The following is a 72,089-nucleotide window of genomic DNA, read 5'->3' on the forward strand; positions in this document are numbered from 1 at the left end:
CTCCTGTCCTGACTGAGCAATTGATTTCTCCACTCTCTGGGAACTGCATTAGACAGAACACATTGGTGGAGAGAAGGTCAGTGTCATCATGATGACGGAACGTCAAGTTCACTAAACCCAGCAGTCAATCACACAGGCGTACGCATGCACGTACACACAAGCACAAACCCAGGCTAATTGGCAGAAATGACTGCATGCACATACACATATATTTGTGCATTGATTCTGTTATTTCTGCTAAATGACTTAAATGTAAATGTAATTACAACACCTTGAAACATTCACTGAGATAACACTTCTAGACCAAAGTCCCAATGTACAGTATAAGATTCCCCACCCTAACTAGGTCTGCTTGGTTTCATGTTTGAAGTTAAAATGTTGATCCTGTGACCACAGTGGTGGAGGTCGTAACACAGAGACATGCCTTTATTTGTTTAGCTAATGGCCATCACTAAAAGGAATCCAATAAGCCATCAGGATACACCCTGTGGTCATACAAGTGTCTAGGGGTCTGAAAGGAAGACTGGGTAGAGTGCATGAACACACTGACAGACACACATAGAAGAAAACACACATCGTCCCTCTACAAAACACTTCCTACCAACACACCCACATGTACATAAACCCTATGAAACACACACACACACACACACCCTGCATTTATGTGGCCGCTAATGGTCTTAGCTGGAGGGTGAAGGCATATGTTATGGTATTCAGGAGAGGCCAAGGTTTGTACATCATCACTACCCAGGAGGCACCACTCTGATCTCTCAGCGCCAGTCTTTGTGTGCAGCTCTCTGAGGATTCACCCAGGCTCACTGCCCTGAGAAGCAATCTAATCTTCACTGGACTGTATGAGCCTTTCTGCCTTTACAGAGAGCTGCATGGCCAAACTGCAACCAAACACTGAACTGGCAGTTTTGATCATTTTCAAATCAATGGCAACATTAACTGTCATTGGATATAAAACATATTACACGTGTAACAGTCTTGGGAAGATAAAAGACCGTGCAACCATTTAAAAGAGAGTGAGAGTGAGAGAGAGTGAGAGAGAGAGAGAGAGAGAGAGAGAGAGAGAGAGAGAGAGAGAGAGAGAGAGAGAGAGAGAGAGAGAGAGAGAGGGGGGGAACACAAGGAATCAATGAATAAATGGCATTTTTAAGCGAATCAATTCAGTTACCCCACTCCATCTTGCACTTGTGTGTAGTCTATGTTATGATGTGTAGACTATGTGTGTAGACTATGTTATTATGTGTAGATTATGTTATGATATGTAGACTATGTTATGATGTGTAGCCTGTTATGATGTGCAGTCTATGTTATGCTGTGCAGTCTATGTTATGACGCGTAGACTATGTTATGATGTGTAGCCTATGTTTTGATGTGTAGACTATTTTATGATGTGTCTTTTGCTAAACAGTATATTAGACAGAACACCATTCATGATTGCCATGCGTACAACATTTGGTCATTGACATAGTGTATCTAGTCATTTGATGCTCTCTGGTGGCCTTGTAAGGCATGGCAGCACATCACTGCCTCCCCATGCTCTCCTATACAGATAGCAAAGATGGTGGATAATGAAGATGCTACATAAAGACTGTTTACCATAAAAACAAAAAGGTCAAGGTTCCTGTCTGTGTAAGTGGGCGTTCCCTTTCTTACGTGAGAATGCTTTCCGGCATTCATTCTCAAAGATGGTCACAAACGAGAGGCACAGCCCACTTACACAGACAGGAACCTTCACAATTGTTTTCAACAGGAATCTGCCCGATAACAGCTGGCTCTGGTCTACCTATTCCCCCTTCACCCCCGCTCACCCCACCCTGCCCAATCAGGAAAAAAAATAGCCTGTGAGATGTTTCGCTTTCTCTACCGTCTCTGCTGATAGGACACGTACACTATCAAAAGAATACACAGGTGAATGCAAATGGAACAGAGGGGCAACAGAGTAACATAAACACTCTATTACAATGAATCTGCAACACAATACCATTTCAAGTGGGTTATGTGAACACATTACACTACAGAAGAGAAACAGATCCACATACGGTATGTTGCGATAGTGTGTAATGTACCATTCATTGTAGCAGCCCGCTGGCTAAATGTACATTATAACACTGTTAATGAGCCATCCTGCCCCCAACAGATGCTACCCATGGGGCAATATCACGGCGAGTGAACATTCTCCCAACGGCATATGTCAATGTAGGTCAAATCAAATAGAAATGATGCATTTCAGTCAATACCGAAGACAGATTCATGGTTACAGTGTATGGAACGGGATTCAATTTAAAACCTGTACTTACTTGAAAGGAAGGAAAGTCAACTGGAGATGTAACAGCAGAAGGTATGTTTTGTCGAGCCTGCGGGGCCGGAGAGGGGAGAGGACGTTGAAGGGATAGAGCAGGTGGTAGGGGAGGGTGCGTCGATAACATCTCAAATTCTCCAACTGTAGAACAATGTTATGATGCAGTCTTCCCCACTTTAACAGCTATCGGAGCTGTGTTTTTCACAGGACACACAGAAGGTTGTTTCTTTCCTCTTGGATTGTGTTGATATGTACCATATAATTAAAGTGCTTTTGTAATTCCCTGGACAGAAATCAAAGCATTTATTTAGCCAACAACCGAATGGCTGTGACTAAAATAGGCCTATAAGTCAAAAAGGTTCAGAGTGGATGTCATTATAGACTCTTAGAAAAAAAAGTTTAAAAAAGTGTTCTTCGGCTGTCCCCAGAGGAGAACCTTTTTTTTGGTTCCGAGTAGAACCCTTTTGGATTATATGTAGAACCCTCTGTGGAATGGGTTCTAATTGGAACATAAAGGGTTCTTCGAAGGGTTCTCCTATGGGGACAGCATTCCACGGTAAGGTCTAAACCTGTTGTATTCGGAGCATGTGACACATACAATTTGATTTGATTTGTAAATTACACGATTACATCTGTGAACAGAGGATGGAATACAATGTGGCAATGTGCATTAGGTTTAAAGATGTATATACATTTTCCTGTGAGTAGGTTTGTGTGTGTGCGCGTGTGCGTGTAATTATACAGCAAATCGACCAAAACAGGTTGTAGTGACAGAGATGATGGCTCTCCATTCTGTCTACAGCATCCATATGGTTTTCACTTGGACTTTGTTATGACAGCCATTGGTCCATGTTTGCATTGGTTATCAGTATCCAACTGTCTGTCATCCTGTCCTCCTACAGTATGTCCGTCTGTCAGTACAAGGCTCTTATGTGTCCTCCAAATAATGCCTTGGTTGTGCTACCCTAGTGTAGCTTGACAGCTCTTTAAAATCATGGTATTCTGTGTTGTGTCTAACTGTCTGATTGACAGTGACATAAGGTAAACTGTGGATGCTATACAGAAATGATTATGACTGAGTCCTGCTGGTCAGTACCATCTTTATACTCATTCAACCTTGTTTCCAGTAAGGCAGTATTTTATAACTTCTGTATTCTCAGGCTGAGGGAAACATAAAAGCCATAAAAAATCATACCAGCCATGAAAGAAATAAAGAAACACAAAACAATTAAGAAATATATAAATATTAGAACGAGCAATGTCAGTCCAGAATATAAGTATCTAAGGTGTAGGCAAGAGTACTGGGTGGTAGCCGGCTAGTAACAGTGACTAAGGTTCAGGGCAGGGTACTGGGCAGATGCCGGCTAGTGGTGACGATTCAACAGTCTGATGGCCTGGAAATAGAAGCTGTTTTTCAGTCCGTTGGTTTCAGCTTTGATTTACCTGTCTTCACCTTCTAGATGGTAGCAGGGTGAACAGGCTGTGGCTCGGGTGGCTGAGGTCCTTGATGATCTTCTAGGCCTTTCTGTGACACTGGCTGCTGTAGATGTCCTGAAGGGCAGGCATTGTACCTCCAGGGATGCGTTGGGCTGACCGCACCATCCTCTTGAGAGCCCTGCAGTTGTGGACGGTGCAGTTGCTATACCAGGCAGTGATAGGGCAGAGTGCAGTGTGAATGTGCACCCGGCCCGCCACAGGAGTCGCTAGTGCGCAATGGGACAAGGACATCCCTGCCAGCCAAACCCTCCCCTAGCCTGGACGATGCTGGGCCAATTGTGTGCCGCCCCATGGGTCTCCCGGTCGCGGCCGGCTGCGGCAGAGCCTGGACTCGAACCCAGAATCTCTAGTGGCACAGCTAGCACTGCAATGTAGTTTTTCGGGAGGCCCACAAAAACACAAACAATGCTAAGGTTGGTATTCCATGCCAAGTGGATAGGACTGCTGACAATGGCAAGAACTCCGCCCGCAAAATGAGAGGAACATTTAAAACCAAAAGCCACATCCATGGGAAAAAGGGCTGGGGAAGCTGTTGTTTTGCTCTAATTTTGATCTAAGAGGTAAAGAGTACTCCCTAAAGCTCCAGTCATCAGAGTGCTGATTAGAATCTCTTTGACTGATTTTACATTTTAGTTCATGATTGAAAACTGTCCCATCTCTTACTCGCCTCCATTCGGCTCCTTCTGCCCCTCTCTGTCTCTCTCAAACCCTCCTCTCACCGGCTCTACTCTCACTTGCCGCATCACCCTCCTCTATTTCAATTTCTACTAGTGCAAGGTGATCCAGTGAGTAACAGTGTATGAAGTAGCCCGTTTCCATGCAGTCAGATGCCAGCCACATGCTGGAGGCAGCCTTAGAGCAAATGGATGACATTATCGCTGGTAAGTTTCCATTTTTATTAAGACCTCCTCAAAGACAACCCGGCTTGCAATTACTGCTCACTCTAGACTGGTATTTGACAATGTCTTGAAGGTTTCATTGAGATTTAAATAGATTAACTTAGGAATGTTACATTGTGTTCAGTTCTTTCTAAGCATAATCGAAAAAATGGTTTACTTTAGATTTGACATGAAATGAGGAAAGGAAAGTTCCTCTTGTGATTTTGAAGTTTGAGATCCTGGGATTGAGTTTGTTTCCATCTAGAGCAGATTTTACCGGGGGAAACTCGCAGGTTTTTGATTAGGTGGTCCTTGTCAGTAGGCTACTGTATATCAACCTTTCTGCTAGTTTAAGCTGCCTCTTCTTCCCCCACTTGATCTATTCCATTCACACTCATTTTTATTAGGTTTACATTTTGATCATTTAGCAGACACGCTTATCCAGAGCAACTTACAGTCAGTGCATTCAACTAAGGTCCATAAATCCACATGTCACAGTCATAGAATGTAAAAACTTCCTCAGTAAAGCAGCTGTCAGCCAGATCGGTGCTAGAAAGACAAATACAACAGTAAGGCTTGATTTGTCTCTTCATCCTTGTCTGTAGTTGTCCACCTTGCTCTATAACTAGCTCTCTCCATGTTGTTCAGCTCTCCCTGTGTTCTTACAGGGTTGATACATTTCAATCACCGCTGTTTGTCACAACCACAGCAGTATATTTGATGACTGTTGGGGTTCCTAATAATAGAGATAGCATAGTGGTAATGACCCACAGCACACTGCTCTAAGACTGAGAAGATAATGACCTCACCCATAGAGATAGTCATACAGGCTAACATAATGCTAATAATGAACATTCTAGCAATTCCCATAATAGGCATGCATCTAAGGTGACATGAGATCATGAATATCTATATAAGTGCAGACAAGTGCAATATTTAAAAGACCATCAGAGCACAGCACTTTGACCCACTGCCTTTACTCATAGAGGCGGTGTCACGTAGAGTAGGCCAGAAGGCTAAACTGGATAACCTAACCTCTATCAAAATAAAAAGATGGCAGAGCCGCAAAAGTTCTTCTGTGCAAAGGTGTTTATTTACAAGTGATTCCGGAACAAAAAACAACAGTACTGCCATCAACGTCTACCTTATGGGACAGCTTAAAAACAATGCTGCCCCATCCACAGCTCAATCCAAAAATGCCTTTCCATGACTGAAAGAGGCTCCTTTTGTAGGGCTAGCCCCTCCCCTCAGAACAATTAAACCTAATTAATTAATCAATTAACAATTAACAATACAAACCTACATTTTCCATGAACTAAACATACTAAAGGATATACATTGCAACACGGTTTTAAACAATATCACAACATAACATTTACAACATTACATCACTACTGACAATATCTTTCAATATGCCCATATGCATTAATGAGCCATTTGGGACAGGCACTATAAAGCCAACCCAATTCCCTTAGCTCGGGTCCTTTTCCAGCATACCCGGAAGCTACAGAACAAACAATGCGCTCATCCACAACATTGATAAGTATAAAATGCATGCACCAAGACAGAAGTTAATTTGTGTGTCGACCCACAAATGCTGCCCGCAGCCAGTGACGGACTTCTACGTCACATTACCTCCCTCTCCTGAAGCGACCATGTTCGGGAGCCTTGATAGGTAGTCCGCAGTAACGTTCTCTTTTCCTGCCTTGTGACAGACACAGAACCTGAAGGGCTGGAGCTCCAGATACCACCTGGTCACACGAGAATTCCAGTCCTTCATGGTCTGGATCCAGGTCAGTGCTCTGTGGTCCGTGTGCAGGTCAAATTCCCTCCCAAGAAGGTAGTAACAGAGGCTATCCAGGGCCCACTTTATAGCCAGGCACTCCTTTTCGATTGTAGAATACCTGGTTTCCCTGGGCAACAGCTTCCGACTCAGGTACAGCACAGGAAGCTCTTCTCTTGGCTCCCCTTGGGCCAGTACAGCTCCAATTCCTACAGCCGAAGCGTCCACCTGCACGAGAAATCTCTTCTGAAAATCAGGGGTCTGGAGAACAGGGAATGAGCAGTCGGTTTTTCAGTGTCATGAAGGCTTCCTCACACTCCTCAGTCCACTTCACAGGGTTGCTGGCCCCCTTCGAAGTGAGGTTGGTCAGAGGGACAGCGATGGTCGAAAACTGTGGAATGAATCTCCGGTACCACCCTGCCAGACCTAGGAAGGACTTCACCTGTGTCTTGGTTCTGGGTTGAGGGCTATTCCTGATGGACTCCACTTTCTCCACCTGAGGCCGAACTTCACCCTTACCCAGCTGGTAACCCAGGTACTTTGTCTCCTGTTTCGCCCACTCACACTTCAGGAGGTTAAGCGTGAGGCCTGCATCATGGATCTTCCCCAGGGCTCTGCTAAGATGCTGTATGTGCTCCTCCCAGGAGTGGCTGTAGATAACCACGTCGTCGAAGTAAGCAGCACAGTAATCGTCACAGTCCTGGAGGACCTTGTCCATCAGCCTCTGGAATGTCGCAGGGGCCCCATGAAGGTCAAACGGCATGACCTTGAACTGGAACAGGCCCATTGGCGTCCAGAATGCAGTGTAGACCTTGGATTGTTCATCCAGGGGCACCTGCCAGTACCCTTTGCAGAGATCCAATGTGGTGATGTAATGAGCTCTACCTATTCTCTCCAGTAAGTCGTCAATGCAGGGCATGGGATAGGCATCAAAATGGGAGATGGCATTCAACTTACGGAAGTCCATGCAGACACGCAAAGAGCCATCCTTCTTTGGGACAATGACAATAGGGCTGCTCCATTCAATTGAAGATGGCTCGACAACATCCATCTCTATCATGGTGTGGACCTCTTCCTTGAGGGCTACCACCAGCTTCTCAGGCACACGGTAAGGATGCTGGCAGACAGGGTTCTGGCCAGGTTTCAAACGAATGACGTGTTCTAGGACTTTGGTTCTTCCTGGTCTCTGACTGAAGAGGGCCGGATACTTGCCAAACAGATGCTTCAGCTCATCTTGCTTGTCTTCTTCCAGGTGAGCCAATATGACTTCTGCTCGTTCTTTCCATGCCTCTGTGACCCCATCCGACTCATCCTCTTCTACTCTGTGGACCAGAAAGGACTTTCCTTTGGAGAGTTCCTCTCTCTCCTCCCAGGCCTTGAGAAGGTTCACATGGTAGGTTTGTTTCTTCTTACCCTTGTCCGGGTGCAGCACCTCGTAGGTCACTGGGCCCCATCTTCCTCCCGATTAGGTACGGTCCTTGCCATTGCGCAAGGAGCTTGCTGGTAGACGAGGGAAGGAGGAGCAGGACTTTCTGTCCTGGCTCAAACTCTCTGTGGCGAGCGTGCTGGTCATAGCCTCTCTTCTGGGCCTTCTGGGCTTGCTGAAGGTTTGCTCTAGCTTCCTCTCGGTACCGTTCCAACCTGTCTCGCATCTGGAGGACATACTGGACAATCCCCTGTCCTGAGGTAGCTACTGGGGAACCTTCCCAGCACTTCAGCAGGTCCAGTGGTCCTTGCACTGGCCATCCATAGAGGAGTTCGAATGGCGAGAAACCTGTCGATGCCTGAGGCACCTCCCTGTAAGCAAAAAGCAGAAAGGGTAACCACTTATCCCAGTCTTTACCAGTGTCAGCCACAAACTTCCTCAGCATGTTCTTGAGCGTTTGATTGAATCTCTCTACGAGCCCATCCGTTTGGGGATGGTAGGGAGTAGTCCTCAAGCCTTTAATGCCCAGCTGTCGGTGGAGTTGAACCATCAGTCGCGAGGTGAAGTTTGTCCCTTGGTCCGTCAGGATTTCATCTGGGATTCCTACACGAGAGCTGAACAAGAGCACTGATTATTTTTGGAGTGGTTATGGAACGGAGTGGGAAGGCTTCTGGGAACCGGGTGGCATAGTCACAGATCACCAATATATACTTGTAACCTGCACTACTCTTCTCCAAGGGTCCAACAATGTCCATTGCAATTCTCTTGAATGGGGTAGAGATAACTGGCAGTGAACATAGAGGAGCCCGTTCAGACCTACGGACAGCACTGGTTTTCTGACACGTGGGGCATGATTTGCAGTATTTTTGTACATCAGTATACATGGAGGGCCAAAAGAAACGAGAGTCTAGCCTAAGATAGGTCTTATGTTGCCCTAGATGGCCTGCCCATGGAACTGTATGTGCAAGGTTGAGAACAAGTGGTCTACAGGTAGATGGCACCACCAACTTCCTGCTATCTGCCTCTGACCCAAGGTAGAGTATGTGGTTGTCTACTGTGTAAATCCCCCCACATGAAGATTGACTGTCCCCAGCTAAGGCCTTGTCAAACAAACATTTCAAGGTTGCGTCAGACTTCTGCAGTGTAGCAAAATTTTGTGGAACATCCCATTGCACCTCTAACCCAGACACATCAGCAACAGGTACAGGGGTTCCCACATACTTCTCAAGATGCCGCTGGCGTGACTTTCTGGGCTCTTTGGTTCCCCCCTCGCACAGACTATCACACAAGTCAGGCAGAGGTTGTAAACCAGCTTTGGCCTGAGCACGAGTGACAACTGAACATGCCATCTGAACATCAGACTGGCAAACTGACTGCTCATATAGCTGACCCCCCACACTTCCCAACAGATCAGAGAGTACAGGCACATCCCTCCCCAAAATCATCTCCAAAGGTAGCTTCTCCATTACCCCAACTTTGAGGAGGTATTTCTGACCCTGAATCTCAACTGTGAGCTCAGCTGTGGACTGCTGTGACTGGTCACCATGGACACATTGGATCAGTGTCTGATGACCATAATCAATGTCATTAACAGGTACATTACCTTTTCTGATCAATGACAGGGAACTGCCGGTGTCAATCATTGCAGTAAGACTTTTACCATTCACTTTTACAGGTACCAAGCATGACCCTTCCCGAGTCTGTCTATTCTGAACACCATCCCCCTCTCTGGGTACATAACAGTAACCTGAGAGCTTGGATTTACGTAGCGGACACATTGAACCTTTGTGCCCCTGCTGCTGGCAGTAAAAACAGGTCAGACCCCTCCCATCAGAGCGAACTGCATGATCCCTTACCTCCCTCCCAGACACATAACCCCCAGAGTTACCTCCACCATCTCTGTTGTTTCTGATGTCCCTTGTGTCTCTGAGACTCCTTGGAGCGGGTGCTGCAGGTTGTGGTGGGCCCCCTTTACGTGCATTAAGATACTGCAGTGCAAGCTTGGCCGCCATAAGCCCGTCCTTGGGCTCGTGCTCTCGGACCCAGGTTCGAATGTCGTGTGGTTGCTTGTAGAAGTTGCTCGAGGATGATGACCTCCCCGATTTCGTCCTGTGTATTCTCCCCCGGTCGAACCCATCGTCGGTAGAGACCCTTGAGGCGGTGGTACGTCTCTGTCGGCGACTCACCCGATGGCGTTGATGCAGCTCTGAAGCGTTGACAGTAGGTTTCCGGTGAGATGTCAAACTTCACCAGCAGCGCTTCCTTCAAGCCCTTGTAGACATTGGACAGCCCCTCATCCATTGCTGTGTAAGCCTCTAAGGCCTTGCCCGTGAGCGATGGGACAAGCCTGCAGGCCCACTCTACCTCAGGCCACTGCCACGTCTTAGCCATGCGCTCAAACCTCAGCAGGTAGTTTTCAATGTCCTCCCCCTGCTGGTATGAGGGCATCTTTGGCTCCTTCCTCAGGAATGCTGGAAGATGGACGTTAACACTGCTGGACTGGTCTCCTGGTGCTGGCCTCATTACTGCTTGGGGTGCCTGCTGTGGAGCTGAAGTCCCTGCTGCATCAAGCCTTTGTCGTCCTGGTGTTGGAAGACCCAATCTTGGGCTCTCACTGACGAGTTCCACCTGGTGGGGAGCTGTGAGGATAGATTGGCGTAGGCCACGTAACTCCTGCTTGAGGTCTTCGTCGCTCCTCTCAAGGCAGATGAAAAGTAGCTGAAAAAGGGTTAACATGGTTGGGTGTGGTTCTGGTCCCCCAACTGCTCCTTCAGTCAGCAGCTCACCCAGTTCTGGTTGTCTTTGGCCCCGCGGTCGGGCTCCTAGTTTCTCATACTTGACCTCTTCTTCACCAGACGATTCCATGGTATTCCACCCCGGTTCAACTTCAGGTACCTTTTCTGACAGTTGATGCTGTTGCTGAGAACGCAATCCTGTACGCATTCCTTTACCTCTCTTGTTGGAATTCACTGATTTGCGGTACGCCATCCCACCACTGCCACCATATGTCACGTAGAGTAGGCCAGAAGGCTAAACTGGATAACCTAACCTCTATCAAAATAAAAAGATGGCGGAGCCGCAAAAGTTCTTCTGTGCAAAGGTGTTTATTTACAAGTGATTCCGGAACAAAAAACAACAGTACTGCCATCAACGTCTACCTTATGGGACAGCTTAAAAACAATGCTGCCCCATCCACAGCTCAATCCAAAAATGCCTTTCCATGACTGAAAGAGGCTCCTTTTGTAGGGCTAGCCCCTCCCCTCAGAACAATTAACCCTAATTAATTAATCAATTAACAATTAACAATACAAACCTACATTTTCCATGAACTAAACATACTAAAGGATATACATTGCAACACGGTTTTAAACAATATCACAACATAACATTTACAACATTACATCACTACTGACAATATCTTTCAATATGCCCATATGCATTAATGAGCCATTTGGGACAGGCACTATAAAGCCAACCCAATTCCCTTAGCTCGGGTCCTTTTCCAGCATACCCGGAAGCTACAGAGATGGAGAGAGAGGAACAGAACAAACAAACAATGCGCTCATCCACAACATTGATAAGTATAAAATGCATGCACCAAGACAGAAGTTAATTTGTGTGTCGACCCACATTGTTAACTTAACTTATAATGGCGCAGGGAGGAGTGATGAATATGTGTGTGCGTTAAAGAACCAAATGCTGCCCGCGGCCAGTGACGGACTTCTACGTCACAGGCGATCAATACAACATACAATGTCTTTACAATATCCCTATAGAGAACACTTTCAAAGCTGACAGCATCCAGGCACTGTAGAAGATAGCATTGTAGTGGGAGTGTGCCCTCCAGTGGTCTGGCTAGGTAGCAGTTGGGTGTTTTCAATTATTTCACACAGTATGTTGATGTATTCAGTGACTCGCTTTGGAAATTCAAACTGACATGAGACATTCATCAGCACATAGTACTTTCACTCAGGAATCCTGACAGCCTGTTTGTGGAGTGGTCACATACAATATATTCAACTCCGAACAGTTCATAGTAATCTGATTTCAGAAAATCAAAACAAGTCAAAATGGATTGCTAGACTCTGGGATAGCTAGCGTTAAGGCTCTGATGGCTGTATCTCCACTATGATCTTTGCCCTAACCCTAACCATAACCCTAACCATAGCCCTAACCCTAACCATAACCCTAACCCTAACCCTAACTCTAACTTCAATTATTTCATTTTATTGGCAGGAGGGTTCTGCGAGGCCTTCTTGAAGTTTGGGGCCCAGGGTTACCCCTCCCAGGTTTCGGACTCTGCCCTCATTCCTGCCCTGACCTCAGCCATTACCCCCGACGTCAGGGTGCTACAGCTGGTAGAGGATCTCAGGTTAGCCCTGGAGGGCCAGGTGGACCAGGAGTCCATGAGGAGACAGGTCCCCATAGACACAGCACACACCCTGTTAGAGTGGCTGGAGAAGGGAGGGGTGAGTACCTTCAACACAGCCTAAACTCACTCCGCACACTAAACTGGCTAGTGTGGTGTATGTTTTTCAGGAAACCTTGTTTCTGGGTTCCATTGTACAATAAATGGCTACAATGATCAAATCTGTTCTGCAGTAACAGCAGCTATTGAATCAAGCTCACTTCCAACAGCCAGAAGGACAGCAGGTAGCCTAGCATTTAAGAGCGTTGGGCCAGTAACTGAAAGGAGGCTTGAGTAAGGTATAATACCCCCAGCAACTGTTCCCGGGCGCTGGTGTCATGGATGTCGATTAAGGCAGACCCCCGCACCTCTCTGATTCAGAGGGGTTGGGGTAAATGCGGAAGACACATTTCAGTTAAATGCATTCAGTTGTACAACTGACTAAGTTTGCCACTTTCCCACATGGAGAGCCTATGATTTCTGAGAACTCTACCTGCAAATAATGTAATGCACTGTAGAAGGCCACACATAATTGCTGGGTGAAAAACTATAGGTCATGTACAGTATTTATAGGGTACATGAAGGCACAAGGTCTGTTTTGTGGTGGTCTTTATTCAGGGGTGGTTGCCCCCTCTCATCCCCTCTTCACCCAGGAGTAAGAGCCAGAGCAGGGGTCTCTCATCTGCCACTGGTAATGAGATCCAGAGGTAGCTGCTGCTCAGACTGGGAGCAGTTAGTTCCCCTCCTCCATCCTTTCCTCCTCTTTCTTCTCCTTATCCACTCCTTCCTGCTTGCATTTTGATGTTGGTTTTATTTGCACATAAACTTTATCACATACTATGCACATTCAGGGTAAGGAAAGGAACATCTGATACTCTCCCCACCTAACTCCACTTCAACTACTCTATCCCCCTCCCTCCCCTTCCTATTCTCCCTTTCATCCTCCTCACCTACCCTCCATCCCTTCCCTCCCGTCTATTTAATCTCCTCCTTCCCTTCCTCCTCCCCCTCCTCTGTCTACCTACCTTTCTTGGTTCGTACCACATCTGTGGCAAGCATGTATAGCAGAATGCTCCCTCTCTACGGTGCCCCTTTAGAGAGATCACAAAAGTAGCTACATCGAGGGGTACTTCAGAGAGAGAGAGAGAGAAAGGGGGGATACAGACAAAAAGAACCAAGTGATAATGTTTGTGTATGAGACGGAGAGGGAGAGCGATGAAAAGAGAGAGACGGACAGCAAGAGAGAGAGAGAGAGAGAGAGAGAGAGAGAGGGAGGGTGTGTGTGTGTGTGTGTGTGTGTGTGTGTGTGTGTGTGTGTGTGTGTGTGTGTGTGTGTGTGTGTGTGTGTGTGTGTGTGTGTGTGTGTGTGTGTGTGTGTGTGTGTGTGTGTGTGTGTGTGTGTGTGTGTGTGCGCGTAAGAGAGAGAGAGGAGAGAGAAAGGAGAAGACGGAGAAGACGACTTGTCACTTCTCAGCCTGCCTCTGTCTGGGCTCCAAACCGCACAGTCAGGGTTCGAACCAGACACAGCACACCACAGGGTCCCCACTACAGTCTCTCTGCAGCAAGAGAGAGGGAAGGAGGGGAAGAGGAAGAAGATAGAAGGAATCAGGGAGATCAACAGAGATAAAGTATCTTTCTTTCTGAGCTCTATTCTGTTAATTAATCTCTTGTCTATCGTGCTCTTGCTTCCTTTTCTCTCTCTCTCTCTCTCTCTCTCTCTCTCTCTCTCTCTCTCTCTCTCTCTCTCTCTCTCTCTCTCTCTCTCTGGATAAGTTGCAGTGTAGAGTTTGAGGGTGGATATAGTCAAAGCCACAATGGGCCAACAGAATGGAGTATAACATAGAGTTTTATAAGCATTTTGCCTGGCTGAAAAAGGTAAGAGACTTTGAGGTTTCACTTTCATGCATCTTCCCTGCTAATACATCTGTACTGCATCTGTATAGAGGAATCTGGTTATTGTTATTACAGTGAAATTCCTTGCATACTGGAGATGCACATGGAGAAAGACGTGTATTGTGGAGTTGCTCATTATAACACAGTTAGAAACATTGATAGTATAGACTCACCTGTTTTGACCGTAAGCTGGAAAGTTGTGCGTCGTACTGTCCTTCAAAGCAAAAAGGCAGTAACTGCTCGTAGTGTGGAACTGAGAAAATGGCTTTAATTTACCTTGGTTTCACAGTAACCTTATGCAGTTGCTGCTAGCATGACCCCCATGTTCTCCAAAACACAATACAATATAGGCATGATACTTGTCCACATGATTAAGCATTTATTTAATGTAGCAAAAATACCTTGTTTATTTTCTCTTGTTCGTACTGGTCACCCATGTGAATCAAACCCTGGCATCTACCAATTGAGCCACACGGGACCCAACTCTCCCTGCGATTCTTTACTGTACAGGAATAATATCATATTTTACTTATTTAAGTTTATTTAATTTTTATGTTTACAGTGACATTCAGTAAAAGTGTCGGTTTAAGCCAGCCAACTAATTTTCAACTGCAGTCCCTGGGCAGGTTCTTAAAACAATTACAATACAGACAAACAATGAGCAGTGAGCACATGCAGAGCAAAATAGAACAAGCAACACGTAGCATGCAGAACAATAGCAAAAAAAAGCAACAAAACAAAATACATAAAAGCAACAGTGTTTCCACACCTCACACGCTACAGACAACATGGAAAGTGTTAATAAACAGCTGGGGATTATGTTCACAAGCATGACTGGCCTTTAGCCATGTCTTGGCTTTTTGTGAAGGTGGGATAGGTGGCGCAGTTGTGTGTCTGATGGCAGTGTGTTCCAGACATGGGAAGCTCTCACAGAGAAAGCAGATGAACTGATTGAAATGCTGTTCCAAAACTCTGCAGGTGATTAGGATTGGATGAGCTTCTACATAGCCTTCATACATGGTACGATAACAGGAAAACTTTATTTCAGTATAGTTCAATTAGCTATATGGCTAACCTGTCAATCCATCTGTTGAGGAACTTTTACTGAATTTCAGTGAAGAATGTGTAGGCTAATCTGAGTCTGTGGCTGAATGGATGTTATCTAGGATAGGAGGAAAACATTTAAACGTGTCACTGAATGGGAACCAGATCTGGTATGGTGAGCTTGTGCACCAGGCTTAACCTGTTTCACGGTCCCTGCGGCCAATCAGCAATCAAGGTCCCAGTGACCAATCACTAATTAGGGGCAGGAAACATGTGTCGGGAGATACTGGGATGCGTGAAAGGTAAACACCAGACAGGTCAAGAGGTCATAGTACCTGAGGAGAATAAATAAATGGATGAATGGATGGGCAACATGTGTTTTCACTTCAGACTTTGTCCTTCCTCTGGGGGCACAGTACAGGAAGCACCTGAAATAGACCTGATAGGACTAGACTGGGTGTAGTTATGATCAGTCCATTCCTGAATTCTCCTTCACCATCTTGTTGTCATTAGGGAGACGTTTTTAGCTCTTTCTGGCTGATCCCATCTGGACCTCGTTGTCACGGATTAACTTGGACACAAAATGGCCCGATAGATGATAATAAACAAGGGCTTTTTCTCTCTCTTTTACCAAACTGACTTGCTTATTTGGACTTGTTTACAGGATGTTTATGTTGCGCAAATATTTGTTATTTGCAGCCCTTGAAATAACTGAAGAGAGAATCCATTTGCATATTCTATTGTTCAAAAGATATATGGCTAAATGCATCATTTGTCGTCTTTTTTCTATGACTCTTGAAGGAAGTTAAACTCCGGCCACATGCTGTGGATTCTGAATCTTCAACAGTTCGATCTGCAGAGTGTTCTTACATTGTCTATTAAAGGTTTAATGGTATTTCACAATTACTGTAAACCACTTGAGCTGGTTGGCTCAGCCTCAAAGTTGCTGTGCCACAAACTTTCCATGGTTGTGGTTTAAAAAAGTCTGGATTTCTCAGCAATTTCTTCTAATTTGGTTTCATACATGAACGGCTAAGCCATTATTTAGGAAGGCCTGAGGTCTTGCAACATTGGTTCGAGAAGCAAATATCAAATTCTTAGAATACTAAAATATTCATCATCATTTAATGAAAGCTTAAGAAGCATAAACCTCTTACAGAATTCCACACTCACGACCTTCTCACCCCACAGCCACAATAGGTTATATGAAATGTGATACCAGTGCTGTGTGTGTGTGTGTGTGTTCTTGTTGTTCTCTCTAGAGTCTGAGCTTTCATTTCAGAGAGCCCTGGTTCAAGGTAGAGCTGACACTGTGGGTAACTCCTCTCCCTTCACAGTTGTACTTGTACTGACCACAAATTGACCAGTAACTGACCGCTCCTCTGTAGGTAAACCAGCAGTCCCCTGGGAACGGCGAGACTAACCAAGAACGATTGACACGCTTAGAGGGAGACAAAGAGTCCCTTGTCCTCCAGGTAAGATTACCTTATGTTATAAACAGTGTATGCATGTGTATGTTTTGTATTTGCCATAATGCATTTGTGTATTTTTAGCTATCTGTATCTGTAGGCATGTGTGTTTTGCGGCACATTGGCATATAAAGGAGTTGTTGTAATGTTTATATACCCCTCACCTACAGCAATTATTATTTCAATTCAGCTGAAGTTGAATCGCCCGAGTTGAATATGAGCCTACTGATATACAAGAGGATACATTACACTGCATTGGCCCCCTGGTGCCCTCAATAAAATATAAACAGTAGTAGCTCTATCATGTATCAGTCATGAGAGAGAGAGAGAGAGAGAGAGAGAGAGAGAGAGAGAGAGAGAGAGAGAGAGAGAGAGAGAGAGAGAGAGAGAGAGAGAGAGAGAGAGAGAGAGAGAGAGAGAGAGAGAGAGAGAGAGAGAGAGAGAGAGAGAGAGAGAGAGAGAGAGAGAGAGAGAGAGAGAGAGAGAGAGAGAGAGAGAGAGAGAGAGAGAGAGAGAGAGAGAGAGAGAGAGAGAGAGAGAGAGAGAGAGAGAGAGAGAGAGAGAGAGAGAGAGAGAGAGAGAGAGAGAGGCCTCAGGGCCAGAACATCCAATTATCAGAATAAACCACATTACAACACAGTCAAATCAAAACTACATTGCTTATTGGGAAAACACAAGCCCAACGCAAGATGCAGTGCAATCCGGCCCTAAATCAACAGTACACTGTGGCTAACTATTTGACCATGGTTACTGATCAAAACCTTGACAAAGTACAGGCTCAGTGAGCACAGACCAACCTGCACATGTCCTCTATATTGTTATTGTTCAATGGTTGACAATATTGATTATTATCTTAATATTGTAAATATCCAAAGTAAGCTTTGGCAATATGTACATTGTTACGTCATGCCAATAAAGCAAATTGATTTGAATTGAGAGAGATGTAGAGAGAGACGGAGAGAGAGACGGAGAGAGAGCTGTAGAGAGAGACGGAGAGAGAGCTGTAGAGAGAGCTGTAGAGAGAGACGTAGAGAGAGCTGGAGAGAGAGCTGGAGAGAGAGAGCTGGAGAGAGAGACGTAGAGAGAGAGCTGGAGAGAGAGACGTAGAGAGAGCTGTAGAGAGAGACATGTAGAGAGAGACATGTAGAGAGAGACATGTAGAGAGAGACATGTAGAGAGAGCTGGAGAGAGAGACGTAGAGAGAGCTGTAGAGAGAGACATGTAGAGAGAGACATGTAGAGAGAGACATGTAGAGAGAGACATGTAGAGAGCGACGGAGAGAGCGACGGAGAGAGCGACGGAGAGAGCGACGGAGAGAGCGACGGAGAGAGCGACGGAGAGAGCGACGGAGAGAGAGACGGAGAGAGAGACGGAGAGAGAGACGGAGAGAGAGACGGAGAGAGAGATTTAGAGAGAGACGGAGAGAGAGATTTAGAGAGAGACGGAGAGAGAGATGTAGAGAGAGAGATATACAGTGGAGCAAAAAAGTATTTAGTCAGTACCAATTGTGCAAGTTCTCTCACTTAAAAAGATGAGAGAGGCCTGTAATTTTCATCATAGGTACACTTCAACTATGACAGACAAAATTAGGGAAAAAATCCAGAAAATCACATTGTAGGATTTTTTAATGAATTTATTTGCAAATTATGGTGGAAAATAAGTATTTGGTCACCTACAAACAAGCAAGATTTCTGGAGGGAGAGAGAGATGTAGAGAGAGAGAATGATGTAGAGATGTAGAGAGAGACAGAGATGTAGAGAGAGAGAGATTGAGACAGAGATATGTATATGTATATGTATATATATAGATGTGGAGAGAGAGAGAGTGATGTAGAGAGTGATGTAGAGAGAGACAGAGAGAGACAGAGAGAGACAGAGAGAGACAGAGAGAGACAGAGAGAGACAGAGAGAGACAGAGAGAGAGAGAGAGAGAGAGAGAGAGAGAGAGAGAGAGAGAGAGAGATACTTCACCCGCTTTGACAATGTTAACATATACTTCCCCTGCCAATAAAGCTCCTTGAATTGAATTGAGAGGGGGGGTGATTAATCCAGTGTTGTTTTGTTGAACAGGTGTCAACAAGGGTTAGGAACAGGGCAGTACTTCTTACGTGTGTGTGTGTGTGTGTGTGTGTGTGTGTGTGTGTGTGTGTGTGTGTGTGTGTGTGTGTGTGTGTGTGTGTGTGTGTGTGTGTGTGTGTGTGTGTGTGTGTGTGTGTGTGCGTCCTCGGGGCTGTTGAGTAAGGGTTTTTCTGCAGTCAGGTCCAGATTTGCAGGCTACAACACACCTCTGTTCATTGACAGATGTGATGTCTTGTTGTTGTGTATAGGTCTCTTAAACAAACTAACATGTTCCTCCACTAAACTCCATCTGATTGGCTGGTTGAGCCCCGCCTTTGTAACCGATTGGCTCTTTCCCTAGTTTGTTTTCTCAACAGCTGTATCTATCTCATGAGTAGTGCAGAGCCGGCCTGATGAGTTGAACTGAGAAAACTCATGAAGGACAAAGAGTCCTTCATTCAGCTTTGTAAATATTTGTTATCTGGCAGTGTGAAGGGTATATCAATTAAGGAGCTGATATGTTGTGAAATGGATGGCAGGCAGAGAGAGGTGATTTTAATGACTGAGAAAGTGCATGTGGATGTTGGGGTTAGATAACTTCCCAGGTGGAGGGTGGAGCCAGGAAAGGGGGAAGAAGGGAGGGAGGGAGAAAGAGAGTGTGGGAATGAAGCATGAACAGATGTCAAGGGGGTTGACAACATTGAAAGGAGGGTGTCAGAAATGTTGAAGTATTGCTGCCTGCTAGTGTAACTGAGTTTCTCCTCCATTCCACACACACACACACAGGTGAGCGTTCTGACGGACCAGGTGGAAGCTCAGGGAGTAAAGATCAGTGATCTGGAAAGTTCTCTGGAGGAACATCAACACAAGCTCAACTCTACAGAAGAGATGCTGCAGCAGGTAAGGACCTCACAATCTGCTCCTCTTCCATTCATACAAACCTTTGAACTGCAACCTTGTCTCAGTTTAGACTGGTTTCAGTATGATATCAACTTCCTCGTTTTGTATGGTTATCAGGTTCACTTCCATACAGTTCCTGTTCACTTCCAAACAGTTCCTGTTCACTTCCAAACAGTTCCTGTTTCTATTCAAACAGTTCCTGTTCACTTCCAAACAGTTCCTGTTTCTATTCAAACAGGGTTCTGAAAGTCTGCATCACAGCAGCACAAATATCATGCCTTCTTCCTTAGACTGACATCATGACATTTGCGTTATGTATGACTAGAAAACTTTCAAATAATGCATATGTGAGAAGAGGACATTTAGATTTACACTGTCTCCTAGCAGACTGTCTAGACATGCTGAGTCTCATGGTACACTACCTCCTAGAGAGTCCAGTATCCCAGGAGGAAATTCCTCACCAGGATTCCAGTGAGCCAGGCTCTAGATCTCTGTGACAACCCAAATATTTAGTGTGGTCTGTTCCCATCCAGGACTGATTCTTGCAGTGGAGCATCCGTCTGCTCTGGAAGGTTTGGTCATGGTGCTCTGCTCTAGGGCTGGTCTGTCTGGGTAGGTGTGCACAGGACAGAGAGCATAGTCGGTCACACCCCTAACCACCCAGATGAGGTTGGACACATCGCCTCAGGCTGGGAGGGTTGGAAAGAGGGAGTGAAGGGACAGAGAATGAGAGAGAAATGGAAGAGAAGGTGTAAAGGGACAACGAGAGAGTAAATGGACTGAGAGATTAAGAAGCAGTGAGAGAGAGAGAGCAGGGATGAACAGAGTGCTCTGTCATCAGTAGAGGTAGTGTCCATGTCTTCCACTCCTGTGAGGTGCAGTGGAGTTCAAACTCAGAGCAGACTTGGAAGCTCAGTCAGAATCAAGGATCCTCTTCACAACTGAGCTAAGATAACTTCATGACAGCAACATCTTTAGCCTTCATGCATGAAAAGGACTATTGTCAGTCCATACAAACTGGAAACTGAGGTAGGACAAACTTAGCATACTCGTAATTTTGTTTTGCTACAGTATATCATCCTTCCAAGGAGAGGCTTTCAACTGCTCCAAAGTTCTCCCAAATAAATTCTGTATACTATGCAGACTTTGTTAGACTCCTCAAATGCCTTTAATGCATTTCATTTGGTAGCCATTGCAAACTTAAATTCTGTAGCAAAAAGTGTATTAAACAGAAACAGGAGGGAACTACCTGAATTTGTCCAATTGAAATTTTGTTTTGCTCTGTTTGTTTCCATTTGGTTCTTAAACTGTAAACAGTTTTCATATTGAATACACCCCTGGTTAACTCTGTACAGCAGGGTTGTTTTGAAGGGCCGGGTTTGTTTCCATGAGATTTGGTCATTATGAGGCTTTGGACCTGAGCCGCAAATCTCTTACTAGTGACACAGCTCTAATATTTTCCATGTGCACTCTCCCAGAAACCTCTCAGAAACCCAACCCTTTTTGCTTCAAAATAGCTAGATTTTTAAATGCCCATGGTCGGCCTGCCTCAGTGCTTCGGATATTTTCTTTGGACCTTTCTAAGGCTGTGTTTACGCAGGCAGCTCAATTCAGATATTTTTTCACTAATTAGTCTTTTGACCAATCACATCAGATCTTTTCACATCTGTGCTTTTTCAGAGTTGCACTGGTCAAAATACAAAAGAGTGAAAAAAAATATCAGATTTGGGCAGCCTCTGAGAATTTGCACCTGCCTGAAATCAACATAATTAGCTGTTGAGAGAAATGGGGACTTTCAAATGGGACAGTTTTTCTGATAAAGAGGGATAATTAGTGTATCAAGCAAGGTCCTAATCAGCATGTTTGATTGATAGCAATCCTCATTCAAATAGGAAGGCATGTGCTGAGCCTCTACAGTACTTCTATTTGTTGTTGTATGGGAACTGTGGGCTCTTTTACGCTCTCCTCTGCATGCTTTGTGCTTGCCTTTGAGAGGGGCAGTAAAAATAGTGCCCAGAAGCTGTGTATATTTAGCTTTGTGGACTGTGTCTGACAGCAGAGGGTTTGTCTGACTTTGAGAGGACTGAGCAGAGCTAGACGATAGCTTATTTAGTGTCCAGAGTAGAAGTTCTGTTTGGGATTGGTGTCTTTGTACTACTGTCTCTAACGGTCAGTGTGTGTGTGTGTGTGTGTGTGTGTGTGTGTGTGTGTGTGTGTGTGTGTGTGTGTGTGTGTGTGTGTGTGTGTGTGTGTGTGTGTGGTCTTTAACCATTTGCATGATTGATGTATTAACACGTGGGTCTCCCCTGGTGGTAGGAGCTCCTTAGCAGGACGTCACTGGAGAGTCAGAAGTTGAATCTGATGGGAGAGGTGTCCTACCTGAAACTGAAGCTGGTGGACATGGAGGAGAAACAGTTTCATGGAGTAGAGAGGCAGCACAAAGCAGAGGTAAGGACACACACAAGGAGGGCTGATGAGTAATACTAAGCTTAGGTATGACTGAGGAGGTCAGAGTTGAGTCCCTGAGACAGACTAGCATGTCTGTGATTACAACAACTGGCAGGTTTTTATTTGTTTTTAGACTAATGTTGCGCTTGAACAAGTATAGGGAAGTTGAATTCTGTCAGGACTCTAAGGGGGTTAGTTTCATATCCCTTGTGACATCTGTTTTAGTGAAGTGAGCTTCACGAGGAAATGACAGGAGTGTATCTAGAAGTCCTGTTCATGTTTTAGGTAACCCAACCATGTATTCAGCAGCTGACTTTATGACAAACATACTTTTAAAGACCGAGTAAAATATACTCTACCCTCTTCCTGGACTACATGGAGAGAAGTTTCATTCCTAGGGAGTCCTAGCTCTGTTTTTAGTTCAACCTGAAATGTATGTTTGCTTAAGCCCATATGGCATGTTGGGTTACCTACACCCATCACCACATGAAGATCCAACATCTTCCTCCGAACTATTGCAAAACATGGCTTGTCAATGAGCCTTTGTGCCCCAGAGCACATCCATACTATGTGAAGCCGTGCTGGCATGATGGGTGAGTAGACTTTAACTCGGCGACAGGTTTTACGTTTCAGTCTACATTCCTGATGTTTTTGAAATCATGACTGGCCTATTGTGTGAGATGCAGAGGAAGGTGTTAAATGAGGCAACCCCACCCCTTTCAAGACTGAGTAGCATAACACTTTGGACAGGAAATGATCCATACCTGTGGTTTGTAATGTAGAGGATATTCAGTAGGTTTAGTAATTTAAGGACATGTGGTGCAATGGTCTTTCTGCTCTGGTCATGTACACACACTGCCTTCCCTAAGACTGCTTTCTGGAGAGAATGAAACCTCTGCTTTGAACATTCCTCTGATGTGCCATGTGTGACCATTCAAGCATACAGTATGCATGTGAATACGCACACACGTTGACACTCTTTGGAGGCCTCCCTGCTCTGGAGCAGTCACTAAGCTCATGGTTATATATAGCTGCGGACAGCTCTCCATATATCTGTCGTATCCTCTATACTGGACACCATGTGATACTTCCACAGTCCAGGCATAGCTCAATGGTTGTTTACGCTCTAAGTATGAGAACTTGCCTTGCTCTAATGGACTAGACGGTTTATTTCATGTGGCAGTAGCATACACGTGTGTGTGTGTGTGTGTGTGTGTGTGTGTGTGTGTGTGTGTGTGTGTGTGTGTGTGTGTGTGTGTGTGTGTGTGTGTGTGTGTGTGTGAGAGATTAGGTACCTTCTGTTCTCACTCCAGTAGGTCATAAGCGTATTTACCCTGACAAAACTATTTCACAGGCCCAGAGTGTGTTTAGACCTTGCAGAGCTGTTTCTCATTGTGGTTCACACAGACATTTAAACCCAAAACAGTGCATGGCTTTAAACATTCCATTTATTATGTAAAAAAAATGTGTTAGTATATCGTTGAGGAACACCACACAGTCCTTTTTTCATTCTTCCTCTCATTCTGTGTTTATTTAAATTTTCCTTATTTCTCTCTTCCCTTTGTGTCAGAGTGTCGTAAACTTGATTAGTGAGCTGCAGGAGCAGATGTGTAGGTTTCAGCAGGAGATCAATTGCAGGATCCGGGAGAAAACAGGGCAGGCTGACAGCAGCCTACAGAAGGCCTGCGACACTTGGCCCACGGATACCCAAAACCCAGACCAGGGGCTCGCCTGTGATGGTAGCCCAGAGGAGGTACACGACAGTGGGCTGGAGGAGCCTCCTGACGTGATCCCATTCTCAGGTGTGGAGAATAGCTCCAGTACTTCTGAGGAGCAGTGCTGCTGTGGAAGCGAGAGTGTAGGCAGAGAATGTCTGCATGACTTTTGATCCTAAGCATGTAGTCGTCCATCACTGTGTATGGCATGATCCCAAGGCTCTGACACTTAGATCTGTGCTTGCACTAAGGAACCCCTCACCACCAAACTTGCACATGCATAGTTCATGAGACCCAATGCAATCCCATTTAGTGTGTAGATAAGAGGGTTGTACTGCATCATTTTTAAGAGGCATTTCATTGTGGTGTTGTGAGAATAGTTAGCAGATAGAACTCATGGACTAATTGACACTCTCCAGACTATTAAAACAAGCCATTATCTGTTGATGTACATTTGTGACAACGACATTTACAAGTTGTATATCCTCTTATCAATGTCCCCAGGTCAAACTTCAAGAGCTCAGACTTCTCAAGGAGAAAGTAGACTATCTTGAAGACCAGAAGTCCCAGTATGAGAGGAGACTCAAAGCAACGAAGGTATAACAAACATACGTTAGCCTACCTCCTCTCCTGTTATGTCTAGACTGTACTAGTAGTGCCCAGATTCCTCTGCTAACTGCACTTTTCCTAAACTCTGTCCAATCTGCTTTTCTGCCCAGTTAGATGAGTCATACAGACACTAAAGTCATTCACAAAAGCTTATTTTCTTTACAAATCTGCTGACCATTTTCTTTGTAGAAATGGATTTAAATGGTGGCACATTCCCTTGGTGGTTTCTCTTGGCGGTTAAACAATGCCTTGGTTAACACACCCCATTGCCATACCTTGCTGGCTCTCTACCTGGCTCTCTTTTGCTCACTCTTTCACTCCCTTGCACTCTCCAACTCTCAATTTCACCTTTTCCTGAACTGCTTCGTTAAGCCATTTAAAAAAAAAATAACTTTCACTCGGGACAGACATGAATCTCCTTTGTTCATATGCATTTTAACTTTAATCACTGCTAGTCTAACACATTTTTGACTACATTATCAGGCTATATATGGTCATGTGGGTTGTGGATGCGTTACTCTGAACTTCAGTCTGCCCTATATAAACATATAGCCTGCTATGGAAAGATGAACCAGCCAAATCATGTAAATATCAGCTTTAGATTTCAAGCTTGAGTGTGTACTGACAAGCATTTTGCTGTACCTACTACATCTGCTAAACAGTTTACGCCACCAATAAACATTGATTTGACTTAGTCTCCAACAGTTGTATGAGGATTATTTTATGTATGTGTTGTCCTTCTGAGAGCATAAGAGTGTGTTTGCTTATGCATGCTCCTGATCCCCCCCCCCCAATCACACAGGCAGAGCTATCAGACCTCCAGCAGCTCCTGCTCAGTAAGAATGCTGAGATAGACAGCCTGCACACACAGCTCCTGGCCAGACCACTGTCCACTGAGACCTCGGAGAGAGGTAAGCACCCAAACAAACGCTTCTTCCAAACTGAGTAACTTTAATACAGGGTTTGTTCTGTAATGAAGGAGCAATGTGTCCTTTCTTGTTGACTTGTCAACAGGTTTTTGTCAGTCATGGATCAATAACATGCTGCAACAGTGGCAGCAAAAGGTGTGCCTGCATGCGAGTGGTGTCTAACAATGGTTCTCTCTCTCTCCACATTGCATAATTTCCACTGTTAGAGGATATGTACAGGAGAAGGCTCAACAACAAGCGTAAGCCTTAACACTATTTAACAACTTTAACACATTGCTTTCAACCTCACCATCTTATCCCTTCCCTAAATGCACTCCTTTCACACTGTCTTGCATACCCTGTTGTGGGGCTCCAAGAAAATCAAACCCAGGAATGTACCTTGGCTTCCTGTCTGGCTACATTTTAATGAGCTCACATTTCTTCAACTGAGTATATGGAATCACTGAGCAGAATACAGAATTTCCACTAGGAAGGGACTCTTGATCTGTTAATGTCAGCCAACTGGTGTCCAGTACCATAACCTTGATATGGCATTGTGCTCTTGCTACTAGTGGTATACTGTAGTTGAGTGATTAAGTTTCATTTTCAGAAGATGTCTTTTCCATTGCACATGGCTGCCTGTCAACTTTCTCTACTTCATTTCTGCTTTATTGTATGGACCTCTAGCTCATACTGTTGGCTTTCCCTGGCTAGATGAGACATTTTCCATCTGAAGTTCTGCGCCATCTATTTTACATATGCCTAAATGAGGTAGAAAATGAAAGATTGCAAACGCATTGTCATATCATGGTACTGCATACATGGTGTAGTTGCCATCATGTACCCATGACTCCTTTCTACAGACCAGGAGCTCCAAAGGTTAAAGACTGGGATGGAGATGCTGCTGGTTGCCAATGATGAAAAGGTAAGTAGGGGGCTGTCATAGGTCCCTTTAAATCTATGTTTTTCTCTCTCGGTCCAGTAGTGAGATGTAATTTGGCATACATCACAAAATTGAACAGTGTGATCCCATTGCTTTGTATATAGTTGAGTACCATTGTATACATTAAAAGCAGTGTTGGCATACACAGCACAACCATCATTACTGTTTGGATGGTAGGGGCTGCTGGAAAGCCGATGGTGTATGTATCCGCACATCAGTAGCACCACCCACAGGCATTAATAGCACAGTAGGGCTTTTGTACTCTTACAGTTGCACGCACGGGTGGAATCTTGGGTCTTTGAACAAATGTGCCTCATGCTCGCTCTCTCTCAGCAGCCAACCATTTTAGGCAAAGCCACAATTAATGAGTCCTGAATATGCCAGACCTAATTTTGGAGTTTGGTCCATGAAGAGAAACTAGACCAGGCCAAGGGCACTGGCACCACTTCAAATCACACACTCTGTTACCACTACTCTGATTTCCAGCTGTGCCCATGTCACACTCCATACATCTCAACTCTTATGTTAAAAGCATATGGAGAAAGCCATTTATAGTGCCTTGCTAAAGTATTCAGACTACTTGAATTATTTCACATTTTGTGTTAGTGGGATTAAAATCTGGCAAATAAAGTTTGATTTGATCCATGCGCCGAAAACAAGTGAGAACTTTACCGTGGAATATTTACTTACAAGCCGTTAACCAACAGAGCAGTTCAAGCAGAAGAAAATATTTACCAAGTAGGCTAAAATATAACAGAATAAGAATAACAGTAATGAGGCTATATAGCGGGGGTAACGATTCAGTGTACAGGTTAGTTGAGGTAATCTGTACATGTAGGTTTGGGCGAAGTGACTATGCATAGGTTACAAACAAACAGCGAGTAGCATCAGTGTAGAAGGGGGAGGGGATTTCAAAGTAAATAGTCCTGTGGCGATTTGTATGAATTGTAAAGCGGTCTAATGGCTTGGTGGTAGAAGCTGTTCAGGTGCCTTTTGGTCCTAGACTTGGCACTCCGGTACCGCTTGTCGTACGGTAGCAGAGAAAACAGTCTTAAACTTGTGACTGGAATCTTTGACAATTTTATGGGCTTTCCTCGGAGACTGCCTATTTATATGGGTCTTGGATGGCAGGAAGCTTGGCCCCAGTGATGTACTGGGCCGTTCGCATTACCCTCTCTAGCGTCTTACCGAGCATTTGCTATACCAGGCGGTGATGCAACCATGCTCTCACCAACCGTTTGAGGATCTGGGGACCCATGCCAAATCTTTTCAGTCTCTTTTCAGTCTCCTAAGGGGGAATAGGTTTGAGGTGCCCTCTTCACGACTGTCTTGGTATGTTTGGACCATGCCAGTTTGTTGGTAATGTGGACACCAAGGAACTTAACTCTCGACCCGCTCCACTACAGCCCCGTTGATGTTAATGGGGGCCTGTTCAGCCCGCCCTTTCCTGTAGCAAACTTAATGATGGTGTTGGTGTCGTGTTTGGCCACGCTGTCATGGGTGAACAGGGAATACAGGAGGGATCTAAGTACACACCCCTGTGGGGCCCCAGTGTTAAGGATCAGTGTGGTAGACGTGTTGTTGCCTACTCTTACCACCTGGGGGCGACCTGTCAGGAAGTCCAGGATCCAGTTTCAGAGGGAGGTGTTCAGTCCCAGAGTACTTAGTTTAGTGATGAGCTTCGTGGACACTGGTGTTGAACGCTGAGCGGCAGTCAATGAACAGCATTCTCACATAGGTGTTCCTTTTGTCCAAGGGAGAAAGGGAAGTTTGGAGTGCGATTGAGATCACATACCGCCCCAAGAGATTATCTGAATTGGCGTGGGTCTAGGGTGTCCGGGAGGATGCTGTTGATGTGAGCCATGACCAGCCTGTCAAAGCACTTCATGGCTACAGATGTAAGTGCCACGGGGTGGTAATCATTTAGGCAGGTTAACTTTGCTTCCTTGGGCACAGGGACTATGGTGTTATGCTTGAAACGTATTACAGACTCGGTCAGGGAGAGGTTGAAAATGTCAGTGACGACACTTGACAGTTGGTGCACGCATTGCTTTGAGTACACTTCCTGGCAATCCGTCTGGCCCAGCTGCTTTGTGAATGTTGACCTGTTTTTTAAAAGGTTTTGTTCCCATAGGCTACCGAGAGCATTATCACATAGCCATCCAAAACAGCCGGTGCTATTGTGCAGGCTTCAGTGTTGCATGCCTCGAAGCGAGCATACAAATCATGTAGCTTGTAGTCCGTAAAAATCCAGAAAACGCATGTCAAAAATGTTACACATTGATTTGCATTTTAATGAGGGAAATAAGACTACATGTTCAATGGGATTGAGATCCAGAACATGGAAGAACACTGACATTCCTGTCTTGCAGAAAATCACGCACAGAACGAGCAGTATAGCTGGTGGCATTGCCATGCTGGAGGGTCATGTCAGGATGAGCCTGCAGGAAGGGTACCACATGAGGGAGGGGATGTCTACCCTGTAACGCACAGCATTGAGATTGCCTGCAATGACGACAAGCTCAGTCCGATGATGCTGTGACACACCGCCCCAGACCATGACAGACCCTCCACCTCCAAATCGATGCCGCTCCAAAATACAGGCCTCGGTGTAATGCTCATTCCTTCGACGATAAACGTGAATCCAACCATCACACCTTGAGACAAAACTGCGACTCATCAGTGAGACAAAACCGAGACTCATCACTTTTTTCCAGTCCTGTCTGGTCCAGCGACGGTGGATTTGTGCCCATAGGCGATGTTGTTGCGGGTGATGTCTAGTGAGGACCTGCCTTACAACAGGCCTACAAGCCCTCAGTCCAGCCTCTCTCAGCCTAATGCGGACAGTCTGAGGGATTGTGAGGGGGGATTGTGTGTTCCTGATGTACTTTGGGCAGTTGTTGTTGCCATCATGTACCTGTCCCACAGGTGTGATGTTCAGATGTATCGATCCTGTGCAGGCGTTACACCTGGGCTGCCACTGCAAGGATGATTAGCTGTCCGTCCTGTGTCCCTGTAGCGCGGTCTTAGGCGTCTCACAGTACGGACATTGACATTTATTTCCCTTGCCTCCCTGCTTCCTTGCAGCATGCCTGAGGCACGTTCGCGCAGATGAGCAGGGACCCTGGGAATCTTTAATTTGGTGTTTTTCAGAGTCAGTAGAAAGGCCTCTTTAGGGTCCTAAAACTGTGACCTTAATTGCTGTTAGTGTCTTAACGACCGCTCCACAGGTGCATGTTCCTTTAACTTCTTGCGTCGAGCAATCCCGTATCCGGGAGCGTAATCATAGCCTCAAGCTCATTACCATAACGCAATGTTAACTATTTATGAAATTCACAAATGAAATAAATATATTGGCTCACAAGCTTAGCCTTTTGTTAACAGTCATCTCAGATTTTCAAAATATGCTTTTCAACCATAGCTACACAAGCATTTGTGTAAGATTGATAGCTAGCATAGCATTAAGCCTAGCATTCAGCAGGCAACATTTTCACAAAAACAAGAAAAGCATTCAAATAAAACAATTTACCTTTGAAGAACTTTGGATGTTTTCAATGAGGAGACTCTCAGTTAGATAGCAAATGTTCAGTTTATCCAAAAATATGATTTGTGTAGGAGAAATCGCTCCGTTTTGTTCATCACGTTTGGCTAAGAAAAAAAAGGTGGTTTTCGCATATCTATTTGATGATAAGTCATTCGTGGCAGTTGGGTTTCTCCTCTGAAGCAAATGGAAAAATACACGCAGCTGGAGATTACGCAATAATTGCAACGGAGGACACCAAGCGAGCACCCCCTTTCCTGTTTGAAATTTCATCTTGGTTTCGCCTGTAGCATCAGTTCTGTGGCACTCACAGATAATATCTTTGCGGTTTTGGAAACGTCAGTGTTTTTCTTTCCAAAGCTGTCAATTAAATGCATAGTCGAGCATCTTTTTGCGACAAAATATCTTGTTTAAAACGGGAACTTTTTTTTTTAAATCCCAAAATTAAGAGTGCCCCCTATATCAAAGAAGTTAATTAGGCTTTGTCGTGCCGCCTTCACGACTGTCTTGGTGTGTTTGGACCATTCAACTTTGTTGGCGATGTGGACCACAGAACTTGAAGCTCTCAACCTGCTCCTCTACAGCTCTGTTGATGAGAATTGGTGTGCTCGGTCCACCTTTTGCTGTAGTCCACAATCATCTCCTTAGTCTTGGTTACGTTGAGGGATAGGTTGTTATTCTGGCACCGCCAGGTCTCTGACTTCCTCCCTATAGTCTGTCTCGTTGTTGTCGGTAATCAGGCCTACCACTGTGTGTCGTCTGCAAACTTAATGATGGTGTTGGCGTCGTGACTGGCCACACGTCGTGGGTGAACAGGAAGTACAGGAGGGGACTTAGCACGCACCCCTGATGGGCTCCAGTGTTGAGGATCAGAGTGGCAGATGTGTTGCTACCTACCCTCACCACCTGGGGGTGTCCCGTCGAAGTCCAGGATGTTTTAATTTCCAGTATCCTTAGCTTAGTGATGAGATTTGAGGGTACTATGGTGTTGAACACTGTGCTGTAGTCAATGAATAGCATTCTCACGTAGGTGTTCCTTGATTGCAATAGAGTGGATCATCTGTGGATCTGTTTGGGCGGTATGCAAATTAATGTGAGCAATTACCAGCCTTTCAAAGCACTTCATGGCTACGGAAGTGAGTGCTATGGGTCTGTAGTCATTTAGGCAAATTGCCTTAGTGTTGTTGGGCACAGGGACTATGGTGGTCTGCTTGAAACGTTGGTATTACAGACTCAATCAGGGACATGTTGAAAATGTCAGTGACGACGCCTGCCAGTTGGTCAGCACATGCCTGGAGCACACGTCCTGGTAATCCATCTGGCCATGTGAATGTTGACCTGTTTTTAAAGGTCTTGCACACGTCAGCTATAGAAAGTGTTCACACAGTCGTCCATAACAGCTGATTGTCTCATGCATGCCTCAGTGTTGCTTGCATTGAAGTGATTTAGCTCATCTGGTAGGCTTGTGTAACTGGGCAGCTCATGGCCGTGCTTCCCTTTGTAGTCTTGTTAGTTTGCAAGCCCTGCCACATAAGACGAGCGTCAGAGCCGGTGTAGTACGACTCTCTAGCCCTGTATTGGTGCTTTGCCCTTTTGATGGTTCATCAGAGGGCATAGCAGGATTTCTTGTAAGCTTCTGGGTTAGAGTCCCGCACCTTGACCACACAGACGCCTCACAAGCCCTCAACTGGCAACTTCATTAATTAAATAGTACCTGCAAAACACCAGTCTCAACATCAACCGTGAAGAGGCAACTCTTGGATGCTGGCTTTCTAGGCAGAGTTTCAAAGAAAAAGCCATATCTCAGACTGGCCAATAAAAATAGATTAAGATGGGCTGAAGAACACACTGGATAGAGGAAGATTGGAAAAAAAGTTATGGACAGACAAATCTTAGTTTGAGGTGTTCAGATCATAAAAAAGAATATTCATGAGATGCAGAAAAAATGAAAAGATGCTGGAGGAGTGCATGACGCCATCTGTCAAGCATGGTGGAGGCAATGTGATGGTCTGGGCGTGCTTTGGTGGCGGTAAAGGTCTGCAAGGCTGTAATTGCTGCAAATGGAGGATTCTATGACAAAAGCTAAGTTTGAAGGACACAATTATTTCAATTAAAAATAGTTATTTATAACCTTGTCAACATCTTGACTATTTCCTATTCCCTTTGCAACTTATTTCATGCATGTTTTCATGGAAAACGACAACATTTCTGAGTGACCCCAAACTTTTCAACGGTAGTGTTTTTCCTTTTTTTCTTTCCCCAACAGGTTATGGTCAATAATATCAAAGGCTCCACTGAAATTTAACAATACAGCTGACACTATTCTTATCAATTTCTTTCAACCAACCATCGGTAATTTGTCAGGGCACTCAACATGTACTTCACTTCTCTTTAAGCATGCTGAAAGTCTGTTAACAAATTAACAGAGAAATAGCGTTTTATTTGGTCAAACAATTTCTTTCCAACAGTTTGCTAAGAGCTGGCAACAAGCTTCTAGGTCTGCTGTTAGATCCAGTAAAGGCCACTTTACCACTTGGGTAGAGGAATTACTTCTCTCTAGGCCTGAGGACAGACTTTCCTCTAGGCTCAGATTAAAGATATGACGGATTTGGCTATGAGAGTCAGCTACCATCCTCAGTAGTTTCTAAGTTGTCAATGCCAGGAAGCTTGTCATTATTGATCGATAACAATGTTTGCACTACTCCTACACTAAATGTACATTTTTATTTTAAATGCATGAATATCATGGCTCATTTTTAGTTGATTGACATTTCCTGCCTAAGTTTGCCCACTTTGCCAATAAAGTCATTCAAATGATTATGCCATCTGAGTTCCTTTCCATTTTATATCATTGATCTTGGCTTCATAATACAGTTTCTTGTTCTTTTTGATTTTAGTCACAATTTCTCAATTTGCAGACAAACTTCTTGGCCACTCGTTTCACCCCATCTCATTTCAACCATACCATTTAATTAAAAAAAATCCTTATCAATCCATGGAGCCTTAATAGTTCTAACAGTCAGTTTCTTAATTAACAGGTGCATGTTTATTAATAATTGGAAGAAGCATTTTCATAAATTCATCAAGTGCATCATCTGGATGCTCCTTATTAATCACAATCAATCCCATTTATTTAGAAAGTCCTTCATACATCAGTTGATGTCACAAAGTGCCGTACAGAAACCCAGCCTAAAACCCCAAACAGCAAGCAATGCAGGTGTAGAAGCATGGTATCTAGGAAAAACTCCCTAGAAAGGCCAGAACCTAGAGAGGAACCAGGCTATCAGGGGTGGCCAGTCCTCTTCTGGCTGTGCCGGGTGGCGATCACATCAGACCAACAAATGTATCTAACATCCACATAAGAGTCAGAGCAAAATCTTTTGTATGATCTCTTATACACTATTTTAGGACCAACCTTTGGAACTTTGGCTTTCCTGAATATAGCCACTAAATTGTGATCACTGCAACCAATGGGTATGGACACAGCTTAACATTTGTATGTTAGCCTTATTGTAAAATTGACTCAATTGTTTTTTCCCCCTCAAATGACAAAGCAGAAGTATTCAGAAGTATTCAGGCCCTTTACTCAGTACTTTGTTGAAGCACATTTGACAGCAATTATAGCATTGAGTCTTCTTGTGTATGACGCTACAAGCTTGGCATATCTGTATTTGGGGACCTTCTGCCGATCCTCTGAAGCTCTGTCCGGTTGGATGGGGAGTGTCACTGCACAGCTATTTTCATGTCTCTCCAGAGATGTTAGATCGGGCTCTGGCTGGGCCACTCAAGGATATTGAGACTTGTTCTGAAGCCAATCCTGTGTTGTCTTAACTGTGCTTAGGTCGTTGTCCTGTTGGAAGGTGAACCTTCACCCCAATCTGACGTCCTGAGTTATCTGGAGCAGGTTTTCATCAAGGATCCCTCTGTACTTTGCTCCAGTCAGATTTCCCTCAATGTTTTTTCTCAAATCTAAAAAAATAAAAAAATTAATCCGTTTAACAATAAGGAAGTAACGTCACAAAATGTGAGAGTCAAGGGGTCTGAATACTTTTTGAAGGCACTGACTATACAGCAACATATCCCCTAGCATTTGTCTCCTCTATGTTTTTCCCTTGTATTGCTAGTGCTGTATCATCAAATAAATTATCTAAGTGAGTCTCAGAAATGGCTAATATATGAATTATCTGATATTGATTTCTTAACCTTATTTCTAAGGCTACATATATTAATATGGGCTAATTTATGCCCTTCCCTGGGTAGATTATCAGAGAGACATAATACTGAAAAGAGCAAACCAAGCAATTGAAAAAATATACATTCAGAAGTCCATTAATAAATTAAGGTGTGTGTGCTGCAGAGTTGAAGCTACAAACCCATAGGCTTGGGTCTCTCACACAGCTTCAGGATAGTCCCCCTGGAGGAAGATCTACAGTTGAAGTCAGAAGTTTGCATGCACCTTAGCCAAATACATTTAAACTCAGTTAGGTTCACCACTTTATTTTAAGACTGTGAAATGTCAGAATAATAGTGATTTATTTCAGCTTCTATTTCTTTCATCACATTCCCAGTGGGTCAGACGTTTACATACACTCAATTAGGATTTAGTAGCATTGCCTTTAACATTGTTTAAATTGAGTCAAACGTCTCAGGTAGCCTTCCACAAACTTCCCACTGTAAGTTGTGTGAATTTTGGCCCATTCCTCCTGACAGAGCTGGTGTAACTGAGTCAGGTTTGTAGACCTTGCTCGCACATGCTTTGTCAGTTCTGCCCACAAATCTTCTATAGGATTGAGGTCAGGGCTTTGTGATGGTCACTCCAATACCTTGACTTTGTTGTCAGTAAGCCATTTTGCCACAACTTTGGTAATATGCTTGGAGTCATTGTCCATTTGGAAGACCCAAATGATGTTCTTTAGATTTTTCCATGATGTCAAGCAAAGAGGCACTGAGTTTGAAGGTAGGCCTTGAAATACATCCACAGGTACACCTCCAATTGACTCAAATTATGTCAATTAGCCTATCAGAAGCTTCAAAAGCCATGATATAATTTTCTGGAATTTTCCAAGCTGTTTAAAGGCACAGTCAACTTAGTGTATGTAAACTTCTGACTCACTGGAATTGTCATACAGTGAAATAATCTGCCTGTAAACAATTGTTGGAAAATACTAGTTTAACAATAAAGTTGTGGAGTGGTTGAAAAGCAAGTTTTAATGACTCCAACTGAAGTGTATGTAAACTTCTGACTTCAACTGAATGTTCCTCTCAAGTTCTTGGCTCTTTAGAGAACAGCTACCTTGTTCTTGAACCTTAGGAACTTCTCAGATCATTTCCCTCACTTTGTCCCCAGGCTCCGCCCAGGTCGCGTGGAGATTCTGCCCACAACCATGTAGTTCCTCCTTGATATATTGATTTATCCATCATTGTTATCATGGATTCACACACAGAACTGTCCTCTCTCAAGGACTTACAGACTGCATTCATCTTGCCGTTCTCCTGTTTCAACTCATCGAGCTGAACCTGGGAGAACTGCAACATGTTCTTCAGGTCCTGGACCAGTTGACCATTATTTTATTAGTTGAATCCACAAGTATTTTGACAAAAATAACTCTATTTTCTTGCTGTAAGAACTGCTTTTAGAACTATTTTTGTTTGTTTTAAAAGATACTGTGTGATAGACACCACTGTCCTCAACAGTACTCCCACCGGCTTTGGTCTTTGTCATGGTAGCTAGCAACGTAGGCTACGCCGTTACTCCTCACAGTTCCAGACAAGGCAGGTCACAGGGAAGATTCAACATGACAAACAGCAGGGATCTAGACAGCCACAAACCCGGGACAATCCGCTGTCCCAGCCGCAATGGCTAACCGCATCGCGGACTGCATTCAAGCCCTCAAGGAATACACAGCTGGCTTGATAGGCAGCTAGGTAAATAGAACTTCAGACCCGGCCTTAGTTTGCAGGATCACTGGACAGAGACTAGCAGTCCCAGCAACTGATGCCAACAGCGTTGTGAGATCCAAACTAAAATGTTAGCTAGCTACTAGAACTTTCCAATACACTTTCAAAACAACAAATCGAATCAAATTTTATTAGTCACATGGTTAGCAGATGTTAATGTGAGTGTAGTGAAATGCTTGTGCTTCTAGTTCTGACAATGCAGTAATAACCAACGAGTAATCTAACATAACAATTTCACAACAACTACCTTATACACACAAGTGTAAAGGGATGAAGAATATGTACGTAAAAATATATGAATGAGTGATGGTAGAGAACAGCATAGGCAAGATGCAGTAGATGGTATCGAGTACAGTGTGTGTATATATATATATATGAGATGAGTCATGTAGGGTATGTAAACATATATTAAGTGGCATTGTTTAAAGTGGCTAGTGATAAAAACAATCACAATTTTTTCCATTATTAAAGTGGCTGGAGTGGAGTCAGTATGTTGGCAGCAACCACTCGATGTTAGTGGAGGCTGTTTAACAGTTTGACCTTGAGAGAGAAGCTGTTTTTAGTCTCTCGGCCCCTGTTTTTAGTCTCTCGGCCCCTGCTTTTAGTCTCTCGGCCCCTGCTTTTAGTCTCTCGGCCCCTGCTTTTAGTCTCTCGGCCCCTGCTTTGATGCACCTGTACACCTGTACCAGCTTTACTGACCTCGTGTGAGGTCAGTGTGAGGTGATTGTCCTGACACCACACTCCGAGGGCCCGCAACTCCTCCTTGTATGCCGTCTCGTCGTTGTTGGTAATCAAGCCTACCACTGTAGTGTCACCTGCAAACTTGATGATTGAGTTGGAGGTGTGCATGGCCACACAGTCATGGGTGAACAGGGAGTACAGGAGAGGGCTCAGAACGCACCCTTGTAGGCCCCCAGTGTTGAGGATCAGCGGGGTGGAGATATTGTTACCTATCCTCACCACCTGGGGGGCGGTCCGTCAGGAAGTCCAGTACCCAGTTGCACAGGGCGGGGTCGAGATCCAGGGTCTCGAGCTTGATGACGAGTTTAGAGGGTACTATGGTGTTAAATGCTGAGCTGTAGTCGATGAACAGCATTCTCACATAGGTATTCCTCTTGTCCAGATGGGTTAGGGCAGTGGGCAGTGTGGTTGTGATTGCGTCGTCTGTAGGCCTATTGGGGCGGTAAACAAATTGGAGTGGGTCTAGGGTGTCAGGTAGGGTGGAGGTGATATGGTCCTTGACTAGTCTCTCAAAGCACTTCATGATGATGGAAGTGAGAGCTACGGTGGGGTAGTTGTTTTTAGCTCAGTTACCTTAGCTTTCTTGGGAACACAACTGAGCTCTCCCTCGTTTTGTGTTCAACAGGAAGTGACAAATTTAATTGACAAACATGTCCTAATCCAGCTTTGCAAAGCTCTTAGATTTACCCTAAACTCACAGCTGTAATCGAAGCCAAAGGTTTTTCTAACATGGTTCGACTCGGGGAGCTGAACACTTACACAACAATGTTTACTTATTACATTTTTTTCCCACTTTGGCATTTAGTGTTCTGTGAAGATTGATAATTTAAATTCATTTTAATCCCACGTTGTATCACAAAATGTGAAGAACTACTTTGCAAGGTACTGTATGGATTCATCTCCCTTTTACAGGACCGGCGTATTGAGGAGCTCACACTGCTCTTAGTCCAGTGCAGACAGTTCAGAGATGTTGCGACTCCAAGACAAGGTACCAACCTCCCCTAACATACATTGTACTACTCTAGTTATTGATTGATTGTTTTAATGAAAAGCCACCAAAGGGTAAAACATTCCTTACATTCAAATGTACAGTGGGGCAAAAAAAGTATTTAGTCAGCCACCAATTGTGCAAGTTCTCCCACTTAAAAAGATGAGAGGCAGTAATTTTCATCATAGGTACACTTCAACTATGACAGACAAAATGAGAAAAAGATTTTTAATTATGGTGGAAAATAAGTATTTGCTCAATAACAAAAGTTTCTCAATATTTTGTTATATACCCTTTGTTGGCAATGACAGAGGTCAAACGTTTTCTGTAAGTCTTCACAAGGTTTTTCCACACTATTGCTGGTATTTTGTCGCATTCCTCCATGCAGATCTCCTCTAGAGCAGTGATGTTTTGGGGCTGTTGATGGGCAACACAGACTTTAAACTCCCTCCAAAGATTTTCTATGGGGTTGAGATCTGGAGACTGGCTAGGCCATTCCAGGACCTTGAAATGCTTCTTACGAACCCACTCCTTCGTTGCCCGGGTGGTGTGTGTTTGGGATCATTGTCATGCTGAAAGATCCAGCCACGTTTCATCTTCAATGCCCTTGCTGATGGAAGGAGGTTTTCACTCAAAATCTCACGATACATGGCCCCATTCATTCTTGCCTTTACACGGATCAGTCATCCTGGTCCCTTTGCAGAAAAACAGCCCCAAAGCATGCTGTTTCCACCCCCATGCTTCACAGTAGGTATGGTGTTCTTTGGATGCAACTCAGCATTCTTTGTCCTCCAAACACGACGGGTTGAGTTTTTACCAAAAAGTTATATTTTGGTTTCATCTGACCACATGACATTCTCCCAATATTCTTCTGGATCATGCAAATCCTCTCTAGCAAACTTCAGACGGGCCTGGACATGTACTGGCTTAAGCAGGGGATCATGTCTGGCACTGCAGGATTTGAGTCCCTGGCGGTGTAGTGTGTTACTGATGGTAGGCTTTGTTACTTTGGTCCCAGCTCTCTGCAGGTCATTCACTCGGTCCCCCCGTGTGGTTCTGGGATTTTTGCTCACCGTTCTTGTGATCATTTTGACCTCACGGGTGAGATCTTGCGTGGAGCTCCAGATCGAGGGAGATATTCAGTGGTCTTGTATGTCTTCCATTTCCTAATAATAATTGCTGCTTACCTATTGCAGATTCAGTCTTCTCAGCCTGGTGCAGGTCTACAATTTTCTGGTGTTCTTTGACAGCTCTTTGGTCTTGGCCATAGTGGAGTTTGGAGTGTGACTGTTTGAGGTTGTGGACAGGTGTTTTTTATACTGATAACAAGTTCAAACAGGTGCCATTAATACAGGTAACGAGTGGAGGACAGAGGAGCCTCTTAACTTCTTGCGTCGAGCCATCCCGGATCCGGGATCGTGACGACAGCCTCAAGCACATTACCATAATGCAACGTTAACTATTCATGAAAATCGCAAATGAAATGAAATCAATATGCTAGCTCTCAAACTTAGCCTTTTGTTAACAACACTGTCATCTCAGATTTTCAAAATATGCTTCTCAACCATAGCAAAACAAGCATTTCTGTAACAGTATTGATGGCTAGCGTAGCATTTAGTGTAGCATTTAGCATTAGCATTCAGCAGGCAACATTTTCACAAAATCCAGAAAAGCATTCCAATAAAATAATTTACCTTTGAAGAACTTTGGATGGTTTCAATGAGGAGACTCTCAGTTAGATAGCAAATGTTCAGTTTTTCCTGAAAGATTATTTGTTTAGGACAAATCGCTCCGTTTTCTGCGTCACGTTTAGCTACGAAAAAAACCTGTATCCAGGATTGTGTAAATCTATCCGCAAGCTCATTAGCATAACGCAACGTCAACTATTCGTGAAAATCGCAAATGAAATTAAATAAATCTATTCGCTCTCAAGCTTAGCCTTTTGTTAACAACACTGTCATCACAGATTTTCAAAATATGCTTTTGAACCATAGCTAAACAAGCATTTGTGTAACAGTATTGATAGCCTAGCTTTAGGATTTAACATTTTCACAAAAACCAGAAAAGCATTCAAATAAAATCATTTACCTTTGAAAACATCTGAAGTTCTTCAATGAGGAGAGACTGTTAGATAGCAAATGTTAAGTTTTTACAAAAATATTATTTGTTGACAAATCGCTCTGTTTTCTTCATCACGTTTGGGTAAGAAAAAAAGAAAAAGAAATAAATAAAGTCATTAAAACGCGAACTTCTTTCCAAATTAACTCCATAATATCGACAAACATGGCAAACAATGTTTAGAATCTATCCTCAAGGTGTTTTTCACATATCTATCAATGATAAATCCTTCGTGGCAGTTGACCTTCTCTTCTGAAGAAATGGAACGCGCATGGACCTAGAGATTACGCAATAATTTCGACACAGGACACTGGGCGGACACCTGGTAAATGTAGTCTATGGTCAATTTTCCAATGATATGCCTACAAATACGTCACAATGCTGCAGACACCTTGGAGAAACGACAGGCAGGCTCATTCCTGGCGCATTCACAGCCATATAAGGAGACATTGGAACACAGCGCCTTCAGAATCTGGGGCATTTCCTGTATGAAACTTCATGTTTTCGCCTGTAGCATTAGTTCTGGGGCACTCACAGATAATATCTTTGCAGTTTTGGAAACGTGAGTTTTTTCTTTCCAAAGCTGTCAATTACATGCATAGTCAAGCATCTTTTCGTGACAAAATATCTTGTTTAAAACGGGAACGTTTTTTATCCAAAAATTAAGAGCGCCCCCTATCTCAAAGAAGTTAAAGAAGTTACAGGTCTGTGAGAGCCAGAAATCTTGCTTGTTTGTAGGTGACCAAATAATTATTTTCCACCATCATTTGCAAATAAATTCATTAAATCCTACAATGTGATTTTCTGGATTTTTTTTTTCTTTTCATTTTGTCTGTCATAGTTGAAGTGTACCTATGATGAAAATTACAGGCCTCTCATCTTTAAGTTTGCGAACTTGCACAATTCATGGCTGACTAAATACTTTTTGCCCCACTGCATAATGAACTGGAGAGCAGAACATTGGTATGAAGCAATGACACTCTTTCTTTGATAGCTCCACCCACTATCCTCTCAATATCCAATGAGAGTCCTCCATCGAGCAGCAGTGAGGAACGGGAGCATGGAGTGGTGATGACGACAGTTCCTCCCGGTGGACTCCCAGAGAACAAAGAGACTGAGGTGGGTCAGAGGAAGGGGAATGTTCAGATGGGGGAAAAATGGTTTTCTCAGCCCCAAGCATACACTGACAATTACTCCAGTTTTCAGTGTCGGCACAATATGACGGTAGAAAGTGACTTTTGGATTCAAAAATGTTTGATCCTGCCCAATATGGTTCAGAAGCCTCATTGTCACAATGCACTACCGTCATATTCCTCGCTCCCTGTCCTCATCTTCCTCTCTCCTCTGGTCCAGATGTCCTTCAGCAGTTCATCCCCACAGCTCGTGTCCCACCTGCCAGCCCAGAAGGAAAGAGAACTCTGGTGAGACTCTGGGAATAGAATGCCTTTTCTGGGACTTCTTTAAGAGCTCTATGGGGCTGCACTAACCAATATAATTCATTGTAAATTGAATAATCAGATAATATATTTTTATCAGGACACATCCCCGACTTTTATCAAGCAGTATGGACAACCTACAGAATGGATCTGCATTGAAGGTAGTGGGGACATTTTCACTTGACACCATTTACTGCCCAGAGTGAGAATATCTGTCTAGAAAGGCCATTACCCTTTTCTCCCCAATCTGTATCACAGCACTGACTCCTTGTCATCTAATGACTGTTCTTCACCTTTCCTACCTCTAGCATGTAGTGGTGATTCCTGTAGAGGCTGAAGTGTCTACTGAGGTATTATAACTGTGAACAAAACTCTTCACTTTCATATCTAACCATTACTGTTCTTTATTGTGTTTAGGTCACACTTCTGACCACATTATTGTTTTGTCAATTAGAATTTTATAGAAAATAAATCAATTAATCAAAAGTAACAAAACATTTTCTATTGGTCTAATTGTTTCATTAGTCTGTGTTTGTTCTCCAGAATAGGCCTGTAGATAACCGATGCCAGACCCTGCCGGTGAAGGCCTCCTTCCCAGAGCATAATGGAGAGGGAGAGTGCAGTGAGACACAGAGCCAGAGGTCTCCAGAGGGGAGTGAAGACGGAGACTCAAGTAAGCCTAAAGAAGCATTAACCCCCCCCCCCCCCACCACACACACACTGTCTATTAGTGCTTCAGACACCTTCACCTCAAGATATACTTAGGTTACACTGTATCTTATGTTGCATGGTGGACAGACCTGCTCTGAGAAACCATATCTGCTTAGTTCTGGCCCCTTCTACAACACAGAGCACAAAGCCTCAGATAGCTGATCAGACCAAGACCTGGTCCTCCATTTTGAGACCGGGAAAATACACAGGTCTCTGATCAGTGGCTAGTGGCACTTTGATCAAAGCCAATAGCGGTGAGGCCCCAGCCGGAGCAAAGGTTTTCAGGGATATTCCTGACTGCCTTGACATACACCATGTTCACAACCCCACCCTCTTTCTGGTCGACCACACTGAACCCAACCCACCCTCTCTCTCACAGACCACACTTACCCCAATTCCACCTTCTCTTTCTAAATGACCACGGTCCACACAACCCCACCCTCTCTCATGGACCACACTCACCTCAACTCCACCCTGGACTTTGGAGTGGCAGGAATCAAGTCCATGAGTATATGATCCTCCCACAAAATGAATCTATATTGGCCTCCCAGCTGTAACTGGTGCCATATTATGGATGCAGTGGTGGGTTTTGTGCTGTGCACATAAACAGGCACAGGCCCAGCAGCTGGAACCCCTTTCTATGTGCTCTCACTCCTTTTGGGTGGTCGGTTAGAGCCAAAGGCCTCCAATACAAACATGAGAAAGCAAAGCTCTACCAATCCCCTAGTGGGCCTATCAGTGAGTCTTACTGGGGTTCGACACATATCGAAAAATACATTACAGACAAAATAGTTTACAATTGACATACACATGTTTATGCTTTTCAATGTGTGCGTGTGCATCTATCGGTTACATACATGTCTGTACATGCACAAGTAGGTCACATGGGGGAGAGAAGTTGAGATGTTGCTTAATACATTTTTTTTGATGCTCATACGATGGGAGTCCTGCATTCATGGCTCATGGTATAATGCTGTACATTTCATTTAATTTGTTCTGGACCTGGGGACTAGGAAAATGTCTGTCGGGGTAAATATGTGTGTCAGTGCTCTGTAAGATGACAGCATACAATTTGGAATTTCCAATACATTCATGTTCCTTATATTTCAGGAATATGTTCACGTAGGGTGTCCATGGCACTAGTCTGAGTTAATTAACATGTTTGTGCTATTTCTCTTCACAGGCTATTGGCAATAAACATAATTCAGTCATTAAGATTCAAGTCTTTTTGAAGGTTCACCGCCTGTATGAAACTTTTTTTCACCAAGATAACATCAGCTATTTGTTTTGCAGTCCCGGAAAGAAATAAAAAAATTTGAACGAGTTGATTGTTTTTATCCTTGCATTGCACATTTTCAAAAGAAACTCAAATTAAAGCTTAACCAGAACCTTTTCCCAGATGTAAACGTCCGATTTTAAATGTTTCAATGATAGATACACAACTAGAAAATAAAGATACTTTTTGTTGATCTCCCCCCCCCCCCCCTTCGTACAGGAAAGACAGAGAAAATGGACGACACCTCATCCTCTGATCTTTCACCCCAGTCTTCAGGGGCGGAGTCAGGTCAACGGACTATTGGCTCACCAGAACACTTGAAGAACAATAACAGTATCAGAAAGCTCTGGGGAAAGTGAGTGGTATATATTCTTTAAATATATTTTTAAAATAAAATATATACAGTAGATTGAGCATATACCTCAAATTGGCAAGCTAAGGAATGTGAATGACGCCCAAGTCTTGAATATTATGTACAGTATGTCTGTGAAATCAAATACGGTCCTCTCCTCCAGGATCAGGCGGACCCAGTCAGGGGGTCTGCAGGGGGAGGACCTGGAATCAAACCAGTTTAGGAGAGGGGGGCTGCGTGCCACAGCGGGGCCAAGACTGACCCGGACCCCTGAGTCTGGCAGCACTGTTCGGTAAGACTGGATTTGGGGATAAGTCCTTGACACACCTAATTCCCCAATAAATTATTGGCATGAATTAACAATGTAGTAACATTTCTGCTAACCTTAACCCCTACTCTAACACTGATTCTAAACCTAACCTTAACCTTAGCAAACAGTTGCTTATCAACAGATGACTTGTTGATAGTATGACCATCTATACAAATAAAGTGTGACCAACCGCCTCGATTTGGTCTTATGTATAACATTACATAAAAATAGCATAACTGGTTCATTTTAACACCAATTCACCCATGCATTTAATATATACGTGTATATATAAATCTAGAATACCAGGGAATTAATAGCGGCTTTCTAAACAATGGTTTTTTCTTAGTTTCTGGCTTGTTAGGTGTAAACGGTACCGTGAAATGGTTACTTGCATAGTGGAGTCTTTTGTTGAGACATGTAGCTGTCTAGCTACCCATACAATTAACCATAATCCCAACTCATAACGTTACTGCCCTGCATGAATCTACAGGTAGCTAAAGCTAACAAATGAGCTAAGTTCAATGTTAGTCTATAACTAGCAATGCAAATAGCTCTGAAATATGAAAACATTACTACACAGATCATACACACAATGTTAGCTAGCTAGCTAACACTACTCTTTAACGGGCAATGAAAACGACATTCTAACAAAATTAGAAATGTAGAATATATGAAAATGTAGCTTGCTAGTCTCCCTTACCCGTATACATGGATGAATGCTTCTCCCTCTTTATCACAAATGCCATGGTTGCCCTTAGTTTTGAAAATGTAATCCAGACAGGTGTTTTATTCAACAGCCTTCCTTGTTCTCTTTGGCTCCCTCTGCATTTGCAATCAAACACCATCTCCTTAGCTATCATACTCTGCTTCCACCAGGCATTCCACTGATTTAAAAACTCGGTCCTCCAGAAAGTGGAGCGCCTTAGCAACACTTGTGCAGATTTTTGTGATATCTTTCAAAAAAAGCCACTTTAGAAAGGATTACCTAGACATATTTAGCAGCTAATGTTATAGACGGAAGAGTGCTACATGACAGCACATTCTGAAATCATCTCTCAGCATGTCCAGCCCAACCATTCTCTCAGCCAATCATGGCTAGCGGCAGGTAGCCTCGCGGGTAGGAGCGTTAGGCCAGTAACCAAAAGGTTGCTGTATTGAATCCCGAGCTGACAAGGTAAAAATTACAAAGCGACGAAGACGTGGCTGTCGATTTAAGGCAGCCCTTTGCACCTCTCTGATTCAAAGAGTTGGTTATATGTGGAAGACACATTTCAGTTGAGTGCATTCAGTTGTACACCTGACTAATTATGCCCTTTACTGTCTTTTCCATGGTTAAACCAACTCTGCTTGTAATTGAACAAAAACTATTTTTTTTTAGACGGCATACAAGTTTGATTTTAAGGCACATGAAAGTTCACATGTTCCAGAAGGCATTTCTGCCAAAAAATGCTTTTGAGAAGAAAATCTATAAATTCCATTCAAATACCTCTCCTGTGAAGTAGTGACATTACGAGATACGCCTAGTTTTCTGAAATAAGTCACATGTGTTTGCTACTGCACCTGTTTCAATATAGGGCATACTGTTCATATCGTATAGATGTTGAATAGGCCATATACAATATATGTAGACAGAGAACCTCGTTTTGCTTCTGTTCTCTCTCTCAAGCGTTCTTAATCTAACTTCTCTCATTCTGTCTATCAGGGATATGAACACACCATTCAGCCAGTGGACCAGAGAGCAGGTGTGTGGTTGGCTGGAGGATTATGGTCTAGGCCAGTACGTCAACCTGACCCGGCAGTGGGTCGACAACGGACAGACGCTCCTGTCCGCAAGGCCACAGGACTTTGAGAAGGTTAGCTGTACATAGTCCATCTGTAAATAGCCCACCCAATCTTACATACTGTTTTTATTTTATTTACTTTTCTGCTCTTTTGCTCACCAGTATCTCTACTTGCATATCATCTGCTCATTTATCACTCCAGTGTTAATCTATTAAATTGTAATTATTCGCTCCTATGGCCTATTTATTGCCTACCTCCTCATGCCTTTTGCACACACTGTATATATACTTAATTTTTAATACTGTGTCATTGACTTGTTTATTGTGTTATTGGCTTTATTGTTTACTACATGTGTAACTCTGTGTTGTTGTCTGTCACACTGCTTTGCTTTATGTTGACCAGGTCGCAGTTGCAAATGAGAACTTGTTCTCAACTAGCCTACCTGGTAAAATAAATTAAATGCAAATTGTAAAAGAATTGAGGGAAAATTTCTACTCTGAACTTAAAAACATACAGAATGGTTGCTTGTATGGTGTCTATATTAGGACAGTCTCAGGGTCACAAGTAGGTTGTCAGTCACTCAGAACTTCTCAGTCTCCGCAGGATTCCTTATGGACACTGTTGTCATAATACTCTCTGGAGAACATGTAGCACTGCAGGAATCAGGATCATGTTCTGAACATATAAACATTGATTGGTAAAACCTTGCATGTGTTTGAACTTTATTTGAATGTACATTATTCTGTGTCCACAGGAAATGGGTATCAATCACCCGCTACACAGGAAGAAATTACAGCTGGCTCTAAGGGGGTTCAGTACTAAAGCCCTGGAGAAGTCCTCTGAGCTGGACCACATCTGGGTTACACGTACGTATACAACTTAAACTGTACAATTCAAATCTACTATATTCAGACATGACCAGAAATGTCATATTTGAGATGTATAATGAGTCAACTGCATTGTCTGTAGGATATTTTGCTGGAAAATGGTCCTTGTTTAGAAGGAAGTTAAACATTTTAACTCTGATTGGTGACATGCAGGATGGTTGGATGACATAGGTCTTCCTCAGTACAAGGACCAGTTCCACGAGGGGCGAGTGGATGGCAGGATGCTCCAGTATCTCACCGTGGTAAGGCTAAACAATGTCTTTTTAAGTGAATCGTACAAGAAATGTTGAGTGTAAATGCTCTCATTTGATATCACCATTTAATATAAAAGGGTTCCCATACAGTGAATATGCCCTAGCTTTCCTACTGAACTACAGGGAATACGCCCTAGCTTTCCTACTGAACTACAGGGAATACGCCCTAGCTTTCCTACTGAACTACAGGGAATACGCCCTAGAACTACAGGGAATACGCCCTAGCTTTCCTACTGAACTACAGGGAATACGCCCTAGCTTTCCTACTGAACTACAGGGAATACGCCCTAGCTTTCCTACTGAACTACAGGGAATACGCCCTAGCTTTCCTACTGAACTACAGGGAATACGCCCTAGCTTTCCTACTGAACTACAGGGAATACGCCCTAGCTTTCCCTCTACAGGGAATACTACTGAACTACAGGCTTTCCTACTGAACTACAGAATACGCCCTAGCTTTCCTACTGAATTACAGGAATACGCCCTAGCTTTCCTACTGAACTACAGGGAATACGCCCTAGCTTTCCTACTGAACTACAGGGAATACGCCCTAGCTTTCCTACTGAACTACAGGGAATACTGAACTACAGGGAATACGCCCTAGCTTTCCTACTGAACTACAGGGAATACGCCCTAGCTTTCCTACTGAACTACAGGGAATACGCCCTAGCTTTCCTACTGAACTACAGGGAATACGCCCTAGCTTTCCTACTGAACTACAGGGAATACGCCCTAGCTTTCCTACTGAACTACAGGGAATACGCCCTAGCTTTCCTACTGACCTACAGGGAATACGCCCTAGCTTTCCTACTGAACTACAGGGATTACAGTGAATACGCCCTAGCTTTCCTACTGAATTACAGTGAATATGCCCTAGCTTTCCTACTGAATTAGTGAATACGCCCAAGCTTTCCTACTGAACTACAGTATCTAAACTGTTTCCCAGAATGACCTGCTTTTCCTGAAGGTGACCAGTCAGCTTCATCACCTCAGTATAAAGTGTGCTATCCACGTCCTCCATGTCAACAAGTTCAACCCCCACTGCCTCCGACGCAGGCCTGGAGAGGAGGTGAGAGGGTGGGAACCCTGAGGTGGGGGGAATGAGTGACTGAGGGGAAAAGTTGGAATGAAGGATGAGAAATTAAGATTTGTTTAACGATAAGATTTTACTGCTCAGTGGAGGAACTGTCTCATTTCGCTCTCTCCCTGGTCAGAGGAACCCCTCTCCCTCAGAGGTGATCCAATGGTCCAACCATCGTGTGATGGAGTGGCTTCGGGCGGTGGACCTGGCTGAGTATGCACCCAACCTACGGGGCAGTGGGGTCCATGGAGGTCTCATTGTGAGTGGACTGCACCTCAGAACCATGCATGCATCCCAATTCCCCAAACTTTTCTGAAGTGTGCAGCTGCACACCCCCCCGTCATCTGCAGGAACACACTTTGGAAGAAGACAGGAGAATCGGGATGCAGCACTTATAAATGGTTGTGTTCCTACCTGAGTGAGCTCCAGCCCTGTCCTCTAACCCTGTACTTTAGATTCTGGAGCTGCGGTTCAGCTCTGAGACCCTGGCCATGCTGCTGAACATCCCCCCTCAGAAGACCCTGCTCCGCCGCCACCTGGCCACCGCCTTTACCGCCCTGGTGGGGACGCAGGCCTCTCTGGAGAAACGGGAGTATGCCAACGCCACCGGCCATGCACCCCTCACTACCGCCGCCAAAGTCCGGGTACGACTGCTGTGTGTCCATGGAAGAGGGCCTGTGATTACCCTATAACGTGCTGTGAATACTCTGTACATGTAATGACATCTGACTAATTTTCTTGTATTCAGTTTTAGAAATAATACACAGTAGTTATTGTTCAACGTACATACTGTGTACAAAGGACCCAAGCTTAAGCTCTTGCCTTCCTATATTATTTCAGCCCAAGAAGCTTGGTTTCACCCACTTCAGTCATCTGAGGAAGAGGAGGCCGGATGACTTGGCAGACTACATCTGCCCGATAGACAGTGGGGGCCTTTCAGCCATGAATGGGGTTTCCCACCGGCCGTACGCAGGGGTCCGAGGCCTTAGCCCCATCCTGGACAGAGAGCCAGAGAGGCGGGAGCAGGTGGGGCCCAAAAGCTGACACTGACACTCCCCTCAGCCAATGACTGCAAATCTTATGGCTTTTAACCCTGCCTCACATGTCTATGTAAACATGCCCCCGTTCTCCCTGAATCAAGGTGCTGATTTTTTATTCGTGGGAAATTCTAACGCATTGATTTTATCACCAAATGGTTATTTGCTGGACAAGCTACAGTGTGTGTGCATATAATGATGTGGATGTACTCATTGGTTATTATCTGGACATCCTGTATTATAATTAGCTGGATTTACTTACTTATTTACTGGATATGCTTATCAAGTATTTGACCTGGATATGTTGAAATCATGACTGACCTGACCGGCTAAATGAGGATTCATAATTTTACGGTTGTATAATGGTTTCCTTTGAAAACCGCTCTCTGCATTCCTGGATAAATTAGATGGATTCAACTTTCCTATCTTCTGCCATTGCTTCAGAACATGACCCCTATGTGTTACTGACCATTGTAGCATTCCTCCTTACCTTGCTGGATTTAGGGTAGCTTAGCTGTCAACGGCCTTTCTTGAGTTATGGTACAATGTACAAAAATTAATACCAATTATATAAGCTTGTTTGATTTATTTTGTGTTACATTTAGTAACTGTAAAAATTCACAAAATACAAGGTGCTGTCATGATAATTCAGGTTTGCACACATTACCCAACTCGGTTATCCTATAATTATATATTGAAAATAAAAAGAATTTGCAGGTGCTTGCTTTTTGTATGCTGCATGTTTGATAGTGTAGTTAATTTTAATTGTTGTCCTAAATGCATTATTTATAGTGGTGAAAGATGATAGGGGTACTGGTCAAACTGAACAATGTTGACTCTTTGAAGCAAAGTGCTCTTGCTGACTCCACTATAACACAGATCATGGATTATAGACAATCATAATGCTACAGTGGCTTCAAATAATTATTCCATCAATGCACACCTGAATTTACATGTATACTAACATGTGACTGGTAAGCCATGAATGCTGAAGTTTTCAGATTGCTGATTCATGTTCCATCAGGCATACACTGAGGACAGTTCTGTCTCCAGCTCAGACTCTGGGAACAACCTGGTGAGTTTTAGCATTCTTTTTCAGAGAACTGAAGATATGTAATTTATCATACAGTATGTCATTTTCCCTCATGGTGTGTGTGATGCTATGGCTCAAGTTACAATGCTACAGTAGGTGGAGTATAATTCCGTATGTTGGACTACTGTTGCATACCATGCTCCTCTCCATATTGGTTCAACATTATGGTCTTCATTGTATCCTCAGGTCCATCATTAGAGTCATGCGTTGACGTCTGTATAGGCTCCATATGTGTTACTTCAGTGTAAAGAGAAAAAGCTGTGACCAGATTCTGCTTTGGAAGTTGTGAGAAGCAAAACTCAAACCAGCAGAAAGCCCTCTGTGTGCTCACCCTCGTGAAGATCAGAAGTGGAGGATGACTCTGAACCCTATTTTTAGGTTTAACCCCACACCATTTATTCAGCTGTGATAGAGGGAAATCGGTGGCTGTAAAAACATATATACAGTATCAAAGCAACTTCTTGGATCAAAAATGTTATTCCGTTATGGAAGTCACTCAATTTCAACCTTATGGCAAAAATAAATAAATCCAAAAAGGCAGATGTATCCAACAGTCAGATTGGAAGAACAAAACATCAATGACCAGTTCAGACACTATTAGAGTGCCAACATCTTAAAGTACAAACATGATGACCGTATGTTATCTTTATTGGGAAAGATGCAGAAAATAAACAGGAAAACATTCAACAGCGCAATCTACATTAGGACTTCTCTTTGCATTTCATAATTAGTAGTTGGAGGAATGTCACGTGATTTACCGAAATTCAGACCATCTCACTCCTCTACTTGTCCACGACTGATTTTGTAGACATGGCAGCAAAAGTTATTCTTGGTCTGTTCAACGTGAACAATTATATCCCTGTCAAAGAATAGTTCATTACTGTCTGAAACAAGAAAAGAGGAGGAAAAAAAGTAAGTCCTGCGATCTGTATGATTGGTCTAGCACTGCCCTCTACTGGTTTAAAAAGGCAAGGACATGTCTCAGGATTGGAATCCCTTTTTATTTGAGTTTTATAGAATTTAATAAGGAAGGAGGGATAACCCTGTTAAACAAGTATTTTACATGAAAGGCTCAGTGTAAAGGTAAATGTTTCCACCTTTTTTAATTCTCATTACAATCCATATAATATACATTGTCTATATCAAGTGTTTGACCTCGTTTCCTGGTTAGTATCTACATAACTCAAAGACCTATGCAGTTCTGTGTAGATGCATAGTGCAATGCGTTCTATTTGCTGTCTAGTTTACTAGTGCGGCACCAATCGTCAACCTAATTCATTACCACTTCTGTGTAAGTGGATATGGAGAGAAAGACCTAGAATGCATGTTGTGGATGAATTACTGTCTATGGTACATTTTCTTTCTCTCTCTCTTGCATCAGTTTACATCAGTTTCATTGACCATCAAGGATGTATTAAAGCATCTCAAAATAAAATGTCTCACATTTCCAGTATACATGAACCAGAATATTGTTGAAGGTACAGAACCAGACTAGGGTTATATGACAATACATGTGAGTAGCCTGTATCCTGGCTACATTACCAACCTAGCTGATCATAATACCATGGTCAGCTAATTATCCCCATCTTCCTATGGGTTCATTCAACCCCCACCTCTTCCCTCAACCTCTTACCCAGGTTATCTAGTGAAATAACGGTTAATAATGATTAGCATATCAACCATCTGTGCTGCAACCAGAGATGGCTAGAGGACTCATCTTTGTATCTGTGCCATAATAGCATCTGTGACAGCATAGACAGTAACATTGAGGCAATCTCCATTTTGAAGTAGTCAATTTTCTTCTTTATGATTGGCTGATTCCTCCTCATGACCCGGTTGGGCTAGACTCTAACAGGGTTACAAGGAAGGATCAGCCAATGAAGTTGGAAGTCCCACCCAGTTGACTATGTCAGGGAGCAAGAGGTGAAGCAACAGGGATAACTGGGCCTAAAATCTGTGTTCTCCAGCAGGTGCAGGTTTTTTAATTTTTTCCACTCACCAAGCGAGGAGTTTTTGTTTGTAGGTCTATGACAGGCTTATTTGCTATGTGTTGCTTACCTGATTGAATAGAAGCTTCATAATGCTTAGGTTGCACGGGTGTATGGATATAAGTAGGACATGTGACATCCTGGCAACTTTAAGAAAAAACATTTTGGCCTATATTCAAGTCAGTATTGACAGATGGCGTGAACCGGCCACTAGGGGCAACAGTGAGCGCTGTTACCTTCAAGTAAGTTTCAGTTTTGCTAAGTGTTGTGAATGATGATGGTGGATGGGTGTTATTTCAAAAGATGCATGTTCAAATCCAGCTATAGAAAGTTGTTTTTACATTTTTGTTTTAAGCCTATCCCAAACATTTAACCCTTACCTTAACCATTCAGCGTTAATGCCTAGACTTAAAAAACTATAACTAAATAATGATTTCTATCATCCTAACTGAGGTGTAGGTTACATCTCACTTTCCAGAGTTCAAACTTGTGAACAAAGGGTTTCTGTGAATCTGTGCAGACAATGACATTGTCTGCTTTGGTATAAAGCTGGGACTTGTGGATTTTATAGCTCTAATGCAGTTCCACCTCTGACACATCAAAACAACCCCTATGCACAGGGGTGCAACTTTGGTTTTAAAATCAAGGGGGACGTTCATCTTATTTTATTGTCCAGTCGGATAAACACTCCAAAAAGCAGACGCTCGGAGGCGTCCGCGTAGTCCTGAAGCACACCGTTGCATCATTTTGTATCACATTCCAATGATAAAACTAGGTTGGGGCAAAAATGCAATTTCAGGATGTGTGTGGGGGGGGGGGGATCTGGTCAATATAATGGATAATCTGTGACTACATTAAAATGGTGGAAGTCTTCAATGGCGCTATGCATGCATTTGAACCACTAGAGGCATCTATCATTCTCTATGGCTGCAACCTTTTGGCAACGTCTCTAGCCCCATTCATACCTGGTGCTCACATCCATTATTTGTCCTGATTTGTTTCCTCATCCTGATTGTGCCCACATATGTAGACCGGTGTAGACCACATGGACGTTGTCAGGCATGCATTGTGTCTGCATATCTCACAAGTGTAGATGCAACTGGACAGTCAAACCATTAAAATAATCATTAGCCCGCCCTCTAAAAATCTGTTCACAATGTGGACACAGTGGACGAATAAGACACACATTTTAATCCCAAATGAAGAAGTGACATCTTGATCCGATAGTGATTGGTTCATCTTGATCGGATGACCATAACCACATGTTGGTGCAAAGGATTCTGTTTCAGTGGTTGTCCTAATGTCTTGCAGTTTGCCAGTCGAGGACAGTGGTCATGTCCCCTCTGGAGCCGTCTCCTCCTAAAGCCACCTCCCATCTAGAGCCCTCTGCTTCTGCAGTCTACAGCCACCTCCCCTCTGGAGAACTCTCCTCCTGCAGTCTTTAGAAACCTCCCCTTTGGAGCCTGCTCTTCCTGTAGTCACTACCCCTCTGGAGCCCTCTCCTCCTGTAGTCACTACCCCTCTGGAGCCCTCTCCTCCTGTAGTCACCACCCCCCTGGAGCCTTCTCCTCCTGTAGTCACCACCCCCCTGGAGCCTTCTCCTCCTGTAGTCACCACCCCTCTGGAGCCCTCTCCTCCTGTAGTCACCACCCCTCTGGAGCCCTCTCCTCCTGTAGTCACCACCCCTCTGGAGCCCTCTCCTCCTGTAGTCACCACCCCTCTGGAGCCCTCTCCTCCTGTAGTCACCACCCCTCTGGAGCCCTCTCCTCCTGTAGTCACCACCCCTCTGGAGCCCTCTCCTGTAGTCACCACCCCTCTGGAGCCCTCTCCTGTAGTCACCACCCCTCTGGAGACTTCTCCTGTAGTCACCACCCCTCTGGAGACTTCTCCTCCTGTAGTCACCACCCCTCTGGAGCCTTCTCCTCCTGTAGTCACCACCCCTCTGGAGCCTTCTCCTCCTGTAGTCACCACCCCTCTGGAGCCCTCTCCTCCTGTAGTCACTACCCCTCTGGAGCCCTCTCCTCCTGTAGTCACCACCCCTCTGGAGCCCTCTCCTCCTGTAGTCACCACCCCTCTGGAGCCTTCTCCTCCTGTAGTCACTACCCCTCTGGAGCCCTCTCCTCCTGTAGTCACCACCCCTCTGGAGCCCTCTCCTCCTGTAGTCACCACCCCTCTGGAGCCTTCTCCTCCTGTAGTCACCAACCCTCTGGAGCCTTCTCCTCCTGTAGTCACCACCCCTCTGGAGCCTTTTCCTCCTGTAGTCACCACCCCTCTGGAGCCTTCTCCTCCTGTAGTCACCACCCCTCTGGAGCCTTCTCCTCCTGTAGTCACCACCCCTCTGGAGCCCTCTCCTCCTGTAGTCACCACCCCTCTGGAGCCCTCTCCTCCTGTAGTCTCCACCCCTCTGGAGCCTTCTCCTCCTGTAGTCACCACCCCTCTGGAGCCTTTTCCTCCTGTAGTCACCACCCCTCTGGAGCCTTCTCCTCCTGTAGTCACCACCCCTCTGGAGCCTTCTCCTCCTGTAGTCACCACCCCTCTGGAGCCCCCTCCTCCTGTAGTCACCACCCCTCTGGAGCCCTCTCCTCCTGTAGTCTCCACCCCTCTGGAGCCCTCTCCTCCTGTAGTCACCACCCCTCTGGAGCCCTCTCTTCCTGTAGTCACCACCCCTCTGGAGCCTTCTCCTCTTGTAGTCACCACCCCTCTGGAGCCCTCTCCTCCTGTAGTCACCACCCCTCTGGAGCCCTCTCCTCCTGTAGTCACCACCCCTCTGGAGCCCTCTCTTCCTGTAGTCACCACCCCTCTGGAGTCTTCTCCTCCTGTAGTCACCACCCCTCTGGAGTCTTCTCCTCCTGTAGTCACCACCCCTCTGGAGCCCTCTCTTCCTGTAGTCACCACCCCTCTGGAGCCTTCTCCTCCTGAAGTCACCACCCCTCTGGAGCCTTTTCCTCCTGTAGTCACCACCCCTCTGGAGCCTTTTCCTCCTGTAGTCACCACCCCTCTGGAGCTCACCCCTCCAACAGTCACCACCTCTCTGAAGCCCTCTCCTCCTGCAGCCACCTCCCCTCTGGTTCCCTCTCTGTTAGCAGTCACCTCTTGAGCCCTGTCCTTCTGCAATCACCAACCCTCTTGAGCCCTCTACTGCAGAACAGCCTCCAACTAGACCAAACAATAATTAGTGAATCTTTTACCTCTGCATATCATTAGTTCTCTAACGAAGGACATCCAGATCAATGATTGGAAATGACAAGATCATAAATAAATTAGTCCCACCGATAGTGTGGCACACCAATCAATGGCCCATGTTAAATGCTTATTAGAGGATGCGGGTGGGAGTGGGCGTGGAGGATGGGATGGGTTGGAGGGGACAGGGATGAGGCCAAGGCTGGAGGGGAGATTGTTCTGCGGGTTAAACTGTGGGAGCTTGTCTGCATGTGATTGGCCTTATACATGTGGTAGTTTCAGAAAAGTTTGGCAACGGCGGTAAACATGTTGGACTGTGAAGATTGGACTGATGTTCCACACCAGCAGGTGTCAGTGTTGTCTGTAGAATACAGTATGTTGCCATGACATAGTCTACTTACACCACTTATAACACTGAGTTATGTCGTTGATTGCTCTTTTTCTACAATTCTGGAATGTGCTGTCAGCCCATTATAATCTCTCAAATGCCACAACTAAGAGAAATGAGTGTAATCAAATAACCTTGACTGAAAGGTTGGACCTTTCTGGAAGTAAACACTTTATAGTCGATTTACAGAATGATAATGACAATTCTTGTCTTTCAATGTTCCTTTCCCCACATACTTTATAATGTTAGTTCCCAGTCCTGCTGATGTTAGTCAAGGCATCAGCGTGGTCATGCTAATACTACCTCTGTTATAACCCCTCATCTCAATGTACAGTGCCTTGCGAAAGTATTCGGCCCCCTTGAACTTTGCGACCTTTTGCCACATTTCATGCTTCAAACATAAAGATATAAAACTGTATTTTTATTGTGAAGAATCAACAAGTGGATATTTATTGGATATTTCAAACTTTTTTAACAAATCAAAAACTAAAAAATTGGGCGTGCAAAATTATTCAGCCCCTTTACTTTCAGTGCAACAAACTCTCTCCAGAAGTTCAGTGAGGATCTCTGAATGATCAAATATTGAACTAAATGACTAATGATGATAAATGCAATCCACCTGTGTGTAATCAAGTCTCCGTATAAATGCACCTGCACTAAGATAGTCTCAGAGGTCCGTTAAAAGCGCAGAGAGCATCATGAAGAACAAGGAACACACCAGGCAGATCCAAGATACTGTTGTGAAGAAGTTTAAAGCCGGATTTGGATACAAAAAGATTTCCCAAGCTTTAAACATCCCAAAGAGCACTGTGCAAGCGATAATGTTGAAATTGAAGGAGTATCAGACCACTGCAAATCTACCAAGACCTGGCCGTCCCTCTAAACTTTTAGCTCATACAAGGAGAAGACTGATCAGAGATGCAGCCAAGAGGCCCATGATCACTCTGGATGAACTGCAGAGATCTACAGCTGAGGTGGGACACTCTGTCCATAGGACAACAATCAATCGTATATTGCACAAATCTGGCCTTTATGGAAGAGTGGCAAGAAGAAAGCCATTTCTTAAAGATATCCATAAAAAGTGTAATTTAAAGTTTGCCACAAGCCACCTGGGAGACACACCAAACATGTGGAAGAAGGTGCTCTGGTCAGATGAAACCAAAATTGAACATTTTGGCAACAATGCAAAACGTTATGTTTGGCGTAAAAGCAACACAGCTCATCACCCTGAACACACCATCCCCACTGTCAAACATGGTGGTGGCAGCATCATGGTTTTGGCCTGCTTTTCTTCAGCAGGGACAGGTAAGATGGTTCAAATTGATGGGGAAGATGGATGGAGCCAAATACAGGACCATTCTGGAAGAAAACCTGATGGAGTCTGCAAAAGACCTGAGACTGGGACAGAGATTTGTCTTCCAACAACACAATGATCCAAAACATAAAGCAAAATCTACAATGGAATGGTTCAAAAAACAAACATATCCAGGTGTTAGAATGGCCAAGTCAAAGTCCAGACCGGAATCCAATCGAGAATCTGTGGAAAGAACTGAAGACTGCTGTTCACAAATGCTCTCCATCCAACCTCACTGAGCTCGAGCTGTTTTGCAAGGAGGAATGGGAAAGAATTTCAGTCTCTCGATGTGCAAAACTGATAGAGACATACCCCAAGCGACTTACAGCTGTAATCGCAGCAAAAGGTGGCGCTACAAAGTATTAACTTAAGGGGGCTGAATAATTTTGCACGCCCAATTTTTCAGTTTTTGATTTGTTAAAAAAGTTTGAAATATCCAATAAATGTCGTTCCACTTCATGATTGTGTCCCACTTGTTGTTGATTCTTCACAAAATAATACAGTTTTATATCTTTATGTTTGAAGCCTGAAATGTGGCAAAAGGTCTCAAAGTTCAAGGGGGCCGAATACTTTCGCAAGGCACTGTAACACATTTGTCAGGACATACGTGATGACAACACCCCCCAAATGTCTTTCTGACGGGCAGGCGGTGAATGGGGGTGTGACACCAACGCAGAGGACACGTTTGGATGTCACGGCACTGGTCAAGCACGAAGGCTCATCTTGCGTGGTCCGATGGACACTTATTTAACGGGACATCACAGTCCGGATGGTCATTGGCCAGAAGACAGATGCCCTAATGGGATCAGACACAGTGTTTCAACTCACCCGCCCAAATATGGTGGGGACAAAAGAGCCTTCCGTGTGGAAACAACCTTAAAGCTGGGGCTATGCCTTTGAACTGCTCTGTAAGTGTTAGCAGGAAGTAGAAAGACCTTTCCTCTCCTCCTTTTTGGCCTGTTTCCCTCCTGTAGTGTGTGTGTGTGTGTGTGTGTGTGTGTGTGTGTGTGTGTGTGTGTGTGTGTGTGTGTGTGTGTGTGTGTGTGTGTGTGTGTGTGTGTGTGTGTGTGTGTGTGTGTGTGTGTGTGTGTGTGTGTGTGTGTGTGTGTGGAGCGAAGGCCTTGTTTATAATGGTGCGTCTTAGCTAATTTCGGTAATGTGATCCAGCTCCCATTGGCTGACAGTTTAATGACTATTATTTGTGTCACCCTCTCTCATAAAGCATTGGCTGTAAATGGCAGTGTGCAGGAAACTAGGGTATGAATGACAGCACGCCTTGCTATATGATATCTATTGTTTTAATTAAGTGAAAGTGATTGTGACATTTATTGGATTCCATGTTACTTGTTAATGGCAGTTGGGAAAAAAGTCTGAGTAAATTATCATTGCTTATATTACATAAATAATTTGTAAACCCTTTGCTAATGATTAGACATTATTCTCCCACTGTGCTTGTCCATTCACTTGAAATATATCACATATAAAAACATTGGATCGGTAATGCATTGAAGAAATGACCGTCTTGACATAGTCCTACTGTGCTTGTAAGTGTGCCTGCTTGCTTGCTTTTGTGTGTGTTGTTGGTGTTTTACAATTGTTTAGACTTTTTTTGATCAAACCTGTGTTCGGTCTGTAAAGAGCAAACTTGCATTCTCTATCAAGAGTTAGTGTTAGAAGTCCCAGTAACAACCAAATTCCGAAACACCTCCCTTCATCACCCTGTTCGGTGTGTCTGTCCTTTTGATCCTTGAGCTCCCTCAGATGTCTGGAGCGGAGCGTGATCATGTTGTTGTATGATGTCACTGGTCCTTCTCGTCGACAGGCTTGCCACCAGCTTGCCAGTTTGGGGAACATATTCCTTGGCAGGGTGGCACGTTCGTCACACACTGGTCGCTGGGCGAGCCGAGGTCGGATCTGTCTCCCGCACACTAGTGTTTTCTGACAGGCCTGCCACAACGATGAGTGCGTAATGCGGACGCGGCCAAGCGGCCTGCGAGCCAAGCCTGACATGTCATCAAAAGGAGCAGCCAGATGTCTGCGTTTGCCCCCTTTTGCCTTGTCAAACCTCACAGCCTATCTTGTCCTATACGGCTTTGCTGTGTCAAGACCTCTGTGTTTCCGTCCGACCTGCCTGTCTGTCTGTCGCAACCTTCACTGTATCAAATGGAGCAGTCCTATCTGTGTGTCTCTCTGTCTTATACTGTGTGTTTCTCTAGCATTAAAGCTGCAATATGTAACTTTTTGGGCGACCTGACCAAATGCACATAGAAAGGTGTGTTATAGATCTGTCATCACTGAAAGTAAATCTAAGAAGTGATAGAACAGATCTATGTCACTTTTCTATGCGTCCTGTGCTTAAGATTCATTTTTGCATCTTTTACTTTCAGTGTTGTTCAACAACTTCAAACAGCTGAAAATGCATTATTATTGGTTATGGGAAAGATACTTCACAGCGATTTAGATGGTACAATGATTCTCTACACTATACATACTTATTTTGTCACTTCAACTGAAATTAGGCAAACTATTATTTTTTTATTTCACCTTTATTTAACCAGGTAGGCCAGTTGAGAACAAGTTCTCATTTACAACTGTGACCTGGCCAAGATGAAGCAAAGCAGTGCGACACAAACAACAACACAGAGTTACACATGGAATAAACAAACATATAGTCAATAACACAATAGAAAAAGTCTATATACAGTGTGTGCAAATGACATCAGGAGGTAAGGCAATACATAGGTCATAGTAGCGAAGTAATTACAATTTATTAAATTAACACTGGAGTGATAGATGTGCAGATGATGATATGCAAGTAGAAATACTCGTGTGCAAGAAAAGTAAATAATAAAAATATGGGGATGAGGTAGGTCGATTGGGTGGGCTATTTACAGATTGGCTGTGTACAGCTGCAGCGATCAGTAAGCTGCTCAGATAGCTAATGCTAAAAGTTAGTGAGGGAGATATGTCTCCAACTTCAGCGATCTTTGCAATTTGTTCCAGTCATTGGCAGCAGAGAACTGGAAGGAAAGGTGGCCAAAGGTGTTGGCTGTGGGGATGACCAGTGAGATACACCTGCTGGAGCGTGTGCTATGGGTGGGTGTTGTTATGGTGACCAGTGAGCTGAGATGATGAATTCTTATTTTAGAAACCAGGAAATGGCTGAGCGATTTCTGCATAGGGCATCTTTTATGTTTAATATCAATTCCCAGTTAAAATATACCAAGTTAATTCCTTTATGTTGTCTTATTCTTTAAAATGTAGTTATATTTCAGGATGTTTAGAATTAGCAATTGGAATGTGCCTTTTCAGTGATTCTCCAACCTCTGCTTGTCCATATGTCCTTCCCTCTACTAGTGGTCTGAATTGGCCTGTCTGTTGTTCTGTCCAGCTAACGCGCCAAAACAAGCTTGATGGGGTATGATTCAGAGGACTAGCTGAGATCTGTTATGATCGGCCGCCCGAGGCACCCGAGGGCCTTTTTTTTTTTTACAGGCGCCCGAGACAAATCCCTGTCATGTGCTTAAGAGCTGAAAAAGGACTGGCCTTTTCGCTGCCTGAAAAATGCGGCGGGAACATGTTGAGACAGGAGAGAGATCAGTCACGGAGAGATGAGAGAATTATAGAGACATTTAAGGAGTCCTTCAACACAAGAGATCGAGCATCATGTCATTGCTCTCCGAGGACATTTAGCAAATGCTGCACACAGGCCTTTAGGAATAGGATATATGTACTGTATCTCTCCCACTCGTGGAATCTAATGGAACAACATAACCACAGCCTACTGTACAGACAACATCATTGAGATTTGATTGATCCACTCAGACGAAGGAGTTGAATGCAGAAATGGTATACTTCCTCTACTGTTGCTTTCATTTCTTCAAACAGGATGTTATTTCAGAGGTCTTTTTCTTCATGCAACAATGGGAGATTATAGCCAATATTGGTGTAAATGATAGAAAATGTTCTCTATGATCATCTATGATAAATGTACTAAATTACTATCCATCCATGTGGCTTTTGAGTCCAGTATGTATTACATGAAGCAACATGACTTGATTTTGCATTACATTCCCCATCCCGGGAGCATGCAGCCGTGCCTTTCAGCGTCTTGGCCTTGCCTTTCAGCGCCTCTCTTCTCTCTCCTCCACATCATAAACATGACACCCTGGGAGCACCAGCTGCAGGTCCACCACCATAAAGAGTCTTTATGTGTCCGGCCATGCAGTCATCATTCATTCATAGGCTGGGGTCAGTGGAGACCATGGGGAGTCTGAGGAACCTGGGGCCCTCTGTGTCTTCAAACTGGGCAGGAATGGAGAGGAGGAGAGCGGTGTTAGAGAGACATAGAAGAAGAAGAGAGTTTGTATACAGGATAGCGAGACAGACGTGTGTAGAAAGAGGATCACACATGAGGTGGAGTTTAGAAGGAGAGAGCAGGAGAAGAAAAATAGACATGAAAACATTGAGTAATAGAGAGCGGGAGAGTTGGAGGAGAGATTTAGAGGTCAAACGTTTGCACAGTGTGTTATGGTGACCTCTCGCTTGGCTGTTTTGTCAGTCTTGCTCCTGTGAACCGGGCCAGAGTGCTGTGTAGAGAAGGGCACAGCCTGGGTTAAATAGATCTGTCAAGGCCTGCTAACTGTTAGAGGGGAGCACAGACAACAACATGTGCCACAACAACAGAGCTGGCCAGATTTCACGAATGTATAGTATTTAAGGATGCAGAATTAAATCAATGTCCATGAATTTTGGAAACAGAGACTGAGGGCTACATTTTCGTTATGCAAAAACATTATAGAAAGACCAAACAATACCGTACAAATTATAATAATCTCGCAGTATGAATTATTTAGAAACTTCAACAATTTGTGATATGAAGAGATGATTCTTTAACTAGAGTAAAGTAAATTGAGCAATACATAAATATAGTCGCCTCTTCATAACGCACATTGTTGATGAAACGATTCCAATTAAATTGAGCTGCTAGTTTATAATGAGCTTTATGGTAATTTTGGGACTTTGCACAATGCTTTTGCATTACTTCCATGTCGCAATTAGTGCCCTTAAAATTATAAAAACTATAAACGTCTGCCCTTGAGTACACTTCTATCAGTCAAATGTCATTTTACAAACTCTACAACAGTGTTTAAGTTTTATTTTTTAGAAATGACGAGAGAGAGAGAGCAAAAGACAAGGAAAGAGAAATGATGCCCCTTGTTGTGAGACTCTGTCCATCTCGATGTCCCATTGGAGGTGGTACAGAGCAGCATACAGTAGATGGTATCGAGTACAGTATACATATGAGATGAGTGTAGACAAAGTAAACAAAGTGGCATAGTTAAAGTGGCTAGTGATACATGTGTTACATAAGGATGCAGTCGATGTAGATACAGTATATACATATGCTTGCAGCTGCCAAAATTCTCCTAAAAGTGCTGACTCCAAAGAGATCCCATGTTGGTGGGAAACTAGCAGTTTCCTAAAGCCCAGGCCAGCGTTAGTGGTGATCAAGAGTGACATCAATCATCAGAGACCTTCATGTCCAATGAGAACACCTGTCTGACTCTCAGGGTGAAACTGGACAGAGGGATGCCACAGCAAATTATGTTTCATATGTGTTTTCCTATGTCATAGTGCACTGACCGACACAAACTACTAGGACACACAAATAGATACAAGTTGTATTGTAGACAATATGCCAAACTATATTTGGAGTATTTTTTTGTACTGTTCTTTTGTATGATGTTTGCATACCAAATTGGGTCACTAGAGTAGTCCTGCATATAACGATAGTAGGCATAGCCTGCATTCTTAATTCTTTTTCCAAAAGGGTTCTTCGGCTGTCCCCATAGGAGAACCCTTTTTGGTTCTAGGTACAACCCTTTTCCGGATAAATGTTTTCCAGTTTGCAAAGTTCCAGGTAGAACCCTGTTTGTTTCTGTCGGCGCGATGCGTGGAGAAACCCGTTGGCTGTACCCGCCTGGATAGCGTGTAAGCCATGTGGAGAGAACGTTGCAGTCTCTGATGTCCCTTGCCACCTCAGCCATCAACCTTGTTGTCGAGAGACTGACATTGGCAAGTTGGGAAGTGGTGCGATGTGCCCTTTTTCGGAGTCCACTCATGCTGAGCCATTGAATTGAGATTCCACTTTGTTGGACAAAGGGAATAGCTGCACTGTTTGTATTCAGTCATGTTGCCAGACACCTTGCTGATTAAAAGCAGTGGTTCGCGCTTTCAACGCGAATGCTGCCATCAATCCACGTCTGGTTAGGGAATGTTTTTATCGTTGCTATGGGATCACCTGTAAATGAACTGGAATCAGCAGTATTCGTGGCAATCAGTCCCAGTCCACGTGATGGAAGCAGTCTTGAGAGCCAGCTTGGTCTGACCAGCGTTGGACAGACCTCAGCGTGGCCTGTCTGTAGGCAGAGGATCAGCAAATGGGAGTCGTGGTCAGCTTTTCCCGAAAGGGGGCGGGGCCAGGGCCTTATATGCGTCTGCGAAGTTAGAGTAACAATGATCCAAGGTTTTACCACCCCTGGTTGCGCAATCGATATGCTGATAAAATTTAGGGAGTCTTGTTTTCAGATTGGCTTGGGTTCCATGCAGTCTGTGGAAAAGGTTCTACATGGAAACCAAAAGGGTTCTACATTGAACCAAAAGAGTTCTACTTTTAGAGTCAGTGCGCTGAGGAGAGAGAGAGAGAGAGAGAGTGACAGAGAGAGATCAGATTCATACAAGCCTATGGTCTTATATACTACAGCTACTTTAAGACAGACCCAGCACGGTTAGACTACCAGAGTGACAGTCAATGGGCTGGATAGAGGGATTATTGTACTCCCAGTGATATCCATGTAGAGAAGCGTGGTGGATGCTATTATGGATGAAGTAGGCCTATACCAGATTTAGAAAATTGAACGAGTCATTAACTAGGGGTGGAGCTAGGATTGGACGGACTGCATAGCTGTATCAAACATGGTCAGTTTCTTTCTTTATAACTAACAGTGTGCACTGTCACTGTAGACAGTTTGGCAATACAAATCTATGTTTAGTTTGGGTAAATGATGTAGGAACTGTTCCTTTTTTATATTGATCATCATAGGCTACTTTCTATTTGAGGCCTTCTCTTGAAAAGTGTTAGTAAGGTTGATTTCTTGGATGCGATGATGTGTACAGTCCGATATGAGAGGAGACATGGAGCAGAGGGCTGATACAGTGGATGTAACGTGAACACAACACTTAGACAATATTGTGAAAGGAAATAGAGGAAGAAAAAAACAACAAACTAACCGTGTTCCAAAAAATTACACACAAAAAAAATGTCTCTGATGAATTGGCACTTAATTACCGCTTGATTAGCATAATTATGCATGTTAATAGCATCTCAAATGAATTGCAGTTGTCAGAAGGGAGGAAGCATCTGTAGTGGTGGCTGACTGATACATATTTCTTCCCCATCCAGCAGCGTTGTGTTACTCTTCCCCCTAAAGTGTTTCCCATTAATCACTACACAGTCATTTTCCTTTGGAGTGAAATTTAGAGTTTTGGGATAATTGGCCCATTATGGGACGCTCGTCACATCTGTAATAGAGGGCTAACGAGACCCCTGGTGTGCTGGCATTCAGAGAGGAGGATGGCAGAGTTAGGGCATCGCGAGTGGCATGGCGGGTGGAGGTGGAGCACCCACTCGTTCTCTTGGTGAATGCCTACATTTTTCATTTCTGACACTTTATTTATACAAATTTGCTATCTAAACATGTATTGATCAAATCAAAATTGGTTGGTTATGTGGACACCAAGCAACTTGAAACTCTCAACCCGCTCCACTACAGCCCCATCGATGTTAGGGCCTGTTCGGTCCGCCTTTCCTGACCTGATCCCTATAGGCCATCTCATCGTTGTCAGTGACAACAGGCCTACCACTGTTGTGTCGTCAGCAAAATTAATGATGGTGTTGGAGTCGTGTTTGGCCACGCAGTCGTGGGTGAACAGGGAATACAGGAGGGGACTAAGTACATACCCCTGTGGGGCCCCAGTGTTCTGGATCAGCTTGGCAGACGTGTTATTGCCTCCTCTTACCACGTGGGGGCGGCCCATCAGGAAGTCCAGGATCCAGTTGCAGAGGAAGGTGTTTAGTCCCAGAGTCCTTAGTTTAGTAATGAGTTTTGTGGGCACTATGGTGTTGAACACTGAGCTGTAGTCAATGAACAGCATTCTCACATAGCTGTTCATTTTGTCCAGGTGAGAAAGGGCAGTGTGGAGTGCGATTGAGATTGTGTCATCTGTCGATCTGTTGGGGCGGTATGCGAATTGGAGTGGGTCTAGGGTGTCCGGGAAGATACTATTGTGAGCCTTTCAAAGCAATTCATGGTTACCGATGTGAGTGCCACGGGCGGTAATCATTTAGGCAGGTTACCTTCCCTTCCTTTGGCACAGGGACTATGGTGGTCTGCTTGAAACATGTAGGTATTACAGACTTGGTCAGGGAGAGGTTGAAAATGTCAGTGAAGACACTTGACAGTTGGTCCGTGCATGCTTTAAAAACTCGTCCTGGTAATCCGTCTGGCCCAGCGGTTTTGTGAATGTTGACCTGTTTAAAGGTTTTGTTCACATCGGCTACCGAGAGCATTATCACATAGTCATCCATGACAGCTGGTGATCTCGTGCATGCTTCAGTGTTGCTTGCATCGAAGCGAGCATAAAAGGCATGTAGCTCGTCTGGTAGGCTTGTATCACTGGGCAGCTCGCGTCTGGGTTGCCCTTTGTAGTCCGTAATAGTTTCCAAGCCCTGTCACATCAGACGAGCGTTAGTGCCGGCGTAGTAGGATTCAATCTTAATCCTGTATTGACACTTTGCTTGTTTGATGGTTTGTCTGAAGGCATAGCTGGATTTCTTGTAAGGGTCCAGATTAGTCTCGGCGCCTTGAAAGCGGCAGCAGCGCTAGCCTTTAGCTCGATGCGGATGTTACTTGTAATCCATGGGTTCAGGTAGGGCTATGTTCGTATCATATCGATGCGCTTATTGATGAAGCAGATGACTGAGGTGATGTATTCATCAATGACATTGGATGAATCCCCGAACATATTCCAGTCTTTGCTAGCAAAACAGTCCTGTAGTGTAGCATCTGCGTCATCTGACCACTTCCGTATTGAGCGAGTCACTGGTACTTCCTGCTTTAATTTTTGCTTGTAAGCAGACATCGGGAGGATATAATTATGGTCAGATTTGCCAAATGGAGGGCGAGGGAAAGCTTTGTATGCATCTCTGTGTGTGGAGTAAAGGTGGTCTCGGGGTTTTTTCTCCCTGGTTGCACATTTGGTAAAATTGTAGGTCATCCACTTTATTTTCTAATGATTGCACATTAGCAATAAGTAGGTATGGAAGGCAATGGGAGTTTACTCGCTCAGAAGGGTGCCTGATCTGCGGCCTCATTTCCTGCATCTTTTCTTCACTCAAAATGCTTGAATCTGGGCCTGTTCCAGTGAAAGCAGGATATCCTTCTCGTCCGACTCGTTAAAGGAATAAGTCTACTCACCGTGGACTGAATGAATCTCTTTTCGGCGGTCCGGATGTTATTTTCAGTCATAACAGACGGTAGCAACAATATTATGTACACAATAAGTTAAAAAATAAGTTACACAAAACGCAAAATAAATAACAAAATCATGGCCTTGTTATGTGTAATGATTTAATGAAACATGTTACAAATTATGGTGCACTGTTCAAGCAAAGAACATAAATGCTTATACATTTTTTGAAGCTGTGTTGGTGTTGTCTGAGTATATCTGCTAGGTGAATTAGAATGTGTATCAATAGCTGTGTTCCTTGTTGGAGGATTGGCTAACACTGGGCCAACACAAGAGACAGAGGTTGATACCAGGGTCTTGTGACTGATCAATAAGGAGTCTTGAACTCCGAAATACCTTCCTGTGTTTGGTAATGAGCAGAATGGCAAACAGGCCACTGGGGCCAGGTTACAAACTGAGACGGCAGCTTGAACGAGGGAAGAGGGGGGGGAAAGAGAGAGGGAAGGGGAAGGAAACGAGATGGGGATAGGGAAGGGGAAGGAAAAGAGATGGAGAGAGAGGGAAGGGGGAGGAAAAGAGATGGAGAGAGAGGGAAGGGGGAGGAAAAGAGAGGGAGAGAAGGAAGGGGGAGGAAAAGAGGGAGGGAGAGGGAGAAGGGAGGGATAGACGAAGAGATGAGAGGGAAATGAGAGACAGAGGAGGGGAGCGAGAGTAGAGTGAGTGAGAGAGAGATTTCGACGTGTGCCAGGGTATTCTTACTGCCAAGAGAATCAGGGGAAAAAAGAGCTATGATTTCTACACAGAAAATTGTCCACATAGATATAATCAGAAACGGTGTAGTAGCACCATTGATCCAGAGAGAGGCTCCTTAGACCTTCCTATTCTTCACTTCTCCTCAGGCTGACTCACTCTCACTCTCTCACTCTGACTGGAACATCATCCCTACAGTTTCAGTATAAGTTACACTGTCTTTGACACTGTATTATTCAACAAGTCCCAATTTCTCCTTGAAATTCAACAGCGATATTGATCAGATGAAATTGTAATGAACAAAACAGACAAGCATGAATAGTCTTTAAAAAGGTATGTTTCCCTACTTAGGTCATACAGAGTCTTCCCCTTCAGTCAGTGTGCAGTGTTTCGCCAAAGTTTGCACTTTTGTTGAGTGTTTGTGGATGCCTAGTGGGTGCGTGTGTGTGTGTGAGTGCTTCCGCGTGCATGTGTATTGTGTGTGTGCATCCTTGCTCGTGTGTGTAGGCTACTATGTGAGTATCTGGAGAAAGGGAAAGGGGATACCTAGTCTGTTGTACAACTGAATGCATTCAACTGAAATGTGTCTTCCACATTTAACCCAACACCTCTGAATCAGAGAGGTCCGGGGGGGCCTCCTTAATCAACGTCCACGTCATCGGCGCACAGGGATGCGTGTAATGGGATGCTCCAGTGCGGACCGCTGGCTTGGTATCCTTCTGTCAATCCAATATTATACAGACCACCTCCAAAGCCAGTGAACATCAACCGGGTTGGTCTTGTGATTATATATCTTAGCTGGGCCCTCCACTGCATATGCATTAGCCTGCTCCTGTAATTAGGGTTTGAAAGGTGGCTGAGATGTATGTGTGTGCCTTCTTTCCTTAATAAATGCTGGGTTGAAGTGATTTAAGGACTGTTCCGTTCCACTGCTTTTTTCAATGAAAACAAGCTTGTCCCTGCAGTAGAAATGACAATACAGGGTGTTTTAGTTAAGCCTCCACTCTTTACTTTGGCGAATAATGCAAGAACGCTAACTGTCTGTTTTAATGGAAATGAAATGTGTTGGCATAAACTCTCTTTCACATGCTCTTTGCCGTGCTGCCACACACGTAACATATGTGCACCCCTACAGACATGCACACACACTGGCACGATATGCACACACATGTGTGCGCACACACCTTCATTAGCCTTTCCTCTCACAACACAACCATGCCTTTTGTACACAATGTATATAGACTATTTATTTTTCTGTGTTATTGACTTGTTTATTGTTTGCTCCATGTGTAACTCTGTGTTGTTGTCTGTTCACACTGCTATGCTTTATCTTGGCCAGGTCGCAGGTGTAAATGAGAACTTGTTCTCAACTAGCCTACCTGGTTAAATAAAGGTGAAATAAAAATGTAAAACATCTTAAATGTTCTGTTTAGATGTTCTGAGTAAAGGTGTTTCCGGGGGAGGATAAAACAACCATGGTGTTGGGCACAGACAGCAAAGTACTTTTAAGAGTACTTAAAACATTGACAAATACCTCCATTTGCTTAGTGTTAAATAAGCCTTCACCTCTCAAAGGCAATGACATGCATGACAGGAACACACTCTGGCAATATCACACACACACACACACACACACACACACACACACACACACACACACACACACACACACACACACACACACACACACACACACACACACACACACACAGAGAGAGATAATCCAGCGGTTTGCCTTAATGAGAGAGGCCCCTTAGTTTGATAATAACATACAGTATTTCAACAGCCAGTAGTCCTCTCTTTCGGAGAACGCAAAGCATTAACAGAATGCAACACAGTATTTAGGGATACAAACATTGTATTGGGTACCTAATTTTGCAAAAATATAATGTGAAAAATACATTGGTGATTAGGCAAAGAAACACCCTGACTCTACAAACACTAGGAACCCCTGATCTTTCCACGATATGACCTGTTGAATCCAGCTGAAAGCTATGATCCCTTATTGAAGTCACTTGTTAAATACACTAATGCGTGTAGATTAAATGAAGGAGATAGGTTAAATAAGGATTCCTAAGCCTTGAGACAATTGAGACATGGATTGTGTATGTGTGCCGTTCATGGGAGATCCTTCCAGAAGGACAACCATTTGTGCAGCACTCCACCAATCAGTCCTTTATGATAGAGTGGCCAGACTCCTCAGTTAAAGCACATGACCGCCCACTTGGAGTTTGCCAAAAGGCACCTAAAGGACTCTCAGACCATGAGAAACAAGATACTCTGGTCTGATGAAACCAAGATTGAACTCTTTGCCAAGCGTCACGTCTGGAGGAAACCTGGTACCATCCCTACGGTGAAGCATGGTGGTGGCAGCATCATGTTGTAGGGATGTTTTTCAGCGGCAGGGACAGGGAGACTAGTCAGGATCGAGGGAAAGATGAAGGGAGCAAAGTACAGAGAGATCCTTGATGAAAACCTGCTCCAGAGCACTCAGGACCTCAGACTGGGGCGAAAGTTCACTTTCCAACAGGACAACAACCCTAAACACACAGCCAAGATGATGCAAGAATGGCTCCTGGACAAGTCTCTAAATGTCCTTGAGTGGCCCAGCCAGATCCCGGACTTGAATCCGATAGAACATCTCTGGAGAGAACTGAAAATAGTTGTGCAGCGACGTTACCCCTCCAACCTGACAGGAGGGGTAGAGGATCTGCAGAGATGAATGGGAGTAACTCCCCAAATACAGGTGTGCTAAGCTTGTAGTGTCATACCCAAGAAGACTCTAGGCTTTAATCGCTGCCATAGGTGCTTCAACAAAGTACTGAGTAAAGGGTCTGAATACTTATGGAAATGTGATATTTCAGTTTTTTATTATTAATACATTTGCAAAAATGTCCAAAATCCTGTTTTTGCTTTGTCATCATGGTGTATTGCGTGTAGATTGATTAGGGGGGAAAACTATTTAATACATTTTACAATAAGGCTGTAACGTAACAATGTGGAAAATGTCAAGAGGTCTGAATCCTTTCATGAATGCTCTGTAACTGATCACATAGTTCAGCTGTGATTCAGATGCCGTTTGTCCTATCTGCATGGGACTGCTGAAGGTTTCAACAAATCTACAGATTAGCGAATGCAATCAAAAACACAGCGTTCACTGTTCCCTACCTCTTTCTCATTTAGCTGCCTTATATCTGTATGTTCTGTCCCAGGTTTCAGAAGCTGATAAACAGATCAGACTGATTGGAAATGTAATTAGCACCGTTCCTTTATTATCCTTATTTCTGTCATGGACACTCAATTGGGGAATTCATATTATTTTCCATTGGGTTTGTAACACTATTCCCCTTCCATAAATCAGCGCTATTGCAAATGTGATACTGTATAGAGCGCGACTGTTTGAAAAACACTAGACGGTATTTGGTGACACTGCTCTTCATATCCACTCTCAGGGTTTTTACTCTGGTCTCATTGCTCTTCCAGTATAGGCAGTCAGATTGTGCAAATTAGTCATACAAGAGCAAGAGAGGGGTGAAACTATCCCCACTTCTCCTCTAATAACCATACTCTTCCAGTATGAAGGAAGACATGGAGAATACATCCAGCGCTCTCTGAGAGTTGAGGACATTTTTGCATCCTTTCCTCCAGCGGGAATCAATGGCGTGATGGATCACGTTGACGTCCCCTTCCCGGCCGGGGTTCCCGAAAGACGGCACTACCGCTTTAGCAGACGACATTTCCTTCCGCTGCCACTCTCTCTTTCTCTGCGTGTTATTGGCACACCCAGTGGAGGTGAAGATGGAGGGATGGGTGGAGGGAGCTGAGGTGGTTCAAGGTTGCAGCTGGCAGCCAGGAGCATTTATGGATCGAGATGGAGGATGAGGTTTGAGACAGGCCCTGACTCCCTGTCTTCATTGGGAATTCTCCTCAGGATTATTGGACTCCCGTTTGGAACATTTCCTCAGAAATCCTTCACTTTATGTTACACAGAATACATCAGTTTACAGGTTAATCAAATTCATTCCATTTGGAAAGTATACTTAAATAAATATCGATGGCCAAGATAGACATTTTCTTTCATTCGATGTGTATCAGATATCACAACTTGCCTAAACTTTGGATAAACAATATTGACTATGTCCTGACCTTTGTATCACCTCAACCAATTCAGTACATTATTTCCCCAAAATGCTGCACCAGTCTCTAAAACTCTCCAATAAGTATAAATAGCATCGAAGGGTTGCTGGATCGAATCCCTGAGCCGACAAGGTTCAAATCTGTCATTCTGCCCCTGAACAAGGCAGTTAACCACCACCAACAACTGCTCCCTGGGCACCGATGATGTGGATGTCGTTTAAGGCAGCCTCCCGCACCTCTCTGATTCAGAGGGTTTCAGTTTAAATGCGGAAGACACATTTCAGTTGAATGCATTCAGTTGTACAACTGACTAGGTCTCCCCCTCTCCCTTTCTGTGGCATGGAAGGGTGTATTGGATATTAACTTACAGAAGACCAGCGCTCCCTCACTCCCATAGACAGCCTGTTAATGCCCTAATGTCCCATTTGCATTATTGATGAGCAAACCCTGTGTCACCTCAAACATAGACTATTTAAGGGGAATAATTTTATGCAAACTACATATCGACGGCCTAATGATCAATTGGTCCCTGGTTTTGTGTTAATATGCAACTGTTGTAGTGTGATATGCATCTTCAATTAGACCCGAGTTGCCCTGCTCAAACAAGCGGTGTGAAACAAGCAGTGTGACCCAATGCATTGTGGGTAATGACATTATGACACTGACAAGTCTCCATTTTGGGTCAAAGCAGCCAACAGCAGGGGCATACACAGAGTGCAATGATTTAAAAAGTAACTGAATCGTCTTTCACAATATTTCATTGTGTGAAGCTAAGTCAATTCTATGAAGGATTTTGATCCTGTACTGCAAACACCCCTGATGAGTAATGCAGCTTGGACACTCTTCGGGGGTAATGGTTAAACGGTACAGTTGCCAGGCAGAGACGGCATGTTTGAAAGGCTGTCGT

The 72,089-nt window shown here is 44.1% G+C and overlaps 1 protein-coding gene across 6 annotated transcripts; it reads left to right on the forward strand.

Moving 5' to 3' along the window:
- The first annotated feature begins 11,422 nt into the window (after nucleotides 1-11,422).
- LOC124033675 (liprin-beta-2-like) lies at nucleotides 11,423-51,307 on the forward strand. 6 transcript variants are annotated; one of them, XM_046345845.1, is made up of 26 exons: nucleotides 11,423-11,476; nucleotides 12,132-12,364; nucleotides 16,629-16,715; nucleotides 19,553-19,666; nucleotides 21,983-22,114; nucleotides 24,334-24,426; nucleotides 25,241-25,349; nucleotides 25,574-25,606; nucleotides 26,210-26,271; nucleotides 37,442-37,517; nucleotides 40,630-40,754; nucleotides 40,989-41,056; nucleotides 41,172-41,232; nucleotides 41,380-41,421; nucleotides 41,615-41,744; nucleotides 43,278-43,413; nucleotides 43,574-43,702; nucleotides 45,423-45,573; nucleotides 46,257-46,368; nucleotides 46,543-46,631; nucleotides 47,590-47,712; nucleotides 47,858-47,983; nucleotides 48,180-48,368; nucleotides 48,565-48,750; nucleotides 49,786-49,836; nucleotides 50,041-51,307. In XM_046345845.1, the coding sequence occupies exons 1-26, from the start codon at nucleotides 11,452-11,454 to the stop codon at nucleotides 50,050-50,052; spliced, it is 2,694 nt and encodes an 897-aa protein (XP_046201801.1). In that variant the 5' UTR covers nucleotides 11,423-11,451; the 3' UTR covers nucleotides 50,053-51,307. The 6 variants fall into 6 exon arrangements, with proteins under 6 accessions (XP_046201801.1, XP_046201803.1, XP_046201800.1 ...); XM_046345844.1 differs by lacking the exons at nucleotides 11,423-11,476; nucleotides 12,132-12,364 and adding exons at nucleotides 14,045-14,178; nucleotides 23,685-23,972; XM_046345847.1 differs by lacking the exon at nucleotides 25,574-25,606.
- Nucleotides 51,308-72,089: the final 20,782 nt, after the last annotated feature.

This window comes from Oncorhynchus gorbuscha, linkage group LG04 (genome assembly GCF_021184085.1).
Source record: "Oncorhynchus gorbuscha isolate QuinsamMale2020 ecotype Even-year linkage group LG04, OgorEven_v1.0, whole genome shotgun sequence".
NCBI lineage: Eukaryota > Metazoa > Chordata > Actinopteri > Salmoniformes > Salmonidae > Oncorhynchus > Oncorhynchus gorbuscha.

Excerpts from the sequence above, each read along its gene's own strand:
- LOC124033675 (XM_046345844.1), top strand. The coding sequence starts at position 14,131 with ATGGAGTATAACATAGAGTTTTATAAGCATTTTGCCTGGCTGAAAAAG. Across the intron at positions 37,518-40,629 it reads TGTTGCGACTCCAAGACAAG|CTCCACCCACTATCCTCTCA; the intron begins GTACCAACCTCC and ends TTTCTTTGATAG. Across the intron at positions 47,713-47,857 it reads GACGCAGGCCTGGAGAGGAG|AGGAACCCCTCTCCCTCAGA; the intron begins GTGAGAGGGTGG and ends CTCCCTGGTCAG.